Raw genomic sequence first — 72089 nt, forward strand, 5'->3', positions numbered from 1 at the left:
GATTAGAGACAGGCCACAGTCAAGAGATGTGGACCAGAATTTGTCACCCATTGCGTTATTTCACGGCTTCCTCTCTTCTTACGTTACAATCTTGGGAATAATGGGATAAGTGACTCATAGGATGCCGTCAGTTTTGTTGTCAGTGATGTCCTGATGTTATTGCCACATTTCATGCGTCAATTCTAAATACATAACAATTACTCTTAAAATATTTATAATGAAGCCTTATATGAAAGAGTTTCGAGATTTGAATATGCTGAGAGTTACCTTAATTATATTTTCGTATCAAGTTCATCGGCCTCCTCAGTCCGTGAATTAAAAACTAAACAACCCAGTAGATGACAACGTGAGTTTATATTCGCGGCCGATGCAATTGTATGTAGCAAATTTGTAATGCCATAAAACTGTAATGAAACATAGGAAGACCTGCAGAGAATGGACATTTGGTTTCGGGACCAGCAGTTGACCCTCGACGGACATAAATGTACAATATATGCGCAATGACCCACTGCTGTTTCGTCAGAATACTGGCGGTAAATCACTGGAACAGTAACAACTGTAAACCATCAAGAGTTTACATCTGGGGCAACCCAGAGTGGAGCGACAACATAAAAACCCACAAGTATGGGAAGATACGTCCATACGGATTCTCACCACGACCTCACACCCCTCCCCCCCCCCCCCCTCCCCCGCCCAAGAAAAAGAACGGTTCTCAGCCTCATAGTGGCAAGAGCATATGGTATGACTGACGAAGCCAATTTAAAACATATATTAAGTTTAAAAAGAGCTCCGAAGCGTCAAAGAGTAGCAGATAAGAATGAAGAAGAGGACGCAGCACCACAACAGCTGCTGTTTTGCAATATATATTGAGCGTTACCGATCGCATAGAAAGTATCCTCCGCGGAAAAGGTTTAAATTCAAGCTGCCATAAAATCAAAGATGCGTTAAGACCCATAAAAGACCACTCAGATCCACTACACATTGCTATAATATACGAAATCAAGTGCACATTAAACAAAAGATACATAGAAGGCACAGGTAATGTAATGGCTAAAACAACATGAACGACATGTGTACATCAAAAAACCAAGATTCGAAGTCGGGACCTCTGCCTTTCGTGGGCTAGTGCTCAACCAACTGAGACGCCTAAGCAGGACTCACGACACATCCTCACTGCTTTACATTCCCCAGTACCTCATTCCCTACTACCTTTCAAATTTCACATATGCCCTCCTGCAAAACTGGGATTATCACTGATTATCATTGATTATCACTGGGATTATCAGATGCACGACTATTATTAATACGAATTATTAGGCAAAAACTGATTTTCGGACCAAAAAATATAAAAGCCAGTTAGATTAACTAACATTTATAATTAAGATAAGATACTAAAATCACCACACTATATTTAATAAACGTAATGATGGAGCTTCGGCAATTTTCAAAATGGTTCTGAAATTTGACCAAGGTACAGAAGGTAGATGCAGTCGATAGGTCACAATCTACCATCGGTTCCAGGCTTGTGAGGCTCTTCTGATTTAATCCCCCTCCCCATCCCCTTCTGCCGTCAGTTGAAGCGTCAAAGCGATGGTTAACAGCTCAACTGTCAAATCCGAAATGGACTCAACCACTCGCTTTGCCGCCGCTACATCAATGATTCAGAGGAATTAGGGTCTCTTGCATGAAACGATGTGACAGCGGTACAACGTTTAAGCGGTGCTAAATTTTAAAAAATATTGTAAAACATTAGGCTACTTGTGTTTCTACTGTTGTCGAGGAAACAAAGTTTTGTATTCTAGGACGAATCCCTCGCTCTGAAGCGAAGTACGGCTCTTTCCGAAACTGACTGAAAAATTATCCTTGCCTATCGTGAACAATGCTCTTCGAAAGAGGAGTGGTACTGACAGAACTGAAGAAGAGAAAAAGGGGGGGGGGGGGGGCACGGGTTGTGTGGCGAGTCGTTCGTGGATAGCTCGGTCGATAAAGGAAGGTTCCGGTTACGTGTTTTGGCACGGCAAACAATTTACATCTGTTAATCTGTTAAGATATGTTATACCTTTAAATTATTTTGTGCAAATACAACAAAATTTTCAGGTTTGGGACAGAATAACAGCGCTTAAACAACAATAATTTTCTCAGTCAGCTGCATTTCTGTTATAGCCACTACAGGTGCCAATGATTTTGTCGTCATCGTCACGTGGATTTCTTCGTATCTTACTTGTAGAATTGCATTAGTGGCATGCACATGCTAAGGTTTTGCGGACCTCAAGTGTCGCTTTGCGGTACTGAAAAAATACTAGCGTTAAGTACAATACTGTATCCGTCATAATACGTGTAGAATATATTCCTGCTGTATTTACTGCACTCTACAATACATGTGAAAGATCAGGTGTACCAACAGGAAGATGTTAAAATTTACATTTAGAATGTAAGGGATTAACTAAATGGCAGACCAGAAAAGATGTATAAAACCTTAAAGGCTGTCAAAACTTCTTCATTCACATCGATGAAGTCACTAACGTTCGTGTTCCTACCGCTAAGGTGATTTAATGAAAATAGTTTTTATAATTAGATTAAAAGTGTATGGCGAGAACATACACATTATTACTTCTCTCATCCATATGACTCACTCATCCTACTTCTCTTCATTTTGTATAAAATATTCTAGTACACCGATATTATTGTCAGCTAGCAGTTTTCTCACTAATAATTCACGTATTTCAGTTTTCGGTCTTTTTTTACCAATTGAAGCTTGTTTTCTTGAGTTATTAATTTTTACATTTCTTATTACTTCTTCAAAATTTCCTCTGTGTGTTATAGGAAAGTGAACATGAATAAACAAACAAAGGAAGAATTGCGCTTTATTATGATATGTGCGGAGCGCCTCCGTAGCCGAAACGCTAGCGTCACTGCCTGTCGTTTGAAAGGACCTAGGTTCGATTCCTGGTGCATCCTAGAATTTTCGTGAGGTAGGGAGGTCTGGAACGGGTTCCACTCCATGTCATGAAGTTAAAAGAGGAGATGCATGAAAGAAGGAGCGGCGACACAGTCGGGATTCATCAACTAGCAATAATGGCTGGAGGAAATAGGGACATGCTGAATACATGCCCCACGACCACAGATCGCACCGAGTCAGAAGTGGGGCCCTCCAGTGTTGCCAGATGTATCCAAGATGGCGGTGATGACGTCATCCAAGATGTGTAGACTTAGCAGCAGCGCATGACGTCATCTAAGATTTTGGCCATTACGTCACTGATGATGCAAGTGCCACACCCCACCCTGCCATGCCCCCTGTTGGGAAGTTTGAATTTTGGTGGGAAGATAGGTATTGGTCTACGTCCACTAACCTAACCCTCCCCCCCCCCCCCCCACAGCCCTCCCCTCCCCTCCTCCCAGAAAAATGACGGGAAGTTCAAATTCCAATAGGACAATGTATCACAGCTCTACTAAGCTAAGAAAATCGTGGGAAGATCGGCCACTTGGCCTGCCTCCACTAACCTATGTCACCCGACTGCCACATCCTCCTAGGAAATTGCGCCAAGTTTTAATTTTAGTGGTAAAGAAAGGTCACTTGCGGTTTCTCTACCAACCTAAGAAAATTGAAGGAAACAAAGCTCATCTCCACTAACCTAAGTCACCTGGCCGCCACCTCTTCCTAGGGAATGGTGGCAAAAGTACTCAGCCTGCACTGGGCTGGTGGAGAGAGGAAGGAGTGTACTTTATTTACTTTGGAACAATTTCTTTACGGATGGAGTATAGTCATCACAGTGGTAGATAACACATACCCTGACATGCCACACAGCATACAGACCTGAAAACTACTCCTACATAACTCACGTATAAAGCTCTACACACGTGCTTGCTAATTGTAAACTATCAAAATAACACATTCCACAGCCTACAGACATACAAACCACTTGTAAATAATGCAATACATTTACGTCCAGAGAGCCAAACAACTCCTAAATTGTCAAAATAATAATCCATCTAGAAGACTCTGTGAACATGTTTACGAATTGTCTCCTTTTCAAATCATGCACCAGTCTTTATTTAAACAATTAGAGGCAGCACCACCATACAGTGTGTTTGTCACGAGGTCCACACTCCAACTTACCTAGTACACAGTACCACCACCAGAGGGCCCTGTTGTGTGTTCCGTGACATAATCCAAGATGGCAGCCATGATGTCAGCTGATGACACAAGTACCGTTATCCAAGATGGAAGCAAACAGTGTGTTCACCACAAGGTCTGGACCTAGTACACAGCACCACCACCAGAGAGCGCTGTCATCTATTTGTCATGTAATCCAAGATGGTGGGGGGGGGGGGGGGGGGAAATGGTGGGAAAACGACTCTGTCTGTGCTGGACATAAGTTTTTATTTTGCAGGCAGTGTCTCCACCACAAGATCTAGATTCCAACTCACCTAGTACACAATTCTGCCACCAGAGGGTGCTGTCATCCATCATGTGACATAATGCAAGATGATGGTCTGGGGTGGGGCAAAATGGTGGGAAAAGGATTCTGCCTGTGCTGGACATGAGTCTTTATTTTGCAGGCAGTCTCTCCACCATGAGATTTTGAGACCAAATGACCTAGTACACAGTACAGCCACCAGAGGGTGCTGTCGTCCCTCCTGTGATGTAGTCAAAGATGGTGGTCTGGAGTGAGAAAATGGTGCGAAAATGACTCAGCCTCTGCTGGGCTGCTGCAGAGAGTAAGGAAGGAGTGTACTTTACTTACTTTGGAACAATTTATTTAGGGATGGAGTATGTTTACCACACTGATACAAAACACATACTTGGGGTCATGTCACACAGCCCACAGACCTGCAAACTACTCCTAAATAATGCTCTGCTAACACGCAAACCCTCTCCTAAATTACTAAAATAATTTCAGCACAGAAATGCAAACTGCTCCTAAATAATGCAGTACACAGATGTGCAGACCAACTCATAAACAGTCCAAATAACGCATAGCACAGCCTACAGACCTGTTCACAAAGTAATGCAACAAACATGCCGTCAACATGCACAAACACCACTTCCCACACCCTGTCCACTGGAACGCACAGGACGTTAGCGGCAGCCCCCGCAAAGTGACGCAGCCATCAGATGTCAAACCACACACAGGCGCCCATTAGTATCCCGCACGCATGAGGCGGTGGCATCCCTTTCATACTTGACACCTGAGAAATTCCTCTCGAAATACGTCTTCACCTACACACCGGTGCTGACGTGACCAGGCAGGAGCACAGACGCTCCAGGGACGCATACCGCCACTGGACACAGGTGAAAGTTGCCCCTATATTTGAGTATACAGTCTGTGTTATACTGACGTCACAGAACTCCAAGGCGTGCTCACGCCAGTCTCATACGAGAGACGCCTCTGGGCAGCATGTGTCTTTACCATAGATGACAGAGTAGCACACGGTATATTGTTCCTAGTGTGACATGAGACACTCATTTAACCCCACTTAACTGTCCAGTGTGACTGATGCAACACCACGAAGTGCACGTGCATAGGTACAAACCTTCGCAATTGCATCTAACAAGGTTCTCAATCTTATACTGATGACATGTGACTATGTAAGAAATAAGAACTGAGTCTACCTCACTGAAATTATATAGTGTCCCAGAAATAGTTAATGCCCACTTTCTTGGTGTCCCAGCTTGTATACACGAAAATTCTTGCCCTAACTGAAAATGTTTACGAAAATAACACAATAACGTCGAATGCAGTCTTCCTCATGGACCTAATATGGTATTCAGTCCATCACGTATTATCCTTCCTACTTTCAACACACTCAAACGTTCCCTCGGCTATGTAGAGGCTCTTGTATCAAAGCACAAAGGACGTGAATGAATCGAGCATTACAACTGACTCTTATCGAATTTACCTGGTGAATTAGTGTTGCCGCTGGTAACGAAGAACCGACCACCTTTTTTCCTCCTGCCGATGTGAGTTTTAGCAGTTATTTTACACAGATCGCCATATTGCACTGGCAATTACATATTACAAAATACCATACATATCGCCAAATACCGAAAGACTCTTACTCATTTACACTGCTCTCCCACCGAGGACAGGAGCTTGAATATTATAACATGAAACTGATCTGCAACCATCAATACATAACCGGGTACCCTACATAACGTCAAATATGGAAAGACTCCTACTCAATTACACTGATATCCCACTGAGGACAGGGGCTTGAATATTAGTGTGTGATGTGTCGATGTAGTAAACATACAATTCTTATCTTGCACCAAACAAAATCAATTATCTTACATCATTCGTATATACATGGCGAAGACAGGCAGTACCATATATATACTCCTGTGAGCACTGGATATTTCCCCGCAGCCAACAATCAGAAGTCATCCAATCCCAACGCGCGACTAGAGCACCCTCAGCGGACCGAAGTCACTCTCAGAGCTGTTCTACAAATTCGGGATCGTATACCCTCCGCACAAACACGTTAATGTTTCTGCTCCGAATCTGCTTCCTTGCTTGCTCGATTTTCTGCACACATCTCCAGACTCAGGGATTACAAGAACACACGTATTTTTCTCATGGTTCACCATAATATTATACCTTTTTGGCGGTTCTTCTCGATATCAAGCTCTAGGCAGCATCCTACTGATCACTAGCGCAACATAATTCCCAAGATATAGACTGGAAATTATTTCTCTACAAACCCCAAAATCTAACAAGGTGCAGCATGCTGTGAACCACTGAGTAACTAGAAACAATAGAGGAAACTGATATTTCCACTCTCGAATACCGATGTCGGTGATGTAACAGATTTCAAATCATCTCCTAATTTACAAGCCAACTAAGGGCGTTTCCATGTCTAGAGGACAGGCAAACGTGTATTCCACATGCTAGATGCACACACCACAATCGATCTTCTCTCAACTAAATAAAGGCGCTAAATCTGCAGAAGCAGTCAACCGAACAATTTACATGGGAGTGAATAACAGTCCAGCGCAAACACACTTCCATACACAATCTTCTCAAGTTTCTACTTAATCATGAAAGCCACCCAACACGGTCGTCTAGAGGGCAGCAAAGTTAACTCAGATACATTCCTACACTCCAACAGGCCTCTGCATTTGGACGGCAGCTGCCATTAACAGGAAATGTGATTCATTCTCACCACAGGCCATGCATACATAGAATCATTCTAGAAAACCGGTAACATATATGTTTTATCATTATACTTACAATTAAATGTTACAATCGCAGTCTCAATTGAACGACATTCGACAATGAGTGAAGTATCGGAAAAACACCGTGCTGAAGGCTGTGGCTCTGGAAATGGAAATATCTGTACCTTCCTTACGATGGCACAAAGTCATTTCCTTTACACATATCGGAACACAAACACATACTTTATAAGCCTGAAGCTCAAATGTGAACATCTCACGCACCCTCCCCCCCCCCCCCATCCCCCACTACTACTAAGTATAATACTTTACCAATAAATAATATACACGATACAGAATAATACTGATCGACAATCAACGATGGCTGGGCATGTCTCTTAGCTTTTTCTTGCGAGTCCTACCGCTGTGCCTTAGAAAGAGAGACGTAATCGGCCAGATGTTAAAAAACTCGATCGTAACAATTACTGCATGTTACTGTCACAAGCAACCTTGGTTCTACAAGTGCACACAAGTATCCATGTTAAAAGCTATACCGAACATTACCTCTGAATGAGGTAGTTTTTTTTTCGGACAAATACCGCGACGGTGATCGTAGGAATGTGTATTGTTAGACCAACATATAGCCCACGATGCAACCTTGTGATAAAATTACCGCATTTTGTAAGTGATTCGGCTAAGGAACCTGGTATGTAAGTGGTATTTGCGACTCCCTCACACCGCCCCAGCTAGATAATTCTATAGTATTTGTAGCGCATTCTGTCTCGATACCATATCAGAGGTTCTGCAATTGATCCACTGAGTTATAGGCGATGACTGATTGAGAAGGAACACAAACAGTAGTAGTAGATGATGTGGTGATGGAGGTCGTAAGAAAACAAAATGTACACTAGCTTCTCATATCTCTAGTGTTACGCTATCCACTAGAAATGATGTCCATGATTTGGAATCAGGTCTTTCCATTCATGCACATACTTGCGTTGGATCCTATTGACAATTCCTTTAATGATGACAAGCACTACTCAGTCATATTTCTGGCACTCTCATATCTCGAAACAAGTCACCTTTCCTGAACCTAGCTGCTACAGTAAAGTTCGAACGTGGTTTTTGTGCAGCCCTCCAAGCATTCCTAACGGTATACCCTATCCCTCACCGAATTTACGCCTCAAACTGTTCCTGCTACTACCACCTGTGTGGCATGATCATATTAAAAATACAGGCACTGCAGAGGCCACTTTAAAGTTTGATCACCTATATTCTAGGCGAATGAAGGTAGAAGGTATCCCACAGACTATACTAAATCGCATGAGACCCTCCCTTTGGTCCTGTTTAGTTGTTTGAAACACTGTTTTCTAACACGCTTTTGTACAAAGCCAAACATTTCGTTTTTCTGCCACGACTTCGAGGGCTGTGCCAGGTTCTAAGCTGACATTAATAAGTTCTGATCAATTACTTTTCCATGGCCTTTTGTGGGGAACTAGACGTTGCACGGTGTAAATCATGTTCTTAGGGCGGATAGCATAACACACCACACATTGACTGATTAAAAAAAAAATAATAAAAAAATCAGCTACAACATAAGCAGACTGGAAGAGTTTTACGACGTTGGCGTAGGTTTCCAAACTACAGTCCGAAGGTGATTCACAAGCTCTACATTTAGACATGTCTCTCACACTGATGGAGTAGCTGATGGCTCTGCATTCCCTTTCGACTGATTCCTCATATTGCACTCATGTACGCGATCAGTGTTTCAGCACTATCCCCCCGAGAAGGTGCTGTCCATCCACCAAAACTCTTTCCTCAACTCAAACAAGCGATATCAGTCAATCATTATGTGGTAACCAACACCGTGCCAGTGCATGGATGGGATGGAAAAGACACCATCGATGTACTCTTATAATAAGCGCCACAATTGATACTGCGAACAATTTTAGCAATATTACAGTAACTTCAACACAGGCCCATGATGTGACAGCATAATTCTCCAATTTAAGTATCATAGCGAAACCACCCCTTCTCCACTTTGTGAGTATCATTGCGAACATGGATAGATGACTTTTACGTCCATTCAGTGTTAATTCGCGAACACATAAATCATCAAAGTATACCAGACAGTGCTCCATATATTTCTATCACCTCGAGCATAGTGTTTATTTTACGATCTATCTCTCTGTGTATGGGACTCACAGAGCATTCTCGCTGTCTTATGGTAAAATTAGAGAGTGAAAGACCCACCTCACACTGTCATTGACCATCCCGCCCAGAAGCATCGTTAGCGAATTAATCTGCAACCAACCAGAAGAAGTCGGCTACACTCCATGTCTTCTGAATGAATGGAGCTTTCCGAGTCCTCACCCATCTCAAGATACACCCATGTCAAACTAGCTTAGCACTCCTTATTGATGTATAGTAACAGATTTCAAAGTGCCGTGATGTAGTAGCAGACAGTTAAGAAGAACAAGGAATAAATGATTTTTATGCGCGATGGAGCTCCAGATGGATGGAGATCGAAACATTTTTACGTAAATTAACCAAGCTATCAACTCTAAAGTATTGGTCTAGAGACTAGGATCTGTACCTGGAAGGTACTGATAAGAGAGAACATAAACACACGCGCTCCTAAGGCTACAATGGTCTGCACTTAAAATGGTCTATAATGTTAGATCGCCCGCGTTTCCGACCTATCAGTCGTATGGAATGTAGCATTGTTATATTTCATTGTGAAAAATATATTTCAAGCGCATGACATACATCCTTCTTCCTGGTTTCTCTGTGATAAACTATGTTATCGAACTCATAAACAAAAAATCTACTTCCGTAAAACACTTGCTCTTCGTGATACGAGCACAATACAGCTTTCCCGAGACATATAGTGTCCACTCTTCACATCTGATCACGGTCCAGAAATTATACGATGCATGGATAAGGACTATATAAAATGATCATTAGTAGTGGGGGATACCTCCTACAAGGAAACACATAAACGCATAACAGCAGCGTCTGACATGTGAAAATTTCAAGTCCTTCCATCACTAACTTTGTAAACAGCACATCTGTCGGGCACATGTGTACACAGGGAATGCAGCGCGTCACAAGCACCTATCCCTAAGTTAGTTATGACGATTTAGCCTCGATTCTACACCCAAGATGCGACAGGGGGGATGGAGTACATCGCATAAACTGAAGTTCGTTTAGAGGCATGTATCAAGTTTCATCACACATGAGATGGAAGTCTTCTGATGACTGACAGGTTTACCATTAACAATCGCAAGTAGACAGTGCTTTAAAACACATACGGAACACATGGCTGTATACGAGTAGAACGCAGGCTATGTAACGTGACTGATGCAACCGGACAGAACACTGGAAAAATTGACCTGCAGCAACTTCTTCTTCTCTAGAATGCATCAGTCAACCATTAAATCGTACCTCGTTACAGCTCCATCTCAATCGATCACCGTATATTCTCTTTGTTATTATATAACGACGATAGTATTTGGGCTGATTGATTTGAATGGACGCGGATCTGCTTCGGACTGTAGTATCTGTATCCAGTTTGGAGACGTACAACGCTGCGCGCATTACCACCGAATGATCAACACACGGTCCTGCTGCACTAACTAGGTCATTCTATTTCTACATGGGTTGCAGAAGGTGGTGGACATGTCTCTCTCCGACTTCTCCTCAGTTCCGACTTAAATTGGAACGGTCACAAGCGGAAAGCTGTTGAAATGGGAGCAGCTTCAAGATGCGTAGGGGGTGACTAAATCCACATTGGAATTTTACTGCAGCAGCTAGGTTCAGGAAAGAAGGCTCATTTCGAGATATGAGAGTGCCAGAAATATGACTGAGTAGTGGTTGTAATCATTGAAGGAACTGTGAACAGGATCCAACTCAGGTATGTGCTTGAATGGAAAGGCCTGATTCCAAATCATGGACATCATTTCTAGTGGATAGCGTAACACTAGAGATATGAGAAGCTAGTGTACGTTTTGTTTGCTTACGACCTCCATCACCACATCATCTACTACTACTGTTTGTGTGCCTTCTCAATCAGTCATCGCCTATAGCTCAGTGAATCAATTGCCCAACCTCTGATATGGTATCGAGACAGAATGCGCTACGAATACTATAGAATTATCTAGCTGGGGCGGTGTGAGGGAGTCGCAAATACCACCTGCATACCAGGTTCCTTAGCCCAATCACTTTCAAAATGCGGTAATTTTATCACAATGTTGCATTGTGGGCTACATGTTGGTCTGACAATACACATTCCTACGATCACCGTCGCGGTATTTGTCCGAAAAAAAAACTACCTCATTCAGAGGTAATGTTCGGTATAGCTTTTAACATGGATACTTGTGTGCACTTGTAGAACCAAGGTTGCTTGGGACAGTAACATGCAGTAATTGTTACGATCGAGTTTTTTAACATCTGGCCGATTACGTCTCTCTTTCTAAGGCACAGCGGTAGGACTCGCAAGAAAAAGCTAAGAGACATGCCCAGCCATCGTTGATTGTCGATCAGTATTATTCTGTATCGTGTATATTATTTATTGGTAAAGTATTATACTTAGTAGTAGTGGGGGATGGGGGGGGGGGGGAGGGTGCGTGAGATGTTCACATTTGAGCTTCAGGCTTATAAAGTATGTGTTTGTGTTCCGATATGTGTAAAGGAAATGACTTTGTGCCATCGTAAGGAAGGTACAGATATTTCCATTTCCAGAGCCACAGCCTTCAGCACGGTGTTTTTCCGATACTTCACTCATTGTCGAATGTCGTTCAATTGAGACTGCGATTGTAACATTTAATTGTAAGTATAATGATAAAACATATATGTTACCGGTTTTCTAGAATGATTCTGTGTGTGCATGGCCTGTGGCGGGAATGATTCACATTTCCTGTTAATGGCAGCTGCCGTCCAAATGCAGAGGCCTGTTGGAGTGTAGGAACGTATTTGAGTTAACTTTGTTGTCCTCTAGACGACCGTGTTGTGTGGCTTTCGTGATAAAGTAGAAACTTGAGAAGATTGTGTATGGAGCTGTGTTTGCACTGGACTGTTATTCACTCCCATGTAAATTGTTGGGTTGACTGCTTCTGCACATTTCGTGCTTTTATTTAGTTGAGAGAAGATCGATTGTGGTGTGTGCATCTAGCATGTGGAATACACGTTTGCCTATTCTCTAGACATGGGAAAGACCTTAGTGGCTTGTAAATTAGGCACGATTTGAAATCTGTTACATCACTGACATCGGTATTCGAGAGTGGAAATATCAGTTTCCTCTATTTGTTTCTAGTTACTCAGTGGTTCACAGCACGCTGCACTTCGTTAAAATTTGGTGTTTGTAGAGAAGTAATTTCCAGTCTATAACTTGGGAATTATGTTGCGCTAGTGGTCAGTGGGATGCTGCCTAGTGTTTGATATCGAGAAGTACCGCGAAAATGGTATAATATTATGGTGAACCATGAGAAAAATACGTGTGTTCTTGTAACCCCTGAGTCTGGAGATGTGTGCAGAAAATCGAACAAGCAAGGAAGCAGATTCGGAGTAGAAACATTAAATTTGTTTGTGTGGAGGGAAGACGATCCAGAATACGCAGAACAGCTCTGAGAGTGAGTTCGGTCCGCTGAGGGTGCTCTGGTCGCAAGTTGGGGGTGGACAACTTCTGATTGTTGGCAGTGGGAAAATATCCAGTGCTGAGAGGAGTATATATATGTTACTGTCCGTCTTCATCATGAATGTACGAATGATGTAAAAGACATGATTTTGATGGTGCAAGATTCGAATTGTATGTTTACTACATCTTCACAGTACGCAGTGGTATGTTGCTGGGTTGGAGATCGGTATCACACACTAATATTCAAGTTCCTGTCCTCAGTGGGAGAGCAGTGTAATTGAGTAGGAGTCTTTCCGTATTTGACGTTATGTAGGGTACGTAGTGATGTATTGATGGGTTGCAGGTTGGTTTCATGTTCTAATATTCAAGCTCCTGTCCACGGTGGGAGAGCAGTATAAGTGAGTAAGAGTCTTTCCATATTTGGCGTTATGTATGCTAGTTTGGAATATGTAATTGCCAGTGCAATATGGAGATCTGTGTAAAATAACTGCTAAAACTCTCGTCGGCAGAAGGAAAAAAGGTGGACGGTTCTTCAATAGCGGTGGCAACGCTAATTCAACATGTAAATTCGATAAGAGTCAATCATAATGTTCGATTCGTTAAAATCCTTTGTGCTGGGTTATAGGAGCCTCTACATAGCGGACAGACGTTTGAGTGTGTTGAAAGCAGGAAGGATAACACGTGATGTACTGGGTACCACGTTAGGTGAGCGAGAAAGACTGCATTCGACGTTATTCTGCGTTATTTCCTTAAAAATTTTCAGTTAGGGCAAGAATTTTCATGCATACAAGCTGGGACATTAAGAAAGCGAGCGTTAACTATTTCTGGGACACTATATAATTTCAGTGAGGAGGACTCGGTTCTTATTTCTTACATAGTCACATGATATCAGTATAAGATTGAGAACCTTGTTAGATGTGCTTGCGTTGCGTCAGTCACACTGGGCAGTTAAGCAGGGTAAGATGAGTGTCTCATGTCACACTAGGAACAATGCGCCCTGTGGTACTCAGTCACCAATGGTAAAGACACATGCTGCCCAGAGGCGTCTCATATATGAGACTGGTGTGAACACGCCTTGGAGTTCTGTGATGTCAGTATAACAAAGACTGTATATTCGTAAACAGAGGAAACTTTTACCTGCATCCGGTGGCAGTTCGGGCCCCTGGAGTGTCTGCGCTCCCGCCCGGTCATGTCAGTACCGGTGTCTGGGTGAACACATATTCCAAGAGGAATTTCTCAGGGATCAAGAATGAAAGGGATGCCGCCACCTCATGCATACAGGACCCTAACACACTTCTGTGTATGGTTTGACAGCTGATGGCTGCATCACTTCACGGGGGCTGCCGCTAACCTCCTGTGCGGTCCTGTGAACAGGGTGTGGGGAGTGGTGCTTACGCACATCGATTGCGTGTCTGTTGCATTATTTAGTAAGCAGGTCTGTAGGCTGCGCTGTGTGTTATTTGGACAGTTTATGAGTTGATTTCGTGTCTGCACATCTGTGTACTGCATTATTTAGGAGCAGTTTGGATTTCTGTACTAACGTTATTTCGGTAATTTAGGAGGAGTTTGCGTGTGTGCCGAGCATTATTTAGGAGTAGTTTACAGAACTGTGCGCTGTGTGACATGACCCCAAGTATGTGTTTTTATCAGTGTGATAAATATATTGCATCCCTAAATAAATTGTTCCAAAATAAATAAAATACACTTCTTCCTTACTCTCTCCAGCAGCCCAGCGCAGGCTGAGGCTTTTTCGCGCCATTTTCCCCCTCCAGACCAGCATATTGGACCACATCACAGGAGGGATGACAGCAACCTCTGGTGGGTGTACTGTGTACTAGGTCAGTTGGATTCTAGATCTCATGGTGGAGAGGTTGCCTGGAAAATAAAGACTCATGTCCAGCACAGGTAGAGTACTTTTCCCACCATTTTCCCTTGCCTGGATTACATCACAGGATGGATGACAGTACCCTGTGCCAGCAGTATTGTGTACTAGGTCAGTTGGAATCTAGATCTCATGGTGAAGATACTGCCTGCAAAATAAAAACTTATGTCCAGCACAGACAGAGTCGTTTTCCCACCATTTCCCCCCACCATCTTGGATTACATGAGAAAACAGACAACAGCACTCTCTAGTGGTAGTACTGTGTACTAGGTCGGTTGGAGTGTGGACCTCATGGCAAACACACTGTATGGTGATGCTGCCTCTAATTGTTTAAATACTGACTGGTGCATGATTTTGACAGTTGACGATTACCAGGCATGTTTGCAGAGTCTTTTAGATGGATTATTATTTTTACAATTTACGAGCTGTTTGGCTCTCTGGACGCAAATGTATTGCATTATTTACAAGTGGTTTGCATATCTGTGCAATGCATTATTTTGGCAGTTTACAATTAGCAAGTGCATGTGTAGAGCATTATACAGAGTTATGTGGGAGTAGTTTTCAGGTCTATATGCTGTGTGGTATGTCAGAGCATGTGTTCTCTATCTCTGTTATAAATATACTCCATCCCTAAATAAATTATTCCAAAGTAAATAAAGTACACTCCTTCCTCTCTCCAACAGCCCAGTGCGGGTTGAGTCCTTCTCCCACCAATCCCTAGGAAGAGGTGGCAGCCAGATGACTTAGGGTAGTGGAAGTGAGCTTTGTTACCCGAAATTTTCTTAGGTTGGTAGAGAAAACCCCACGTGACCTTTCTTTACCGCCAAAATTCTAACTTGGCGCCAGTTCCTAGGAGGATGTGGCGGTTGGGTGACTTAGGTTAGTGGAATCAGCCCAAGTGACCTATCTTCCCATGAGTTTCTTAGCTTAGTAGAGCTGTGATGCATTGTCCTGTTGTAATTTGAACTTCCCGTCGTTATTCTGGGGGACAGGGAGGGGAGGCCTGGGGGGGTTAGGTTAGTGGATGTAGCCCAATACCTATCTTCCCACCAAAATTCAAACTTCCCACCAGGGGGCATGGCGGGGGGGGGGGGGGGGGGGCACTTACGTCGTCAGTGACGTCACAGTCGCCAGTTTGTATGACATCATGTGCTGTTGCCAAGTCTACACACTGCCATCTTGGATGACGTCATCACCGCCATCTTGGGTGAATCTGGCAACAATGAAGAGTGGGGCTACTCTCTCCTAGCCCTACTACTCACATCCTGCATTGTAGACAGCAATCGGTGAGGTGCAATAAGCCTAAGGCCAAATTTGTGTGTGGTGTTTACGTTTACAATATGGACGTATATTGGGGCAGAACCGATGTCTGGGTAAATAACCTCCATCAAACTGCCATCTCAGTCAGCGTACACTGAACAGACTTAAAAAAAACAGAAGTTGTAAAATTATTAATCTCAACAAACCAAATATTTATTCATTTCTGGAGTAATAGTTTTTACTTTGTGGAATTGTCCTATTACAAATTTACTTTCATGTATTCTCCGTTGGATAACATTTTATAGTATTCTGGTAATGTTTCTGTAATGGGATAAGATGCGTTGTTGCATCTGGAAATTATATTGCAACTTGTTAAAGAAGTTGGAATTGTTTGACGCCTTATTATATTTCCCATGCAACAAAACAGAGAACATTGTAAGAATTTTCCAAACACGAATCTATATAGGGCTGCAGCAGTGAATTTTTGTGTCAAGTGGAGATACATTGAAACTTAGGGTACTTCGTCAGCCTAAGGAGGGACGAAGTATTTGAAACTGGTAGAAATATCATCTGTGTAGTTCAAAAGCATGGGCTAGATCGCAATCACAGTAGGCTAAAGCACGAGAAATAGGACGCATGTACATAAATGACAACTTGTGAAAAATTACTGTCTCTAGGATTTGAACCTGAGATTTGGGACGCAGTGCCAGTAGAAAGAAGAAATGAGATACTTCCGATATTTATAGACATGGTGGTAATATCACGACCACATGAAAGTAGGTAAATTTATAAAGTTGCATCACTGGTACGCCAACCAACGAGTTGGGACTCAGTCGCGATAGATAAAAGTAATAAGAAACCTGAGGAAGTGCCAAAATATTCATAAATACATAAAATAGAAAAATATCATGCACAATGCTCTCATTAGGACTTGGGCCCAGGACCACGCGGGTGCAAATCTTCTTGTGACTCGTTTGTCTGCTGTTTTTACTCATGACGGCGGTTATCTAGGACTTTCCTGCCATTAATACTTTTCAAGTGCAAAAACTATTGAAAACTGAAAAAGTGATAATGTCAGTACTCGGAACCAGGGTCCCAGAGAAGGGAAGGAGAGGGAGATGGTAGTGGGCAGTGAGCATTTCTTCGGTAAATAGTGACATCACTCCCAACCTTGAATCGGTACTGTCACTTTTTCCAGTTGCTGTGTATCATTGTGGAAGATGTATCTTCCTGATTAAAGATGAATGATGAATTCAGTTCTCTTGTCACAATTTTTTTCGTGCAGTTGGTTCAGGATAACTGTTTAGTTACTGTTTTACCGTTTTCAAAGTAATTAGTCGAATAACCATATAAACGGTCAAGTCACATTAATGTCACCACCATCTATGTGTAATAACCACGCACAGATAGAATGTGGCAGCACTAGCAGTGGAGTGAGTGGAAGGTACGTCAGGCATTTCGGAGGAATTCAGACAACACTGCAGTCGCTATCGTAATGCGAGAACGGATCGATTTATCTGACGTCCAAAAGAGCATGATCATTGGCTTTCGGTTCAAGGGTAGAAGCAATTCCTAAATGACTAAGTTTGTATACTGAACGTGTGTTGTCGTGGTTAAAAGATACCGTACATGGCAAGATGGCGCTATCCAAAATCAAGTCCGAGGCAACAGTGACGCACCTCTGGCCACAGGGGTGAACGACGGCTGCGGAGATGTGTAAGGGCGAATGGACGTGCAACTGTTCAACAACTGAGTGCCCAGATGAACCAAGAAGCTACCAACAGTGTCTCTTCAACGACCATTTAGCGAACGTTGCTGTATATGGGCCTCTGCAACAGGCGCCTGGTCCATACTGCCATGCTGACTGCTGCGTTCATCGGCGACGAAGGCTCGGATTTTCACGCCAGTGCCGTAACTGAACGTCCGATACAGGTGACCTTTCAGACGCATCACGTTTTATACTCCATCGGTCAGATGACTACTGGCATGTGAGACTTAAAATGGCTACAAGCTAATACCCTGCAACAATCGTCGGAAGGGCCCACGCTGGAGTAGAAAGCGAAGCGTTATGGGTCTGGAGAATGTTTTCATGTCATTATCTGGGTGACCCTGTCATTCTGTGAGGTGCAATGGATCTACATAAGTATGCATCTATCCTTGGGGACCACAGTATATATAAATGACATAGTAGATAGCGTCGGAAGTTCCATGCGGCTTTTCGCGTATGATGCAGCATTATAAAATTGTAACGAAATGCAGGAAGATCTGCAGCGGATAGGCACTTGGTGCAGGGAGTGGCAACTGACCCTTAACATAGACAAATGTAACGCATTGCGAATACGTAGAAAGAAGGATCCTTTATTGTATGATTATATGATAGCGGAACAAACACTGGTAGCAGTTACTTCTGTACAATATCTGGGAGTATGCGTGCGGAACGATTTGAAGTGGAATGATCATATAAAATTAATTTTTGGTAAGGCGGGTACCAGGTTGAGATTCATTGGGGGAGTCCTTAGAAAATGTAGTCCATCAACAAAGGAGGTGGCTTACAAAACACTCGTTCGACCTATACTTGAGTATTTCTCATCAGTGTGGGATCCGTACCAGGTCGGGTTGACGGAGGAGATAGAGAAGATCCAAAGAAGAGCGGCGGGTTTCGTCACAGGGTTATTTGGTAAGAGTGATAGCGTTACGGAGATGTTTAGCAAACTCAAGTGGCAGACTCTGCAAGAGAGGTGCTCTGCATCGCGGTGTAGCTTGCTGTCCAGGTTTTGAGAGGGTGCGTTTCTGGATGAGGTATCGAATATATTGCTTCCCCTTACTTATACCACCTGAGGAGATCACGAATGTAAAATCAGAGAGATTCGAGCGCGCACGGAGGCTTTCCGGCAGTCGTTCTTCCCGCGAACCACACGCGACTGGAACCGGAAAGGGAGGTAATGACAGTGGCACGTAAAGTGCCCTCCGCCACACACCGTTGGGTGGCTTGCGGAGTATAAATGTAGATGTAGGTGTAAAACACCCCTACATTTAGTTTGTTTTTCCTCGGCACGATGGCATCTACTAGCAGGACAGTGCAACATGTTACACAGCTCACAGTGTACTTGTGTGTTTCCAAGAGCACCGGGATGAGTATACCGTACTCCTTATCCACCAGACCACCCAGATTTAAACCAAATCGTGAATCTATGGGACTATCTATATCAGGCTGTTCGCGTCAGGGATCCTCAACCGAGAAGACTAGCGCAGCTGGCCAAGGCACTGGAGTTGTCATAGCTCCAAACTCCTCCTCGTGCCTTCCAGAACGTCACTGACTCTCTTTCTGCACGTCTCGGAGCGGTCCGCGCTGAAAATCGTGGTTACTGAGGGTTTTGACAAATGGTGACATTGATGTGACTGGATAGTGTATGTATGGTGTTAAAAATACATATAACTTTAATTATTGATCGCATGTTACCATTTTGTGCACTTTCAGAATGGTTTCTGTATTAAAATGTCCTGTGTCTTTAACAGAATAGAGACCACGTTTTATTTTAGCAGCCGGCCGCAGTGGCCGTGCGGTTCTAGACACTTCAGTCCGGAACCGCGTGACTCCTACGGTACCAGGTTCGAATCCTGCCTCGGGCATGGATATGTGTGATGTCCTTAGGTTAGTCAGGTTTAAGTAGTTCTAAGTTCTAGGGGACTGATGACCTCTGATGTTGAGTCCCATAGTGCTCAGAACCATTTGAACCATTTTTTTTATTTTAGCCTCCTATTTTTAACTAAGAAGGACCAGAGTCCCTATTTGGCTTTACCAACTTTGAATGAATTTTCTTATGCGATACATGGGCCTGAAGAAAATATACACTCCTGGAAATGGAAAAAAGAACACATTGACACCGGTGTGTCAGACCCACCATACTTGCTCCGGACACTGCGAGAGGGCTGTACAAGCAATGATCACATGCACGGCACAGCGGACACACCAGGAACCGCGGTGTTGGCCGTCGAATGGCGCTAGCTGCGCAGCATTTGTGCACCGCCGCCGTCAGTGTCAGCCAGTTTGCCGTGGCATACGGAGCTCCATGGCAGTCTTTAACACTGGTAGCATGCCGCGACAGCGTGGACGTGAACCGTATGTGCAGTTGACGGACTTTGAGCGAGGGCGTATAGTGGGCATGCGGGAGGCCGGGTGGACGTACCGCCGAATTGCTCAACACGTGGGGCGTGAGGTCTCCACGGTACATCGATGTTGTTGCCAGTGGTCGGCGGAAGGTGCACGTGCCCGTCGACCTGGGACCGGACCGCAGCGACGCACGGATGCACGCCAAGACCGTAGGATCCCACGCAGTGCCGTAGGGGACCGCACCGCCACTTCCCAGCAAATTAGGGACACTGTTGCTCCTGGGGTATCGGCGAGGACCATTCGCAACCGTATCCATGAAGCTGGGCTACGGTCCCGCACACCGTTAGGCCGTCTTCCGCTCACGCCCCAACATCGTGCAGCCCGCCTCCAGTGGTGTCGCGACAGGCGTGAATGGAGGGACGAATGGAGACGTGTCGTCTTCAGCGATGAGAGTTGCTTCTGCCTTGGTGCCAATGATGGTCGTATGCGTGTTTGGCGCCGTGCAGGTGAGCGCCACAATCAGGACTGCATACGACCGAGGCACACAGGGCCAACACCCGGCATCATGGTGTGGGGAGCGATCTCCTACACTGGCCGTACACCACTGGTGATCGTCGAGGGGACACTGAATAGTGCACGGTACATCCAAACCGTCATCGAACCCATCGTTCTACCATTCCTAGACCGGCAAGGGAACTTGCTGTTCCAACAGGACAATGCACGTCCGCATGTATCCCGTGCCACCCAACGTGCTCTAGAAGTTGTAAGTCAACTACCCTGGCCAGCAAGATCTCCGGATCTGTCCCCCATTGAGCATGTTTGGGACTGGATGAAGCGTCGTCTCACGCGGTCTGCACGTCCAGCACGAACGCTGGTCCAACTGAGGCGCCAGGTGGAAATGGCATGGCAAGCCGTTCCACAGGACTACATCCAGCATCTCTACGATCGTCTCCATGGAAGAATAGCAGCCTGCATTGCTGCGAAAGGTGGATATACACTGTACTAGTGCCGACATTGTGCATGCTCTGTTGGCTGTGTCTATGTGCCTGTGGTTCTGTCAGTGTGATCATGTGATGTATCTGACCCCAGGAATGTGTCAATAAAGTTTCCCCTTCCTGGGACAATGAATTCACGGTGTTCTTATTTCAATTTCCAGGAGTGTATATTACGTCACAGTGTTGGAGTTTATCTATATCAATAAAAAATAATTTGCATGATTATTTGAAAACACATCATAAAATAAAAAATTCTTAGTTTATGTTGACATTTCACTTGTTCCATCGTAATAAATATAAAATTTCTTCGATATCATTCTCATCTCTACACCAAGCAGAGAACATATCACTTTGTAGTTGTAGCTAGCACTTTGTGGAAAACCAAAAAAGTCGTTATGTAGGTGTTACATCCCATCAGTCGCGATATCGAGAAGAGTTGTGAAGACCACATAGGAACAATACCAATAATGTCTGACGATTTGCTGGAAATTGTGTTTAACAAGCTAGTAGAGACTGACGAGATAATGGAAGCGATGAAAACGACGGAAACTATGGAAGTGCATTGCTTCTGACTGCCCCGAGTGCTACCAGCTAAGTCACGTGTTAAACCCTGACATCATTATGATGGTATGTTAGCGGCAAACCCAGTTCACTCCTGACGCAGTCAATTTATTACTCGCGAGACAGAGTAACATTTTCCCACCTCCACTCGCAGTCCTGCTGTGTTACAAAACTCCAGCAAAGCAGCCTGGATCGGACTCCCAGAACCTCACACAGATTCCATTTTCCTCCCATGACAACGTCAAAATATTTTATACTTCACCGTACGCGCACAAGAAATAAAGTTTCAACATTACTATTACTCAGTGACTCACCACTACATTTTCCATTTAATCTCTAGAGATCTGAAGCAAAATCTGTACAGTACATCGAAACAAACAACCATTAATATACTGACTGGCCTGACTAATAATACATTCACGAATAATATCAGGTTGCTAACGATACAAAATGACATAGACTCAAAAATAAAAGTTACTTTACTTTAGTTTACTAATGCAATATTAACTTCTTTTCACATTGTAAACTGCAGATGGTTAATGAATGTTTTCTCATTATTGTTATTTATTGACATAAAAATGGAAACCAACATTCACAAATGATGTTACGTTTTCTTAAATTAGAAAGTTACATTTTATCAAGTATGAAACTTCTTGAAACAGTTTCTTTCCGGGCTTAGGCAAGAGAACGCCTTATATTCAGATTTTTCAGGCTTGGACAACCCGTTCTCCAGCACCTTGATCTCTTTTTTTTTTAGTAACCATCCCCACATTTACATCTCTTCGCCTATGGTACTAGTGGCTGAACTGATATTCTCTTTCTTTTTTTGTCCTCTTGCCTTCCATCGCGTTCCTTTTCTTCATTTTCCCCATTTCGTGTGGTTTTTTGGAAGTAAACAAAATTATGTTAACTAATAATAAACGGGGTAAGATGGTATCGACTGTCGGTTGATTATAGGTGTGTAAATATATGAATAAAGTATATGTGAATGAAGTGTGATAAATCGAACTTCACAGAATTACTTTTCACTTCATTTTCTATGGTAAAAACGGAATCAGGAAACTGTTAACACATTCTGGCACGGATTTAGGAGGAAATAAAACTAAATCAATAATACTAACTTTTCCTCTGGGAAGCCATACTGTGTCTTTCAGGAACCGACTGTTATTAGAGAGGATGCGTAAATAGAGAATAACCAAGAATGATTGTGTCCCATATGTGGTAATACCTTGCGAATAAGATTTTCAAAGCAGTTTTTAATTTTTCTAGGGTTAATTTTAAGTGAATTTGACTGATTATAGCTAGTATGGACTCAGTAATTATAATCGATAACTTAGAGCTATGCTAGATTTTTCCATTGTTGGCGCCGGCCGCGGTGGTCTAGCGGTTCTAGGCTCGCAGTCCGGAACCGCGCGACTGCTACGGTCGCAGGTTCGAATCCTGCCTCGGGCATGGATGTGTGTGATGTCATTAGGTTAGTTAGGTTTAAGTAGTTCTAAGTTCTAGGGGAATGATGACCACAGATGTTAAGTCCCATAGTGCTCAGAGCCATTTGAACCATTTTTTTCCATTGTTGGCTGTAAAGTAGAAGTGAAGATCATTTTATGATGTTAGTGTTTCCCCTAAGTAAACAAGGAAATAGTGGATAATGGTAGTTAACCGGGAAGAAGCGGATACGTACAGATAATTCCTTTTGGTATGAAGTAAACATGTCATATGATGGGGTATTAATAATTGTTGTTGTTGCTGTTGTTGTTGTTGTTGTGGTCTTCAGTCCTGAGACTGGTTTGATGCAGCTCTCCATGCTACTCTGTCCTGTGCAAGCTTCTTCATCTCCCAGTACCTACTGCAACCTACATCCTTCTGAATCTGCTTAGTGTATTCATCTCTTGGTCTCCCTCTACGATTTTTACCCTCCACGCTGCCCTCCAATGCTAAATTTGTGATCCCTTGATGCCTCAAAACATGTCCTACCAACCGATCCCTTCTTCTAGTCAAGTTGTGCCACAAACTTCTCTTCTCCCCAATCCTATTCAATACCTCCTCATTAGTTACGTGATCTACCCACCTTATCTTCAGCATTCTTCTGTAGCACCACATTTCGAAAGTTTCTATTCTCTTCTTGTCCATACTAGTTATCGTCCATGTTTCACTTCCATACATGGCTACACTCCATACAAAAACTTTCAGAAACGACTTCCTGACACTTAAATCTATACTCGATGTTAACAAATTTCTCTTCTTCAGAAACGATTTCCTTGCCATTGCCAGTCTACGTTTTATATCCTCTCTACTTCGACCATCATCAGTTATTTTGCTCCTAAAATAGCAAAACTCCTTTGCTACTTTAAGTGTCTCATTTCCTAATCTAATTCCCTCAGCATCACCCGACTTAATTCGACTACATTCCATTATCCTCGTTTTGCTTTTGTTGATGTTCATCTTATATCCTCCATTCAAGACACTATCCATTCCGTTCAACTGCTCTTCCAAGTCCTTTGCTGTCTCTGACAGAATTACAATGTCATCGGTGAACCTCAAAGTTTTTACTTCTTCTCCATGAATTTTAATACCTACTCCGAATTTTTCTTTTGTTTCCTTTACTGCTTGCTCAATATACAGATTGAATAACATCGGGGAGAGGCTACAACCCTGTCTCACTCCTTTCCCAACCACTGCTTCCCTTTCATGCCCCTCGACTCTTATAACTGCCATCTGGTTTCTGTACAAATTGTAAATAGCCTTTCGCTCCCTGTATTTTACCCCTGCCACCTTCAGAATGTGAAAGAGAGTATTCCAGTCAACATTGTCAAAAGCTTTCTCTAAGTCTACAAATGCTAGAAACGTAGGTTTGCCTTTTCTTAAGCTTTCTTCTAAGATAAGTCGTAAGGTTAGTATTGCCTCACGTGTTCCAACATTTCTACGGAATCCAAACTGATCTTCGCCGAGGTCCGCTTCTATCAGTTTTTCCATTCCTCTGTAAAGAATTCGCGTTAGTATTTTGCAGCTGTGACTTATTAATTATTAATTATTAATTATTAATACACTCCTGGAAATGGAAAAAAGAACACACTGACACCGGTGTGTCAGACCCACCATACTTGCTCCGGACACTGCGAGAGGGCTGTACAAGCAATGATCACACGCACGGCACAGCGGACACACCAGGAACCGCGGTGTTGGCCGTCGAATGGCGCTAGCTGCGCAGCATTTGTGCACCGCCGCCGTCAGTGTCAGCCAGTTTGCCGTGGCATACGGAGCTCCATGGCAGTCTTTAACACTGGTAGCATGCCGCGACAGCGTGGACGTGAACCGTATGTGCAGTTGACGGACTTTGAGCGAGGGCGTATAGTGGGCATGCGGGAGGCCGGGTGGACGTACCGCCGAATTGCTCAACACGTGGGGCGTGAGGTCTCCACAGTACATCGATGTTGTCGCCAGTGGTCGGCGGAAGGTGCAGGTGCCCGTCGACCTGGGACCGGACCGCAGCGACGCACGGATGCACGCCAATACCGTAGGATCCTACGCAGTGCCGTAGGGGACCGCACCGCCACTTCCCAGCAAATTAGGGACACTGTTGCTCCTGGGGTATCGGCGAGGACCATTCGCAACCGTCTCCATGAATCTGGGCTACGGTCCCGCACACCGTTAGGCCGTCTTCCGCTCACGCCCCAACATCGTGCAGCCCGCCTCCAGTGGTGTCGCGACAGGCGTGAATGGAGGGACGAATGGAGACGTGTCGTCTTCAGCGATGAGAGTCGCTTCTGCCTTGGTGCCAATGATGGTCGTATGCGTGTTTGGTGCCGTGCAGGTGAGCGCCACAATCAGGACTGCATACGACCGAGGCACACAGGGCCAACACCCGGCATCATGGTGTGGGGAGCGATCTCCTACACTGGCCGTACACCACTGGTGATCGTCGAGGGGACACTGAATAGTGCACGGTACATGCAAACCGTCATCGAACCCATCGTTCTACCATTCCTAGACCGGCAAGGGAACTTGCTGTTCCAACAGGACAATGCACGTCCGCATGTATCCCGTGCCACCCAACGTGCTCTAGAAGGTGTAAGTCAACTACCCTGGCCAGCAAGATCTCCGGATCTGTCCCCCATTGAGCATGTTTGGGACTGGATGAAGCGTCGTCTCACGCGGTCTGCACGTCCAGCACGAACGCTGGTCCAACTGAGGCGCCAGGTGGAAATGGCATGGCAAGCCGTTCCACAGGACTACATCCAGCATCTCTACGATCGTCTCCATGGGAGATTAGCAGCCTGCATTGCTGCGAAAGGTGGATATACACTGTACTAGTGCCGACATTGTGCATGCTCTGTTGGCTGTGTCTATGTGCCTGTGGTTCTGTCAGTGTGATCATGTGATGTATCTGACCCCAGGAATGTTTCAATAAAGTTTCCCCTTCCTGGGACAATGAATTCACGGTGTTCTTATTTCAATTTCCAGGAGTGTAATTTCCAACTAATAATGTTACTTATTATCTAGTAATCAAGAGCTTCTTAGGATTGCAGTGGATACTTTTAGTGTTGTAACAGAGTAACTGCAGAGGTAAACTGTTCGTTACAATAGAATTTCATTTACAGCATAATATGTTAAAACTCATGATCCGCAGCTCGTGGTCGTGCGGTAGCGTTCTCGCTTCCCGCGCCCGGGTTCCCGGGTTCGATTCCCGGCGGGTCAGGAATTTTCTCTGCCTCGTGATGGCTGGGTGTTGTGTGATGTCCTTAGGTTAGTTAGGTTTACGTAGTTCTAAGTTCTAGGGGACTCATGACCATAGAAGTTAAGTCCCATAGTGCTCAGAGCCATTTGAACCATTTTTTTAAAGCTCATGAATAACTAATGATGTTTCATTACAAAAAATGTATTATCAAACCATGCTACGACCTTTTTCTTTTTTTCCTTGGAAATAATGAAAAGATTAGTTAAATTTTTTCCTATCATATTTTTTTTAACCAGATTCATATGTTCTTGATTCTAAATGTGAGAACAGGATTACATTTTCTGTATTCCACCAATACAACAAAAAATTATTGGAGACAATACAATTACTCGAAAATAAACTGTACGGGAATAAAAGAAGAAGTTTCAAAGCTTATTGGCTTCAAAGATGAATATCCCAGCAGCAAAACCTGAAGTCGCTACAGTCCAAAATCAACGAAACGTTTCTTCTGTACAGCTCTTGATATTTTCGTACGTTCGAATAATGCGCCTAATGTTTTACAAATCTCTGCCGTTCGCCGGTCGTATACAATGCTTCGCAGTAAACTTTCATTTACTTTCACATTTATACGGGATGGGACGCGAACACCACCGCCAAAATTTTAGAAGTCGATGGATGGTTACTGAGTATTTCGATATAAGTGATCCGTGGTCTCCGGTGACTCGTTACAGAGTAAATTCATTTCATTTCATTCCTTACCGCCCTTGTCTTTATATCTGAATTGCCCTGAAAATTTCGACAAAACTGTGCAGTTGTCGACATTATGCTATGTGTGTCTCGTTTCGACACAAACTTGTTCCATTCACACGCGGTAGCTGCTGTTGACAACAATAGTGCTCACTTTACTCTTCGTCCTCAAGCTTGTCTTCAGTAGTACTCGATTCCGTCTATGATTTGTTTTCCTGTAGTTTTAGTTGTGCGTTAACTGTGAGACACATCAGTACGGATAATTTTACTGATGAAAAGTAGGCCAATATGGAATTTGTGTATGGATTCACAAAATGTAAGAGCGGCATGACAATCTACTACACTGCCTACAATAAGCCTGTCCGTTGTCTTGTGGGGTAATGCTGCGCGGTATGGGATCCTTACCGGATAGTATAGTATCTGCGTCCTGGAGACACTAATCGTGGCCTACACAGTGGAGCCACTGGTGAGGGAAGTGTGGACAACCGCACGGTACAGTCGGAGCTTGGTATCTAAGTCTATGTCTCTGCTGGTGAAGTGCGGGTACAGTGCTTTTATCAGCTTCAGCCCCTTTTGGGTGACGTATTCTGTATATCGGTGGAAGAGGATTTAATGGAGGCCATGCTCAGGTCTAAGTACTGATGATGCGGAGATACAAAATGTGGACAATTATCAAAAATGGTTCAAATGGCTCTGAGCACTATGGGACTTAACATCTATGATCATCAGTCCCCTAGAACTTAGAACTACTTAAACCTAACTAACCTAAGGACATCACACAACACCCAGCCATCACGAGGCACAGAAAATGGACAATTATCAGGCTCCTGTCTTGTGGCGGGAAATAGTCCCGCTTTGGCCGCGCCTCCTGTCGGCCATTGGAACGCCGTCATACGATAAGAGTAGCGCTCGCATTGGCTGCGTCCAGTGTCCCTGCCGGTGACAAACTGCATTATGTTTGTTGCTGTTCCGCTGGCTTTCTACCCGGAACTGCACCGAGTTGGCTTGCAGAAGTCTGTACAGGAAGCGGACGACGCCTGAGGCAAGGCCACCCGACAGAGGCTGGTGCACTGCGGTTGTCGTGCGGTCGAAAAGCTGGTCGGGAGATGCAGATGTTCAGAGAAGGGCAGCTTATTTTGTATTATCGCGACATAGAAGAGAGAGTATCATGAATATTATACAAGATTTGTAGCGACAATCATTAAAAGAAAGGTGTTTTTCGTTGCGGCGAGATCTTTTCACGAAATTTCAATCACAAATTTCTCCTCCTAATGTGAAATTCTTATGTTGACACTTATCTACGCCGGAAGAAATGACCATAGTAACAAAATAAGAGGAAATATTTAGGTCATCGTTTTTCCTACGTGCTATTCTGGAGAGGAACGGTGTAGAAATTGTCTCATGGTAGTTCGATTAACCCTCTGCCAAGCACTCAGGTGTCAGTAGCAGAGGAGGCACGTACATGCAGATGTTATGTTGAAGCGTTCCAACAGTGATGACAACCACAGCACAGTGCACATCACAAAACATATGTCTGAAAAAATGGTTCAAATGGCTCTGAGCACTAAGGGACTTAACATCTGAGGTCATCAGTCCCCTAGAACTTAGAACTACTTAAACCTAACTAACCTAAGGACTTCACACACATCCATGCCCGAGGCAGGATTCGGACCTGCGACCGTAGCGCATATGTCTGAGAGTTGTGGCACTGTTATGTGTTTTGTGTTGCAGAGTTTCGTGAGCACATATTACAGGCGTTTTCACTGTTTTACTGTTGTGATGGTATTTTCACAGAAACATAGGTAACTGGGCAAACAAATCGTACAATTCATAATTAACATGTTTACTCTGTAACGAGACACCGAAAACCACGGCCCCTTATGCCAAAATACTCAGAAAATATCCGTGAGCAACTTACTCCGAAATTATGTCGGTGAAGTTCGGGTTCATCTGATATACACAGTCATATAGGAATTGCGTTTGCTGTAAACTGTTATCAAACAATAGATTAGAAGTGCTGTTTGGTATCGCTTATGAAATATAAGTCTTGTTATGGTCCGTGATTGACTGCATTTCTCCTTACGAGGCTACCTAACTGTCCATATCCCGTGCATGCTGGTAAAAACATACCGGTCCCCGGAGAATTGATCACTCTGTCTGTACAGCTTCTCTAATTGTTACAGGTCTTTGCTGACATGTAGCAGTTGTTCTGAGAATGACTAACTGCTGATGTGCTCTTTCTACAATTGTATCAAATAAGATACAATCGACGTTCATACAAAGTACAGCGCACTTTGTGCATGAACACAATTTGAACGGCCGTACCAGGTATGACACCTGGGGTTGGTGGAGGCTAAAGTGTTGATTTATTACCTCGATAATTCCTACTTATATCCCAAGTCTACTAACGTCTGTGCTGCTGGCACACGCCTAAGCAGCCAGCACTGCAGTTCTACCCAGTCTACTTTTCTTTTTTTTCAGGACTAAAATGTGATTTTTCCTTTCCGCTGCCGACAAATGGAGCTCGCTAACTTGGGACTCTTAACTTGTGCCGACTGCGCCACTTCCGCACGAAAACTCTCTCCCCCGTGGGAGCTGTCTCCAACGTGATAGCGTAGAGTGGACCGCTCCCACAGGAACCCTGCCGTCTCTCAGCTCCCCTTTCCTCCACGCGCTCTTCCCAGTACAATTCAGTATTGATTTCAGATACTCAGAATCAGCATCCGCCCAAGATAGCCCACTACCGAAACAGGGAAAACAATTGTACTTTGATTTAGAAAACTATTTACAATTTGCCAACACAATTAACCTGTTTCCCTACCATACTGTATCCACGATCCTCTCCGTAACGCTGAGACACACCCTACGGCACCTAATTCAGAAAGCCTTTAGGATGGGATCTTAACTGCCAAACTATTCGTTGCTGCAACAAAAAACTTAGACTTTGTGAGACAACTAGGTATGAAGGAACCGAAGCAGACATCTGACAAAATTTCAGCTCACTCAACTCCATCTACGTTATTTACTACATTCGTTAGACTGACTTAAGATTTTTTATGTACTGTGTTATTATGATTAGTCTATAAGTTGAAGACAAAGTCGATATACGAGCCCGCACCGTATCGCATTTAGTTCACAATTTTTTCAGTTTTTATATAAACGAGCAACAAATTCCATCTGGTGTGTTCTTCTGATTCGATAATCAGCTTCAACGTGACGAACACATAGGTACCACGAACAAGGGCTTCTGGTTTCTACTTCAATGTAGTATTATAATGAAGACTCTAATCAAGGAGATCCATTTCATTATCTGCCATTTTAATATTTGTGAGATTTCTTCCCAGCCACAAAATTGTTGCTCTGCTTCCTGTGTTATGTCTACAGTTTTGTTACTCTTCCTCTGTAAAATATAGATATCTTAAATCTCATAACAGTCTTGCCCTGTTCATTGTCAATCAGATTTTAGAACATGTTTTTTGCTCGCGTATCATGTCATTTCTGGAAACCCAGAATCTACTCTGTAGGAATTAATATGGATTCCGGAAACAGTGATCGTGTGAGACCCAACTCGCTTTATTTGTTCATGAGACCCAGAAAATATTAGATACAAGCTCCCAGGTAGATGCCATTTTCCTTGACTTCTGGAAGGCGTTCGATACAGTTCCGCACTATCGCCTGATAAACAAAGTAAGAGCCTACAAAATATCAGACCAGCTGTATGGCTGGATTGAAGAGTTTTTAGCAAACAGAACACAGAATGTTGTTCTCAATGGAGAGATGTCTACAGACTTTAAAGTAACCTCTGGCGTACCACAGGGGAGTGTTATGGGACCATTGCTTTTCAACATATATATATATATATATATATATATATATATATATATATATATATATATATATATATATATAAAAATGACCTAGTAGATAGTGTCGAAAGTTCCATGCGGCTTTTCGCGGATGATGCTGTAGTATACAGAGAAGTTGCAGCATTATAAAATTGCACCAAAATGCAGGAAGATCTGCAGCGGATAGGCACTTGGTGCAGGGAGTGGCAACTGACCCTTAACATAGACAAATGTAATGTATTGCGAATACATAGAAAGAAGGGTCCCTTATTGTATGATTATATGATAGCGGAACAAACACTGGTAGTAGTTATTCTGTAAAATATCTGGAAGTATGCGTACGGAACGATTTGAAGTGGAATGACCATATAAAATTAATTATTGGTAAGGCAGGTGCCAGGTTGAGATTCATTGGGAGAGTCCTTAGAAAATGTAGTCCATCAACAAAGGAGGTGGCTTACAAAACACTCGTTCGACCTGTACTTTAGTATTGCTCATCAGTGTGGGATCCGTACCAGGTCGGGTTGACAGAGGAGATAGAGAAGATCCCAAGAAGAGCGGAGCGTTTCGTCACAGGGTTATTTGGTAAGAGTGATAGCGTTACAGAGATGATTAGCAAACTCAAGTGGCAGACTCTGCAAGAGAGGCGCTCTGCATCGCGGTGTAGCTTGCTGTCCAGGTTTCGAGAGGGTGCGTTTCTGGATGAGGTATCGAATATATTGCTTCCCCCTACTTATACCTCCCGAGGAGATCACGAATGTAAAATCAGAGAGATTCGAGCGTGCACGAAGGCTTTCCGGCAGTCGTTCTTCCCGCGAACCATACGCGCGACTGGAACAGGAATTGAAGTGGCACGGAAATTGCCCTCCGCCACACACCGTTGGGTGGCTTGCGGAGTATAAATGTAGATGTAGATTTCATCCTACCTATGTATAAGGTGTGTGAGAAAAGTAAAGAGACTGATTTTTTTATCTACCAAATTGTTAATTTTTTTCAGATGACTATAATGTTCCCTTTAAAGTCATTCCCTTTGGTAGCTATACAACGAAGGAGTCGTTATTCACAATCTTTCTAGGAGTACTGAAAGGTTTCAACCTGTAGGGGCTTTAAAATGTCCGTCAGGTTGTTATCAGGTGAATAAGGCGTACGGCGTGGGTGGGGGGAGGGGGGGGGGGGAAGGGCTGTGGAACAACAGGAATGCTTTTTGAGGTCAAAAACTCTATGATGGAAGTGGCCGTGTGACATGGGGCCTTGTCATGATGCAGCATCTGCTTGTCTGCAATATCCAGTCCCACACGATTTACCCTTTCCTGAGCCTTTCAAGAGCATCTTTGTGAAACACTTGATTGAAAGTTTGTTCTGGAGGAAAAATCACACAAGAGCACGCACACTTTCGACATTTTCGTCGGGTTTTGAAGTTGAAGGTCTCCCTGAGTGAGGTTCATGTTCAACGTGTTCTCGGCTTTCCAAAAATGATTTGTACGTGCGGAAAACTTTTGCTCCTAATAAGGAATGTTCCCCAAAGGCCTGTTTAAACTTTTCAGAGGTCACACTCGCGTATTTACCAAGCTTAACGCAAAATTTAATGGCGTAATGCGTTCTAAATTCCACTGTTCCATTTTCATAACGCCCAACAAAAGCACAACTTCACTTATAGCTATCTCAAAAATCACGCGAAGGCTGTACGAAGCTGAAACTCGGACTCAGCATCTCGAACTCATGGACACACGGTTCTACACAAGTAGAAAAACCCAGTGTTACCAAATCGTTGCCGGCCAGTGTGGCCGTGCGGTTCTAAGTGCTTCAGTTTGGAACCGCGTGACCGCTACGGTCGCAGGTTCGAATCCTGCCTCGGGCATGGATGTGTGTGATGTCCGTAGGTTAGTTAGGTTTAAGTAGTTCTACGTTCTAGGGGACTGATGACCTCAGATGTTAAGTCCCATAGTGCTCAGAGCCATTTGAACCATTTTTGAACCAAATCGTTCACTTTCCTCCCTCGTATACCGTCGAACTGAATTTGGTGCCTATTTCAGGACATTGCCCCAGACTGAATCTGATGGGGGGTTCTGCCAAAAACGTTAATGTTGAAAGCTACAGGGTGGCGCACGATAAGTCACCTGATTTGTTTCGCGACTAACAGATTTGTTGTTGACAATATTTGTAATTTATTGATGTAGAAGTAAAGAATACAGCTTGGAAAAACAACCTAATGAATTACATGTTCAATATGACTGCCGTTTTGGTTTAGAACCTTTTCAAGTTGCACACGTCCATTTGTGACGACTCTCCGACACGAATCTTCTGGAATGGTGCGGCATAACTCCACAATGATTGCCCTATGTTGCATTGCATTTTTGGGTTTTCTGTGGTATACCTTCTCTTTAAGGAACCCCCAGAGGAAGAAGCCACATGTGTTAATGTCCGGGCTGTGGGGCGGTCACATTCCTCCTCCTGCATAACGTTCTGGAAATCTGTTTGACAGTACCCTAAGGCCAAGTCTTTCGTGTAGGAAATCAAGTACAACGTTGGCAGTATGGGGGCGTGCTCAATCCTGCATGAACCATTCTGTCTGCAATGGAAGACATAAGGCCACGAGTTGAGGACAGAACTGGTTTCGCAACATGTGTAAATAGCGTTCACCGGCTACTGTAGCATCGAAGAAGAACGGACCGATGATTGCATGGCTTGACACCGCGATCAACACACACACTTTCTCCCCATAGGTGTCTTCCGTGTGGATTATTCGCGGAGGTTCACGTGCCCAGAATCGAACGTTCTGTTTGTTCACAACATCATTCACGTAAAAATAAGCTTCGTCGGAAGACCATGTGTTATGTAGCACTGCCTCTTGGTCTTGCTCGATTGCCCATCTTGTAAATTGCAGTCTCCGCCCCTTATCTCTCGCAGTAAGCTTTATGCACGAGAGTCAGTCATCGTGTATGGATACAAGCGAAGGTCGGATTGAATAATTCTTTGTACAGATCGGCGTGAACTTCCCAACTCGGCACTGGCTTTTCTTGTTGATTTGCTCTGACAACGAGTCAAAGCCAATCGAACTGCTTCAGGTTTTTGCGGCGAACGTACGGCACGTGCATGCGGCCGCTGACACTCCAAAACAGATCCAGTACCTTCAAATTTTTGATGTTATAAGCGTATTGTCTGTGGGCTGGGAGCCCACCGTGTGCCGAAATGAGCACGAAACCTTCTCTGTGTCAATGTAATGCTGTTCGTCGCAGCGAACAGTAACACAATCTTCGTCTTTTGCGCGATGGTCAACCGTCCTTTGTCCGCCATCGCGGTAAACTGAAATGGCGAACTCACAACGGAAGCGATGAACTCACAGCGACATCTGGCGTAATTTCCAAGAACTTCACGAAATTGAGCGCATAATTTGAAAGCTATTGCCCCAACAGTATACTTGTAGGATCAAAATTCAATCGTGTGCCACCCTGTTCATGTGAAACGATGCGATCTGGACTGAAACTTACAAATAAAGGGCGTTGTGGTTAAGACAGAACAGGTTTACCAACAGCCAGCTATTGTACCATTGTGCCAACTCCTTGTCATGGCATTTGATGCCAATGTTAAGGAACTGGAAACTGTAAAAACATAATTTTGTATCCGAGTCAAACCGCCTCATTGCTGCTCTCAAAATTTGGCACGCTGGTCAAATCGTGCAGTATCGAGATTTGTGGGATGTGGGACATGCGGCTGTGGCAGTGGTCCAATGATGTACTGCAGGGGAACGTGATGGTATGCACACACACATACACACACACACACACACACACACACACACACACACACACACACACATTACATCCGTAATACACGAGTTTACTAGCGAGACAAAATAATATATATATATATATATATATATATATATATATATATATATATATATATATATATATATATATGTTGAGGACACAGCGTCACCTGCTTATGTGTTTATTCCAGTTCTATTAATCAGTTTTTTCCACCTACCTCTGTCTGTCTCTCCCCACGGCCCTCTGTCTGTTCATCTCCTTCTCTCATCTTTTTCTCTGTCCTCCCGACCCCCCCCCCCCCCCCCCCCCTCTACACACTCTCTCACTCTCTGTCCATTTCGTTCTGACCCTCTATCCATCTGCTTCGCTCTCTCTCCTCCTCCCTTCTCCCTCTGTCCATCTCCTCCTCTTCCCTTTCTCTGCCCATTTCCCCTTCCCCTCTTTCTGTGTGTCTCCTCCTCTCCCCCCTCCCCATGTTTGTGTCCATCTCCTCCTTCTCCCTCTATGTCTGCCCATCTCTTCCTCACTATGTTCTTTCTTTTATGTTATCACCCTGTCCCCAATAGGAGGTTTTTGGTGCTTACCTTCCCTCCCCTTGCAATATTTCTTTCCAGATAGTGAGTAATACATATACCAAGTCTGGCTGAAACTGATCCATGGGTTCAGGAGGAGTTTTTCATCCGCATCTTTTGCAGCATATGCACATGTCACACATATGTGTGGGGTTTGTCAGCGAGAAAAAGTTTTGTAAAGTTTGTCACAAGTCACTAAGTGCTCTCATTCTCAAATACTGGCTGAATAAAGTCTGGGTACCCGTGCGTCGTGGGCTATAATTCTTTTCCAAGCCCACTCCCACCACTTTGATGGGTAGGCAGTGCTTACTCTCCATAGCATACTGCACAGAGAATGGCAGAGACTTGTTCTTTTTTATGGTCAATATCTCTTATTCATTACATCAAGCATTTCCTTTCGGTATTCAGCAGTGACACTTTTCTGTGAAAACAGCACTTCCATCCGATAGTTTCCGTGATTCCTTTCTGTTAGGAGTTGAACTGACTACTGCTACTGACGTGTGTGCCTCCTAGAGAATAAATTATTTGGGGCATACACTCACACGCGCGCGCGCACACACACACACACACACACACACACACACACACACACAGCTGAAATTTATTGCGTGGGAACCACCGCCAACATCATCACTTAAACATAAGACAAAGGTACAAAACTTCAGTAACGTATAACGCACAGCACGCGCCGTTAATATTTGATTGACTGGAAGACCGAGGTTGTTCTGTTCAGAGCGAGTACAGAGCGAACAAGGTGGTGCATTGGCTGTGATACTAGACTCGTACTCGGGAGAAATGACTCTCATATCTCACCAAACTGCGCTTCTTTATGTTCGCCGTGCTTTCAATAAATCATCCGGATAAAAGGCTGATTTCGCAAACACGGCTGTAGTGGATGTCCTTTTCCCAGGCTTGTCAAATCCGAGTTTGTGCCCCATCACAAATGACTCGACGTCGAAGGAACATTACTCGCTAACTTCCATTTCCTTTGTCATTTCACCGTGACAAACTTCGTCGACTTACTAGCAGAATACATTCGTGAGGACATAATACCCTTTAAGGACCTCAAGGCAGATTTGTGAAGTAAATGGAAGCAAGAAGCCTCTAATGAGTTGTTTGGCACCATTCATGATAATAATTCGTGAATAATGTTCAATGCATATACATTACTGCAGGCTGTGCATCATCCGTAATACACTAGTTTACTAGCGAGACAAAATAACATAAGGTAAAAATTAAATCTTACTAAGTTTTAGTTTACTTCTGTAATACAGATCTCTTTTCATGTTGCATATTGCACAAGCTCGTTGAAGCTTATCTTATTACTGTTATTTATTGAGATGAAAATCGTAAATAAACATTCTAAAATTTGCAAAATACAACCCAGTCCCGTGCATGTTGACCTGATTCTTTTTTCAGTAGCCATTTGTGGCATGTGCAAAACACGTTTGTATCTTTTGGCCAAAGGAGGTAGTAGTTGATCTGATTTTCTGTTAGTTTTGTCCTCCTTCATCACCCTCCACTCCATCAGTTTCTGGTTTTCCTGTTGTCGTGTTTCCCCTTCCAGTGCTGTTGTACGTAAGATTTTTGGCAGTGTCCTAACTGGAGAAACAACATCACATTATATCCTATGCAACATCTCTTCAGCATTTTAGTACTCAGCGTATGATTCCGCAATGGAACCTAAACTTAAGATAACTAAGAATTGATACGACAGTTATCAAAGAAGACATACGCAACCTAATATCAACAAAATATTGTTAAAATTACGAATTAACAACGTATTAAATATGATAAATCAAAGACAGCATCAATTTGAGCAACTTAAACCAATTCTCACGTCATTTCATTTAGTATAATTGGAATAACGAATCTGTTAAAAGCTTTATAGCATTGTTTTGGAAATAAATAAACCTAAACCAACAATACTAACCTTTTCTTCTAGAAGTCACGTTCCAATTCTGGAAACTACTTAACAAGTGTAGCCTAAATCTAATAATGACAAATAGCTTCCACAGAGCGTTTCGAAACAGGTACAGAAATAAGCGCACTTTGGTAACAAATACAGTATAATGTGAAACAATGTTGTATCATGACTATCAGTATAGCCTACGTAGATGTACTCGATATAAAATGAAGCTTACAATCAATTTCGGTTAGGAATAACTTCCATGTAGACCAAAGATGTGAGAGGGATCAATGAAACACTCTCTAGACACTGGAGCTGTAGTCAAAGCAGACAACCTGACAAAAAAAGTGAATCGTCCAAAAGGGGGAAGAGTAAACGAAACGAAACATCGCGGTTTGAACTTATATGTCACGTTATTTCAATGATTACAAACTCCAGTGAAATTTTCAAATAATTTGTCAGTTTGAGCCCACTTTTCAGTATGACGTTGCACGTCCTCCGACTTGGTTGCATGCACTGATTCGGTGGACAAGAGTGTCGTAAGGTCGTTGTGTTCTCTCCTGAGGCAAGATGACGCACAGCTGTTACAACAGGTCCTTCATATCTGATACACTGGGAGTGGGACGGAATTGATGTCCTAGCTGCTCCCAAAAATGTTCTATTGGTGATTGATCTGGGGATCTTGCTGGCCACAGGAGTAACTCAACACCACGAAGCTTGTTTATAGAGACATGTGCCACGTGTGGACGAACGTTGTCCTGTTGTTGAAAAATGGCAGCACGACACTGCCTTGCGACATATGAGGACGCAAGCTGTCTGTGACGTACCTTTGTGCCATAAGAGTTACACCAATCACTGCCAACCGTGACCTGAAGTCAGACCAGATAGTTCCCCACACTATGATGTCAAGAGTAACTCCACAGTGCCTCATAAAACATTGGAAGAATGAGACTCCTCCCTAAATCGCAGCCATACTCGGCACCTATGGTCATATGGTTCATCGCTGAACACAATACGACGCCATTCATCAGTAGGCCAGGCTTCCCGGTCACAGAACTACACCAAACACGGCGGATTGTGTTGTCGAGTTAACAGCGGCCTCTGCATGGGTCGGCAATTGGTTCAAATGGCTCTGAGCACTATGCGACTTAACTTCTGAGGTCATCAGTCGCCTAGAACTTAGAACTAATTAAACCTTACTAACCTAAGGACATCACACACATCCATGCCCAAGGCAGGATTCGAACCTGCGACCGTAGCTGTCGCTCGGCTCCAGACTGTAGCGCCTAGAACCGCACGGCCACTCCGAGGACGGCAATTCACCAGTCCGGCAGTTATTAGTCTGATCAGTGGTGCAGGATGACAGACAGTGTTAGGGAGTCCATTACTTAACCTCGGATGGCACGCTCTGACGTCGAGGGGTTACGGTATTGTAATTGGGAATGATTTCAACTTGCCAGGCATAGACTGGGAGAATCACGCTATCAAAACTGGTGCCAGAGACCATTTTTAACAAGCACGGACAGACGCTCTTTGCCTTTGGTAACGCAAGTTAAACAATATAAGTTAGCACTGTGGTTCCAAATCCACATTAAACATGACGTCCCTTCGGCATATACTTAAGCTAGACCATGACAGGGGCGGAAGTCACGCCAGGCAGAAACTCTGTCACCAGTTTGCTTTCTGAAACGAGATTTTTTTAAAATTAATGAGCCAGTCGAGATGCAAGGTCACAGAGCACTTACTTCGTATTGTATTTGAACGTGAGATGTTGAAAATATTGGTGCTGGACTGCGACTCAAACTTTATTTTCCTTTTGCTAGATTTGACCCTTTGTGATGATGCAGTTCCATCGTTTCATTGTCTCCCCATGATTCCGACCTCATCAACATCTCCACGAAGAACGCGTGCCTCGGTTCGATTCCTGGCCCAGCACAAAAGTTTACATCGTGTCATTTCAACTTGTAACATGCACACACGAAACTACAGACGACAAATGATTGTGATTTTTTTCATCACCTCTCTGTGCTTTTTGAACAACACTGGTAGGTACCTGTTTCGACTCCCAGTCAGACACAGAACTTTGCGTCATGTTATATCCAGTTCAGACATGTGTATATCTTTCTTTATGTAAAGTAAACCGATTTTTAATGTATATTCGTGACTAGAAGTCAACGACAATAGGTGCTAAGTTCGAATCCCAGTAAGACAAAATTTTTTCGTCTCGTCATTTCAGTTTCAATCATCTCGCTATTGGTGAAAAATTATGATTTCTAGTATTTGATTGTGCTTAATTAACAATCCGATTAGGTGCCGGGATCGACTCCCCTTCCAACGCAAAACTTTGTGCCGTGTCATTTCAAGTTTAAGCCTGCGCACACTTTGTTACTTGTGATTGAAACTATATATAATATCTTTCGTGGTTAGTTAACAGGAACAATAGTCGATGGATTGGAGCCCGGGTCCCAGTCCAATACAAAAATGTTTCTAATGTAATTTCAAGTTGGTATTTGCTTATTTAAATGTCATTTGTTGCAATAAGTTTGAGTTTATAAGCGTAATGCCTGTGTCATCTCTAATAAAGAGTTTTCTGATATTTGGATTATCATGACATTAATTTGCATCTGGACTGATAGCTATGTAGAGAAGTTATCTCTTGTGGCCTCTTGTAGTAACCAGTTTGTGTAGTTAAACGACCGTACCGAAAAGAGAGCAGAGCACTTGTAAGACAATTACATTACGTGGGTTGCATACAAATCAGGCGAAATGCAATTCTGTTCTTTCGGATGCGTTTGACTGTGATAGTGCGTTCGACCAGTCAGTAGTGAGCAGGCACTGTTAAGCTATGGACGTGCGAACGCAATATGTCAACGTTGTTGTCACACATAACACAATGGAGCAATATCTCTAAATCAAGTGTTCAAGACATTCTCCACAATGCTTTGAAGAAGAGAAAAGTGTGTACAAAGTCTGTGGTGCACACCTTGACTCTCGAATAAAAGCAATGACGCGTAAACGTCTGCCGCGATTTGTCTGAAATACATAAACGTGGCCTGTTCTTTTCCGAAAAAACCACAACGGGTGACGAGACTTCGTGTTATCAATACAAATCTACTGAGGATTTCTTCTCGGGTTATCAGCCGAATGGTGGCGTCCTCTTGTCGGAACGTTTCAATGAGTTTCGTACCCATCATCTTCTGGCGAAGTGTCGACGCTGACGCTGACGCTGAAAAGACGAGCCTGTCCTTAGCTCGAGATGGTGCAGTTTAGACAAAAATTTGCCATTCCTGCGGTTGTTAGGGGGGTGAGATTAGATCTTACCATTCTTGTTGATTTGTCCTTGCTAGTGGAGCCTTTAAGAAAGGTAAACACTCACTAATGGGGGATTAGTAAAACTTCATCCCTCAGCAGGTCAGGCCAACGCATGGTTGGCCTATGGTGAGGTTGTTGGACCGGTCCTCGGATGAGCCGGTTGCGAAAGTGGCCCGCTTTCCCGTAGAATGGCGCGAATCCTATCTCGGAGAGGCAGGATCCCAGTGTCCTCGTGGAGTTGGCACGTCGAGTAGCGCCTCGGAAGATGCATAGCAGTCTTTAGGGCGCGATTCTGTGTATCTGCTGCAGAGTCACAATGTGAGCATCTGCGGCTTTCCTCCGGACCACGGCCGCATACTCTTCAGTGGGCGGACCAATGTTAGATATAGCGAGATGCCGTGTTGCGGGGGCAATGACTGCGGATTTAGCAGCGGATACAGGGCGCGAAGGCGTCCTATTGCTCTCCCTTTGACATCACGGCCGTAATGCTTCCAGGTGAGCCTCCTGTCTAGGGTGACCCTTAGGTATTTCGCCGTCCCACTCCATGGGATAGGTTCTCCCTGGATTTCGCCTGGCGTAAACCCTGGCGGCAGAGGTCTTCGGCTGAAGACAACTGCCTGGCTCTTCGTGGCGTTGAATTTCAGCCGCCATTTTGTTACCCATGAGCCCAAGGCGTCGCACCCGCGTTGGAGGCGGTTTCCCAGAACTTAGGCGTTCATGCTGTGAGTGAACAGGGCCGTATCATCTGCGTACAGCACCAGTTCAACTCCTACCACTTTCGGGGCGTCGGCAGTGTACAGGGAGTACAGCGAGGGGCCGAATACCGACCGCTGAAGCACTCCTTCAAGTATCTGCCGGTCTGAAGACGTACCGTCGTCGGCCCTCATGTGGAAGGTTCGTTAAGACAGGTACGACCGCAGTAGCGTCATGTGGGACGTCGGTATCTCTTGTTCAAAAAGTTTGAACTCGAGACCGTCGTGCCACACCGAGTCAAACGCTCGGGACACGTCGAGGAACACTGCCCCAAGGTATTCCCTTGTTTCCAGTGCCCTCATCGTCGGTTCTACCACCCGCAGGAGCTGGTGGGAAGTGGCATGTTCTTCTCGAAACCCGAACTGCTCGATGATGCCCTCCTGGGTGACGTACTGTCTCAGTCTTCTCGTGTACAGCCTCTCGAAAACCTTCGAGAGGGACGGGAGCAAGCTGATGGGTCGGTAGCTGGTTGCCTGGCGTAGGTACTTGCCGGATTTCAGAATGGCTACAACCTCTGCGTGTTTCCACCCGGAGGGGTAGACACCTGATAGGAGGATCTCGTCGAAAACAACGGCAAGTTGCCGGTGTAATCCCGGCTTAAGGTTCGTCAGCAGGAGGTGATGCCATCGCTGCCTCCAGCCTTCTTGAGGTTCAGCGAATGAAGCTTTGCAGCAATATCTTCCTCCGTTATCGGCTCGATAACGTCGCCTTCCTCCCTTGCCGCGCGGAAGGTTGGTAGTTACTCGTGCACCCGCCGTATGTGCTCCACGTCGATGACGTCTGCCACCGGTGTGAAGTTCGCTGCAAATGCGTCAGCCAGAACGCTGGCTTTCGCGTCCGGATCGCTGGCGAAGTCGTTCCCGACCTGTAAGGGCGGTATTCGCTGTCGCCAGCGTAGGAAATATTTTACCACCCTCCATGCACTACCATCCTCAGGACTGAGGGTAGACACAAGGTCTGCCCATTCCTGGTTCCGGTGTTGCTCGACTGCTGCCTTAATTTCCCGTCTCATGCGGTTTAAGCGACGCTTCGTGTCTGGTTGGCGAGTGCCATTCACGAAACAGTCGGTAGCTGTCTCGAGAAGTCTCGTAGTCCTTGGCGTTGTCTCGGCGTGGCTTCATCTCCTGCTCGGAGTATTCTTCGAGGGAAGAATGCTAGGGCGGCGTCTGCCCCTACCTCTGCGGAATTTGGCGCGTCCTCGAGCCGTTCGAGGGCTTTCGTCCGAAAGCGCTCGGCGTCCAGCCTGCGATAGCTTGGACGGCTGTCTGGAAGAGAAGCTCCGACCACTTCGAGGCCAAAAATGACCGATACGTGGTCGGAGGACAAGACATTACGCATCTCGCCGGTCGCGAATTGCCCGATGCCCTTGAGAAGAGCAATGTCGAGCACGACCGGTTGTCCCCGTACAGGGAATATCGTGGGGTCAAACGGCCCCACGGTGATCGCGCCGTTACAGTGAACACCGCGGGAGAGGCTGCGCCCGCTGCGGTTGACAGTTCACGAGTTCCATTCGGTGTGTTCGCACTGAAATTCACGACAATGAAAGCTCGCCCCTCCAGCGACAGCAGGGCGTCGAAGTCGTCTTCGTCTAGTGGTCTGCCAGGCTGCCGGTACACCGCCACGAAAAAAATCTTTCCGGCGGTGGTGTTGACGACCACTCCTGTGGCCTCCAGCGCATTGAACGCCGTCAGTTGAACCCGGTGGTTGCGCAGTGACTTCTTCACGTAGATGGCAGTACTACCCCCGTGGGGTGGCTCTGTCATCTCGGTAGCAGCAAAAATTTGCTGCTCGCACGTCGACCCCGGGTTTGAGGAAGGTCTCCTGTGCAACGCAGATGTCGACCGCCTCGTCCCGTAGGAAATGGCGGAATTCTCCCTGCTGGGGGTGGAAACCCCTAGCGTTGAACGTGCAAATGGTTAACCCATAAATATGGTCGTTATACATTTGGAGGCTGGCTTCCCCCGGCGGTGGCCTGGAGGGCCGCCGTCACTGCTCCCACGAGCACCGGTAGCTGAGTCATCAGCTGGTTGAGCGACCGCCGAAGCTCGGCCAGCTCGGTGGTGTCTTCCTTCGCGGTTTCGGGAAGGTTTGACTCCATCGCGACGTTTCCCGTAGTCGACAGCGGAGCGGCGTGCTGGGAACGCCCTGCGCTGCCGGCAACCCTCCTCACAGCCGCGGGCGCCGGCAAGCCGGCTCCCCGGACTGCAGGCGGCGCCGCCGCGAAGGCAGCTGCGACGGCTGCACTCAATACTGTAAATGACCGGCGTCTGCAACCCCAGCTGGTCTTTGATTCAGCCAAGTATATCTATATAAATATATCTATGTAAGTATATCTATATCTATACCTATATAAGTATATCTATATAAGTCATCAGTCCAGCAGTCGTTCCCCTCTGCGACTTCTTCAGTAGTTTCAAAACCCCATCATGGATATAAGACCAAATATCCAAGGCCTGACATTGTGCGTCTTTAACGCAGACGGCATTGTTAATCAGGAAGTCGAGTTCAGAGAACTCATGAAGGAGTTCTCCATCGACATATGCATGATGGGGGAAACCCATCTAAAATCGGGAACAAAAGAGACAGTCCCCAACTACGTTAGCTACCGTAAGGGCAGGCCAACCCAAGGCGGAGGAGTGGCCATTTCCATAAAAAGAGGGATCCCCCACCACCAGGTATTCTTACCAGCTACCAATAAAATCGAAGCTGTGGCGGTGGAAGTAACCACTGCCACCGGACTCCTAACAACTGTTGCAATCTACAGATCTCCCCCCCCCCCCCCCCCCCGCCGGAAAGGGACGGGCCGCCCCCGCAAATACAGCTCCCGGAACATTTGCTAGCTCAAATTCGACATAAGAACAGACGGCCAAAAGAGTGGAAGATCACCTGAGATCAGGCCACCAGGAGGCTACTCAATCGTTTACAGAGAGAACTGAAGGTCGCGCTCTATGAGCGCAGAAATGGCATAACCGCCTCACAGCTCTCAAAGTAGACGATCACACACTGTGGCAAGCAACCAAGCAATTCACGGAAAGACGCGCTAGGATGCCGCCACTGCACGGCGAGAGGGGTCTGGCCTACAGCCACTCTGAAAAGGCCAACGCCCTCGCCAACTCCTTCGAGAAGCATTTTCAAGCGGCAGAACCCCAGGATGAAGAACATGAAGAGGTAGTCCGTCGTCAACTGGCCGTCTTCCTCAGTGCTGAGGAGGACCCAGAGGACGAACCCCTACTTTTCGCCCTCGTGGACGTGGCCGAAGTAATTAGGTCCCTCCCTACAAAAAAGGCGCCAGGGCACGACAGTGCCACCAATCAGTTAGTTAAAAACCTCACACCCTCGACGATGACAAACCTCGCGAAAGTCTTCAACGAGATTACTCGTTCCCGCGAGTTCCCAGCTTGCTGGAAACACGCGGAAGTGGTCGCGATACACAAACCAGGGAAGGACCCTCTATTCCCACCTGTTAGCCTCTTGCCAACTCTCAGCAAGATCTATGAGCGCCTTGTGCTAAAACCCATACAGGAACATATTGTCAGAGAGCAACCTCTGCCGGATTTCCAATTCGGATTCCGGCAGAACCACTTTGCCCCACAACAGATCATGAGAGTGGTTGAAGCAGCCACAGAGGGCTTCAACCACAGAGGCTACTGCGGGATAGTGCTACTAGACGTAGCCAAAGTCTTCGACTCAGTATGGCATAGAGGGCTACTCTACACGTTATACACACAAGGGTTCCCCGGGAGCATAGTTAAGCAGATCATAAGCTATCTCACGAATAGGACTTTCTCTGCCAAAGTAGAAACCGCCACTTCCACCAAAAGGCGTATTCGTGCCGAGGTGACACAGGGATCGGTCCTGGGGCCCGTTTTGTACAGTCTGTACACTGCGGACACACCAACGGCCCCCCTGGTCCACACAGCGCAGTACGCAGATGACACATCCTTCTACACACGAAATGCGAACAAGGACCTGGTCATCCGTAGGCTACAAAGGGTTTTAGATGACACAGAAACTTGGGGCCGTCGCTGGCGCATTACCATCAATTCTGAAAAGACGCAGGCTATGCTGATCACCCGGAGGCTCGGAAGGCGTGGACCTCCTCAGCGCTCCCCCCCCCCCCCCCTCCTCCTACTTCTAAACGGTACCCAACCTCCCTGGCGCAGAACCGCCAAGTACCTTGGCGTAACCTTGGACTCTCGTCTTACTTGGAAACCCCACATAGGCGAGGTCCACAGGGAGGTCTGTGCCAGAATGTCCATCCTATACCCAATCCTCAACTCAACCAGTTCAATTCCCTGCTCTGTGGGTGTGAACGGCCATTAATGGATTACGCATGCCCTGTCTGGGGATACGCGGCGAAGTACCTGGACAAACTCCAGAGGCTGCAGAACCGCACCCTCAAGAGGGCACTGCGTCTACCCCTCGGGTTCCCTATTGACGACCTGCACGCCGCAGCTGAAATCCCACTCCTAAAAGAGCGCTTCCAAGATCTGGAAAGGGCCTTCTGTGAAGGCTCTTCCAGGTCAGGAAACGTCTTCATCCACTCCCTAGGTCGGTATGACATGTCCCATGACAAGCACAAACGACCAATGACCATCTTCGACGACTAAGTCTAAGAGAAAATCCCTATATCCAATTCCTAATCCTCTTCCCGCCCCCATAATAGCAATCATCTCCCCAACCCCAGGCATATACCAGACACACACAGAACAATCATCACATCACACAGACACCCAAAAAAAATCACAGAAATAAACACACACATGTACAAAGTGTAGTAAAAGCCGCAAGGCTACCAACTCACCCACACACTTCCCCAAAGAGGGGAAAGTATTAGATGAGAGTGAGGAGGCGACACTTCTCAGGAGGACATTGCACCTCCCCGTGGGATTCCCCACCGACGATCTGCACGCCGCTGCCGAAATCCCCCTCCTCAAAGAAAGATTCCAAGATCTGGCAAGGGCTTTCTACGAGAGCTGTTCCAGATCTAGAAATAACCTCATCCACTCCGTAGGTCGGTATGACGTGTCCCGCGATAAGCACAAACGCTCATGACGATCTTCGACGACTAAGTCGAAGAGAAAAATCCCAAAAATCTCCAAATTCTAATACCAATCCTTAATCCTTAAAATACCCAATATCTCGCCAACCTCAGGCAAGTACAAGACACCACCAGAACACCACCAAAATACACGGACAGCCAAAACAATCAAAGACAATCACACACACACACACACACACACACACACACACACACACACACACACACAGCACACATTGTGGAGTAAAAGCCAACAGGCTATAAACTCCTCCATACATTTCCCCAAGGAGAAGAATTCATCAGTGGAATACGCCAAGAAAGACTGCAATGGCATGAATACAGATCAATCTCAAAACGACAAAGTGCAGAAATTCACATGAAGGGTTATGTCTTTAACGACATAGTCGACATTTAAGTCATTGTGACGTGTAAGTTAAACACCATCTCTTAGAAGAACTTTTATGACAGTTTCACATGGTTGTATGGACATTCTGTGCGTTGTATTAAATTAAGGGGAGACTATATGAAACACCTGACTCATTAAAACCGCCATATTAATAATTTTTTATTAATCCAGCCTCGAAGTTTTTTGGACTGATGGGGTGCACATATACACCCTCAAGCTATCTTATGGTGAGTGGTGCAGGTTACATGTTGTACCACTCTCATTTCCTCTATTCACTACTCCATTCGCGAGTAATGCGTGGAAAGAATGGCTGTGAATAAGCCCCTGTATGGGCCGTATTTTCTGGTAATCCAGTCGTGGTCATTTCCATAAATGTGTATGAGGGGAAATAATGCTTCGTGACTGTTCTTTGAACACACCCTCTCGAAAAATGAACAGTACAACCTCTGCGTTTCTCACAATACCTCTCATACAGCACTCATTACTGTTTGACGTGCATCTCCGTAACGCTCTCGTGCTCACCAAATAAACCTGTGACGAAACGTGCCGCTCTCCTTTGGATCTCCTCGAGATCTTCTATTACTCTTACCTGATAAGGATCCAAGACTGTAGATCAGCACTCAGAAATCGTTTGAATGAGTGGTTTGCAAGCCACTTCTATCACGGATGAATTAAATTTCTTTATGACTCTTCCTCTGAACCTCTGCGCATCTGTTTCTCCTACAACTTTTCCATTGATTAATTACTAATATTGTAATGGAACTGTCTAATTACGTTCAAATTGTTATATTTACGTTAAAGATCAACTAGTTGGTCTATATACAGTCTTAATGCTGTGTTATGATATTATATGGCCGATTTTGTCTGTCATCCTCGAGTTATATGTCTGAAAGTTCAGATCCCAAGTGTTGTAGAACGTCCAAGATACAAAGGCTCACATACTATTATTGTAGGTGTCGTAAGGATATTAATCGTGTTCCTCTTTTGCTTAAATTATGGTTTGATAGCTTACTGATATACCAATCTGCATATGTAGGTTTGTGATACACAGTATGGATCACGTTTATTCCATTCCTGTCCGCAGCTCGTGTTCTATTGGCTAGCGTTGCTGTCTCTGGATCACGGGGTCTTGGGTTCGATTTCAGCCCGGGTTGGGGATTTTCTCAGGTCGGGGACTGGGTGTTTGTGTTGTCCTCATCATTTTATAATCATTCTTGAAAAATGGTTCAACTGGCTCTGAGCACTATGGGACTTAACTTCTGAGGTCATCAGTCCCCTAGAACTTAGAACTACTTAAAACTAAATAACCTAAGGACATCACACACACCCATGCCCGAGGCAGGATTCGAACCTGCGACCGTAGCAGTCGTGCGGTTCCAGACTGTAGCGCCTAGAACCGCTCGGTCACTCCGGCCGGTCGTTCTTGAAAGTGGCGAGACTGGACTGAGTAATGATTGGGAATTTATACGGGCGCATTTAACCGCGCAGTTGAGCGCCCCACAAGCCAATCATCAACATCATATTCCATTCCTTTCACCTTGTATATCCCGTTTACCGGTTCAAAGCCAGTTTAGGTTAGTGTCTTTCTTGCATAGACTCAAAAGTCCACTAAATGCCATTTAGTATATTATTACAGCCATCCAAAAAACGTTGGAGTAGATGTAGTGTATTTCCCGCAATATTTAATACTCATATTAAGTATCCAAATTTCCATTACCGGTTTAGAAAAATATGGCTCTGAGCACTATGGGACTTAATATCTGAGGTCATCAGTCCCCTAGAACTTAGAGCTACTTAAACCTAACTAACCTAAGGACATTACACACATCCATGCCCGAGGCAGGATCGAACCTGCGACCGTAGCAGCAGCGCGGTTCCGGACTGAAGCGCCTAGAACCGCTCGGCCACAGAGGCCGGAAAAATTTCCCGTTGTTCTTTCTTATTATAATTAGACTAGCTGAGTACCAGGCATTGCACAATTATGTTCTCATTTTTAGTATTTTGCCCACCTTCAGAAACTGTAGTCGTATATAATGAAATAATAAGCAACCAATTGCATATAAGAAATTTAATTACTTATATGCACCTGGTTGATTATTATTTCATTATATGTACTTATTCCAATCTCCTATCAGTCCGTCTCCTTCTTCCCCCTCTCTCTGTCCGTCTCTTCCTCTGCCCCTCTCTCTCCGAATGGTTCAAATGGCTCTGAGCACTATGGGACTTAACATCTATGGTCATCAGTCCCCTAGAACTTAGAACTACTTAAACATAACTAACCTAAGGACATCACACAGCACCCAGTCATCACGAGGCAGAGAAAATCCCTGACCCCGCCGGGAATCCTCTGTCCATATCCTCCTATTCTTTTCCTCTATCCATCCATTTCCTCCTACCATTCCCCTGATCCATCTCTTCCTCCCTTCTCTGTGTCCATTTCCTTCTCTTCCGTTTTCCTGTCCATCTCCTCCTCTCCCCTCTCTCTGTCCATCCCCTCCTCTTCCGTCTCTGTCCATTTCCCTCCTCCCTCTCTCTCTCCACCTACTCCTCTCCCCTGTCTGTGTCCATCTCCTCCTTCCCCCTCTTTGTATGTCAACCTCCTCCTCTCCCCTTCTGTCTCTGCGTTATCATCCCCACACGCATATGATGTTGCTGGTTCTCACCACAACAGTATATCTTTTGAGATAGTAAACAGTATGTGTACCAAGTTTGGTTGAAATCGATCCAGAGTTATAGGAGGAGCTTTTTATCTGCCGCTTACCCACATGTGCAATTATCTCATGTATTTCACTTCACACATTTTTGTGTTCATATTTCACCTGTATCTCTAGCGAATTTCGCCCTTAAGTTTTGTTTTCACATAGCTCAGTGTTTATGACGTCTATCTCCTGAAAAACATGTCGACAATGATATAGTTTCGGAGATATCTCCAGTGGTATATGCGGATACTGTCTGCGAATGTGTGGCCAATAGAGTTAGTAGTTAAGACGTAATAAATTAAAATGTCATGCCTGACGCAGCAGTTTTACTGCATGAGCAGTGAAATTGTAGTCAACGATAAACTTCTTTCCTTTCATCATTTTCTGGGGGGGTGTTATTGAAAAATCTCGTAAAGGTTTCAAATTATGTTAAAGTTGTTAGCAATCACTAAGCGCTCTCATTTTGAAATACTGGATGAATATAATCTGGCTATTTGCGAGTCATAAGCTACACTTCTTTGTCTCCTTCGCCCCCCCCCCTCCCCTGCCACCGCCCCTTTGAAAGGTAGGTGGTTCTTACCCTCACAGTTATTCTTTCTAGATAGTAAGTAATCTGTGTATTAAGTTTGTTTGAAAAGGATAGAGTGGTTTAGGAGGAGATGTGGAACATATGTACATACGTATTGGGTGTTCGGAAATTTCATTACAAACTTCTAGGAATTGTAGAGGGGAGCTAGTACATAATATTTCGAACAAGAACCCTTGTCCGGAAGCGTCATCCAACGACGCTACACAGCGTCAAAGTTACAGGCGCCGGCGCCAGCAAATGTGTGTGTATACAGGGTGATTCCATGATGATGTTACAGACTTTCTAGGATGGTTGAGAAGGATAAACGTATCAATTTTAGGCAAGGGTCCATGTACCGGAAACGAACGAGTCGAAAGCTATAATCAAAAACGGTTCTGACACCTCTGACAGTGGAATACATGTACTGGTACTGTTGTTGCTAAGACTATGGGGTAGGCAGCTTTCAGGGGTGGTAATATGGGCCAAAACAAGAAAAAATGTCTTGTAAACATGGGCTATAAAACGTATATCTTGAGAGTTATGAGCACTTGTTCAATAGAGGAAATGTTTCACAGTAGCTCCTCAGGTATGCATTTTAGAGCCCACGTTTACCTGACATTTTTCCTTGTTTTGATCCATGTTACCATCTCTGAAAGTTGTCTACTTAGCAACAACAGTACCAGTACATGTATTCCACTGTCAGAGGTATCAGAACTGGTTTTACTTATAGCTTTCGACTTGTTCGTTTCCGTTACAGGGATCTTTACCTAAAATTGATACATTTATCCTTCTCAGTCAGCCTAGAAAGTTTTTAAAATCATCACGGAATCACCCTATATGTATATATACATCTACAGGCGCTAGCGACTATAACTTTAACACTGTGTAGCGTCGTTGGATGACGTTACCGGACATGGGTTCCTATTCGAAATATTATGTACTCACTCCCAATTCCTAGAAGTCTGTAACGGGAATTTCCGAATACCCCATTTGTATGTGCGTATATTCCATATCTCCTTCTAAACCATTGGACCCATTTCAACCAAACTTGGTACACAAATCACTTACTGTCTGGAAATAATCACTGTCAAGGCAAGAACCACCTACTTTTCAAGGGGAGCGGGAGAAGGAGAAACAGAAGTGCAGCACACTACTCGCAAATAGCCAGGATATGGATTCCTGTTCAAAATATTGTGTTCTCTCTCTGCTCTGCAAGTCCTAGAAGTTTGTTATGGGAATTTCGGAACATCCTGTACATACACTTTTATAGTATGTGTCCAATTCGCAAACTGTTGTTAAAACACGATATGGCACATCTTATTTCTTATATTATCCAGCTATGCAATATAATATTGTTAGTTAGGATTGTTTTTTATGCAGGGAAGATAAAACAAAGATGTGAAAGGAAGGTGGTGGGCGGAGAGGTTGTTAAAATAGCCTTTACATTGTACCATTTTTGTGCAACGCCTTTCTCGCTGGTGTGCACGAAAGCAGGCAGGTGGTGGGGCAAAGCACAGTTACATCGAGCAGTGTACCGTGTGACGCTCCAGCCAAAGTGGCATTCTGACGTGTCCGTCTGTAGAGTGCACATCAGGCTGCTTCTGGAACATTTAACCTTGACTGTCATGTTAGTTTAGGAATAGTGACAGCTGGTCCCTGCGGAGGTTCGAGTCCTCCCTAGGGCATGAGTGTGTGTGTTTGTCCTTAGGATAATTTAGGTTAAGTAGTGTGTAGGCTTAGGGACTGATGACCTTGGCAGATAAGTCACATAAGATTTCACACACACCTGAACATTTTTAGGAATAGTGAAAGTAGTTAGTCATTGTAGTATTCATTGTAGATGGCATAAGGCAAGCACAATAAGTGTTATATTAAGAAGTGATCTCTACAGTTTTCTGAGGATGTAAATTGTTGTAGAGAGAGTCATTAACACAATGGGCCAAAATGGCCGTTACCCCATTGTTCCCAGTGCCCAAAGTAGGCAACAGGTAGTATGTATGGTGCGGGATAGAAACAAAGAGTACACTGGGGACACTACAAAATATATTGGATCTTTCTCTGGGCAGAAAGCATCACGCACCCTGTTCGTTACTTGCACACTCCTATGAAACATTGTAGGACATACCGGGTGATCAAAAAGTCAGTATAAATTTGAAAAACTAATAAACCACGGAATATTGTAGATAGAGAGGTAAAAATTGACACACGTGCTTGGAATGACATGGGGTTTTATTAGGAAAAAAAAACACCCCATATAGCTAGACGCGTGAAAGATCTCTTGCGCACGTCGTTTGGTGATGATCTTCTGCTCAGCCGCCACTTTCGTCATGCTTGGCCTCCCAGGTCCCCAGATCTCAGTCCGTGCGATTACTGGCTTTGGGGTTACCTGAAGTCGCAAGTGTATCGTGATCGACCAATATCTCTAGGGATGCTGAAAGACGCCAATGCCCTCACCATAACTCCGGACATGCTTTACAGTGCTGTTCACAACATTATTCCTCGACTGCACCTATTGTTGAGGAATGATGGTGGACATATTGAGCATTTCCTGTAAAGAACATCATCTTTGCTTTGTCTTAGTTTGTTATGCTAATTATTGCTATTCTGATCACATGAAGCGCCATCTGTCAGACATTTTTTTAACGTTTGTATTTTTTTTTTGTTCTAATAAAACCCCATGTCATTCCAAGCATGTGTGTCAATTTGTACCTCTCTATCTATTTTATTCCGTGATTTATTCAGTTTTCAAATTTATACTGACTTTTTGATCACCCGGTGATTGAAAAATGTCGTGCCCATTATATAGCAAATCATCAACGTCAGTCCGACTGTTTTGTGTTGCAGAAAAACGATGCCATTTAATTAGTGCTGTATTTCCTCGGCGTCTTTTGATCACCCGGCATATCAATAAGCCTACTGTTGTGTACATAGTTCTGCGTAGTCAGCGCGTACACAACTTTCCCACTAGAGCGCGCCCCGCTAAGCACAACAGCGCAGGCGCAGTGCTCGTCCGTCTCCGCACTACGAGATGGCGCTGTCTTAGAGACGGACCAAATTCTGATTCCGCCGATCCGCGTATTAATATGTAACGCAACCAATGAGATTGCTGCTAACGTAGAACTTTTTCTCCCCGCGGATACACTCGCGCAGTGATACCTGAACGCGCGAGGTATTATAACGAGTGTACAGACCTCCGATTAGTCAGTCTGCATTATTTCAAATAACTTCCGGGAATTCAGCCAGGTAACACTTTCAGCGACCGCCGATATTTCGGCGGGAGAACACCCCGCCATTTTCAAGGCAAACTGCAACGGACAGGCGGCGTACATGCAAATTTAATACCTCGGTTCTCGGACAGAAGCAGGAAAGATAACACACACACACACACACACACACACACACACACACACACACTGAACACTAGTGCCACCAAAGATGACCAAAGTCAGAGCTATCGATAGTGAGGCTATGAATTCGCAGGTGAGGCAGCATTGACTCTGTTCCTCTGTTTTTGACAAGGGAGAGAGCCGGATTCCAAACAGAGTTTAAACAGAAACCTCCATCCCTGTTAACGAGGTTGCTCGCTAATTTAATCTCAACTGCCTCCCTAATGACACTGTCCCAATAGCTGGACGTGCATGCCAATATCTCGGTGTTATTATATAACATGGGGTGACCAGTACCCAAGCAATGTTCGGCAATATCAGATCTAATTGGCTGCTGTAATCGTGTGTGCCGTTTATGCTCAGTACATCTGTCCTCCACGGTCCTGATAGTTTGACCAATATATGCCATGCCGCAGCTACAAGGAATACGATATACACCCGCCTTACGCAGTCCAAGATCATCCTTAACGGAACTCAAAAGTGCTCTAATTTTTGATGGAGGTCGGAAAACACATTTCACATCGTATTTCCGTAAAATACGACCGATCTTATTGGACGTGTTTCCTACGTAAGGCAAAAAGGCAGTAGACTTAGGTGTTGACTCAGAATTATCATCAATCACCCGATGTACAGTTGGTCGATAGCGCAACGCACGTTCAATCTGTCTATCACTATAACCATTTTGACGAAATGTAACTTCAAGATGGGACAGCTCAGCTGGCAAAGTCTCAGCGTCAGAAACGACATGTGCCCTGTGTAACAAGGTACGAAGTACCCCTTCACGCTGAGCCGAACAGAGTCAATGCTGCCTCACCTGCGAATTCATAGTCTCACTATCGATAGCTCTGACTTTGGTCATCTTTGGTGGCACTAGTGTTCAGTGTGTGTGTGTGTGTGTGTGTGTGTGTGTGTGTGTGTGTGTGTTATCTTTCCTGCTTCTGTCCGAGAACCGAGGTATTAAATTTGCATGTACGCCGCCTGTCCGTTGCAGTTTGCCTTCAAAATGGCGGGGTGTTCTCCCGCCGAAATATCGGCGGTCGCTGAAAGTGTTACCTGGCTGAATTCCCGGAAGTTATTTGAAAGTTGTATACGCCAGGAGAAACTCAGGTCTCACAGTCTGCATTAGCCTATAGTCAAGTTTCAGTCTGTGCCTAATAAGATTATCATATTCCTGTACATAGCCATGCAGATAAATGTATAGACACTTTGTCAAGTATCAGAGATATGAGAGAATAATATTAACGTACCAAGACCAAAGGAACTTCAGATTGTCAATTGTAAATAGCATCCAGAACTAAGTTAAGTAATGTTTATGCTGGTTATTATTTTAATAAATGTGTGTGAAAATTAATCAAGTTCTGTTTAAAGCTGGTCACCATCAATCTGCTACTCTAAGCGTGCAGGTGGCATTTCTATCGTCTGACCTAACGGCAGAAGATAAACACGACACGATAGGACCACGAGACATATTGCTGACACTCGCTTACTTCGTTAGAGCGACAAGTCAAATAATCTGATGGTGTGTGTACCGAAGGTCTTACAGTATGCACCCCACACCTACATATCGTCCTGATAATTGTTTCAAATACTTACACACACCCTGCACTGGGCGCACATTGTAACAACTCATTTGCAACCATTATATACACTGAGGCAGGAGTCTAACCCACAACCTCTGCGTCTCTGATACCCGAGACTGTCGAAAATGGCCAGCTTTCGATTTTTATACTGGATCAGTGATGGCGAGTGAACACCATTTTCTTATTGTATCACGAATAAACTGTTGTAAGACCGATGTGAGACAGGCAGTGGTTTTGTGTTGCAGGTGTGCAGTACCTGCGCGACTGCCCGCGCGAGCCGCACCTGCCGATGTACATGGTGGTGGGCGGTGTGCTGGGGCTGGTGTACACGGGCTGGCTGCTGTGGTGGCAGGTGCGCTCACGCCGCTACGAGCGCCTCGAGGCCCGCCACGGCGTCGCCAGCGTCGCGTCGTCGGCAGGGTCGCGCCTGGCGCACGCCGCGCTCGCGCTCTTCCTGGCGCTGTGGTTCGCCTTCGGCAACTACTGGACGCTGCACGTCATGTGGCCCGAGTTCGAGCCGACGCTCTTCGAGCCGAACCGGTGGTGCGCGCGCTCGCTGTACGCGTTTGCTGTGGCGCACCTGGCGCTCGTGTGGTCGCTGGCGTCGTTGGTGGCGGGGACAGCGCTGCTGCTCGCCATGTGCCGTTGGCTCGCCTGCCCCCACGTGCTGCGCTTTAAATAACCTCGCCACCATTCACCGCTCCTAGCTACTCTTCTCTGACCTTCCTTTCGCTTAGATTCCTCTTGTGTTGCACAGATCACTGCACTGTGTCAGTGGTACTTTCACTTCGACGTAGAGATGTCAACTCCGCTCGTGTAGTTGCAAAAAGACTTCTGAAGCTAATAACCTGGGCAGAGGCTGGGTCCTGGTGATCAACTATCCTCTTTCAAATGGTTACAGATTTCGCAGTGTCCTTATTCTCGCTAAACTCGTCCGTATGCCGTCTACAGTTCCGTTTTCGGTTTTGTACGACTCCGTACGCGCGTTCCGTCGCATTTATTTGCCGTAGTTTAGCAGTTTACACTACAATCACATCACCGAAACACGTTAATCGCGATTCGGGTCGCGGATAGTAGTTTCTGCTCTTTTGAACACAACGACTAGTTCTGTTACCGTAAATTTAAGTGTTACAGTACAGATCGATTCTGTAAACTCTCAGCAGCTACGGACCAATAAATAACCATTAAGCAAGCAGCAAGGTCAGACTGATAAAATAATCTCTCGATGAGAATTATTTTTCAATACTGATCGTTGCAAAAACTGTTTGTGGTGCCTTTGTGTACTGATGCTCTAGACAACATCTGCTGAACCGTACCACTATATCAGTATCAGTACTCAAACGCAATAGCATATCGGGTCACAGGCCTTTTCACCAAGAGTTATCACTGAATTCTTCTTTTGCGAATATTATTGTTATCGACAGGACATTTTTGGGCGCATGCATTCTCTTTTATTCACTGAAACGAATGCCATACAAGATAGTTCGCTTCCTTCACTCATTTTGTGTTACCATTGCAGTCATACAAAAGAAACAGTGAAATTGATAGTAAAATAATCTGTTCAGAAAATCTGCCATTCCGTTTGCCATGTTTCCTTTAAAGTCATAGACTAGCTTGCTTAAAGTGCTTTTTCACCTCTGTATAGACAACGTAGCTATTTTGACTTACTACAATGGCTCTATTTGCTCATTATCTTTTCCTGACACAAACACAGTGAAATGTTAGTACATGTATCATTGGAAATATTGCCAGAAGAGTTCAGATGATTCGTTGTTTTCTGCCTATTTCCTAAATTTTGCAAAGGATAGATTTTATTATTCAGGATAAAACTATTCCATTTACGATTTTCCACAGTAAAAACTAAACATTTCTTTGTAGCTTTCGTGGTATTATTTGGAAATAAATATATATGTCACTCTTTTGTACACGAAACGTGTGGCGCAATTTTGATTGCTGCTCGTAGATACTCATCTCTGATATTGTAGAAATGCCACTCAGTCACTGGCGATAGGTGTCGTCAATGTACATCACTTTAGTTACCTGTAATGCTCAGCAATGTGTACAAAAACAATGTTCACATTCAAAGAAATGCTATACACATTTAAAATGAAAATTCTAAGGACGCTCGTGCAAATATGAATATATTCAGCTCTTGTTGAAGTAAGATATAAGTTACCACTGTATATGTAAAAGTTGATAATGTTTTACAAGTGATAACAAACTGAACTTTCAACGTTTGTATGCCAGTTAGTGAAACTGATGACAAGAAATACTTTTAAAGCTACCTTCCTATTTAAGGGAAAATGTGTGTTGACAGACTTCAGTAAATTTCATCACTGATCCACAACTTCGTTAGTTACTCTGTAACAAACAATTTTAAGAGTTACAACACCTGACTGATGTTTATATAAGATACAGGTGATTATTTGTAAGTCATTTTACAGTTGGTTTGGAGTACAATATTTTTCTCTGGTCAGATCAAATAGCCCAAAAAAATTTTTTAAACTGAAGGTTGCAAAGAAACTATAGTAAATAAAGATAAGTCACTACTGTCTGACTTAATCCTTCCAATTTTGTACGAGTATGAAGAAGTTTTTGGTCTAAACTAAGTCAATAATTAAAACCTTCAGTAACAGTCGCAGGAAATCTGTTCCGTCCTTTCTTTATTTCTTTAAGCAAGCCGAAAAATTATTTTTCTTTGTGTCGCCTTTATGGACAATTTAAAAATTTCCGGTTGAGCCATAATTTTTGTGTGGTATCATGAAGAAAATTACTACCAGTTCCTCAGACTTTTTCGTATCTACGTCAGTTTGCAGGCCGTAATACTCAGTATGATATAGAGACGGACTTACAAAGCAGTGCATTATCCATTTCTAATTGTTGTGAGACGTAGTGTAACACCTGAAAAACAAGTAAATGGTGGGCCTTCAGCGTGTCACCAGAGCTAACACTTAACAAGGATATGTGGGTACCTTAGCTTTGTCTGCAACTCTGAAGAGTCTGCTAATTAAATGAAGCTAGAGCTGAAGAACTCACTTCATACACCGTGATCGCAGTTTAAAAATTTTTATTGTTCTGAGATGGCGGTTTGGACAGTCTTATGGTGCCATAATCTGTTCTAAATGAAGAACATGAAAACCACGAGAAGGGGTGGAGAGACTACAATTAAATACACCTATAATGTAAAATACAAAATTTCACGTAAATATAAAACTTCGCGTACCTTATAGACCTTGTCATAAAAGTGCCATGCTACGTTACACGAAGACAAAGCTCAAAATGCACTCTACCACACATATACATATCTCTATAAAAAAAAACACACACAGCTGATAACATTCTGGTACCATCCATGCATATCGGCGTTGGACATGACTTCCCCAAGCTTGCTGCACAACACTTGCGTTACAAGCGGAGTGATAACTTAGAGAAGCACATCCATTACAAAGTTACCGATCTCGCCTTTGGATGGCGTAGGTGGTAGACGCTGCATTTTCACATTTTGAGGTTGTAAGCAATAAATAGCTGTGCACTGAAAATAAAGGTATATTTTTAGAAATGCCCGATATAATAGTATGGCGTTACAGCTGACTACACATTTAAAATTGCCATGGGCTTACTCTCATACAATATCTATGGTCATACATGCCATTTGCTTATTGTGCAGTGAGTAAATTATGGTAATAATCAAAACATTTTAATAATATTCTATACCTTCAATTAACCAAGCAACATGACTTAAAAAGAGAACCGCGATTTCTAAGCCAGCCAGACGTGGAAGGGTCCCGCAAAAGTATCACCCAAGAAAAGCGTTAGCGTACGCAAAATCCGCGCGGAACTAAACGTACTTCGAGAGCCATCTAACACAGATGTAAGCTTATTGGGTGCGAGGTGTCTATTACAGAGTCAAATCGAAATGATATACACTATAAAAAGTAATGTTAACACCTACAATAAAATTAAAGGTATCAGTGGGTCGAAACAGTATGTGTGTGAATAGGTAATGACAGCGTGTGAAGGATGTCCAGAATCCATGCTGTGTGTCACAAACTGCTATAAGCGGAGGAATTTAAGAAAATATCAATGACGAAAATCAAGTAACTGAACAGAGACCGAAGTCCGTCTTTAGTATTGTGACTAAGAGGTGAGACGGGATTTGTTACATCCGTAGCCCCTCATGATAATACAATGATAAAGCTCCAAATCAATGCACTAGACGATCAAATGATAAATGACTGTCATATGAGCTACCCGTTGCGTGCTGGATACAAGGTATAGATTCGTTATACAAAAAGACGCTTACAGGTTGGACAGATTACCTACAACGTTTGCGGTAGTGACATGGTGCTCCCCGCCTGGCTAATAGAAAAGCCTCCGCACTCGCCACTGTGTAAATTGTACACTCCAGCATATCTATACCTATCTTGCTGATTTTCTATTGTAAGCCTCAGTTTAGAGTGTAAATTATATTTTGTATTAAAGGCAAGAGCTATATTAGAATTACGAAATTGTTGCTCAGTTTTTATGCTTATAGTAGAACAGCCTGTAGGTACCATATCATTACCCCAAATCCAAAAGGTAACCTATCCCACATGTAAACCTCTCACTTTATAACGAATATATACTTTGATCCAGCACACAACGGGTATCTGATATGATAGCCATTTATTACTTTATCGTCTAGTGCATTAATTTGAAGCTCTATCATTGTACGATCATGAGATGTTGCGCTTATAACAGATACCGTCTCGTCCCAAAGCCATAACTGTAAATATGGACCTAGGACTCAGCTCAGTTACTTGATTTTCGTCATTGCTGTTTGGTTAAAAATCCCCGTGTGTAGTAGTTTGTGACACTCAGCAGGGATTACAGACATCCCTCACGTACTGTCGTGACCTATTCATACGCACTGTTAGGCTCCATTCATCTGTTTAATCTTACTGTATTTGTCTACATTACTTTTTATAGTACACATCATTTCGATTTGACAGTGCAATAGACACCTCGCACCCAAAAAACTTGTATCTCTATTAGGTGACTCCTGAAGCAGGTTTAGCTCTGCGTGGTTTTTGCATGCGCTAACCCAGGTGTGGCCGGCTTAGCATTGGCGATCGCACCATTGCGGCTTTCTTTCCTTACCATGTTGCTTGGTTAATAAATGATGTATTTTATATTTAAAATGTTTTGATTATTTCTGTAATTTCCTCACTGTACAACAGCCTACAGTATGCATGACCTAGATTTTATTTGGAGCGTAAGCCTATGGTAATATTAAACCTATAGTCAATTCGGATTCCTTATTGTTATATAGAGTATTTAGAAAAATCTACCTTTATTTATGGTGCACCTCTATTCATTGCTTGTAACCTCAGCATGTGATCATTTAGCGTTTACTACTTATGCTACCCAACTTTGTAGCGGATTTGCCGCCTCTATGTGAAATCGGTCATATTGGAATATTAAAATTTCTATTCTGCGATCGCAGAGTACGAAGTATGGTCATTTAGAGCCATACAGATCGCCCGACAGCACAAAATGTGTGCTTTACTAAATAAATTTCTGGACCAAAGAAATATCAATGTTTGAAATTTGCATTTCACGTCGACCAAGTGTGAAATGCAGACAAGATTGTGGGAACAAATAAAAAAGAAATCACAACCAATTGGCGGTGACCACATGTCATCACATGACGCTAGTCTCAAGCGGCAAGAGTGAAAGAGCTGAATGGACAGGTTTATACACAATAATAAAGAAACAACAGTTAATGTAGCAGATCGTTTGTAGTGACATTTAATATTGTAGGACCGGCGGAAAGCGTACTTACTACACGTGATAAACCAACCTAAGTATCTCTCGACAAAGTGAAGTATAGTCCCAGCCGTTGTAGCAGCTACGCTCGGCAATATAACAACAAGATAACACGTCCATGTTCAAAGTGATGCGCGCTGTTAGTTTATAACAAACGATAGCAGGAGTTGCGGCGAATTGCTGTTAACGTTATTACATTAAGTGACAACCAGAAGAAGGAAGAGTGAAAAAGAAAGAGAGGAGATAAAATCTACTGCTAAGGTGTTAAAGGAATATAAGACGGCTGTATGTAAAGTACGAAATCGCGGTGGTGAATGAAATTTCAGTACCTTCTCCAAAGAGGCAAAATATGATGAAAAGTGCTTAATTTGGATGTTCCGTTGGCGATCTATATAAATACGCTAAGAAGTTCTCTGAACGGTTCAGGTGAACATGAACTTCTTAGAAACTTTACAGCTTTTTTCACACAGAGCTGCGTATTGAATAACAGGGAAATATTAAGAGAGTTTATTTTGCCAGTCTGATTCCGTACTAAGAAGAGTGTCCAAATGCGACCAGCTTTTACTACAAAATTTTGGATTCAAAACATTTACGCATTACATGATGATTCAGACCTGACCGAGGGAGTGTAAGCAATCCTGTTGTCAAAAAAATGTGGCAGTCAACGTTTAATTTGCATTCCTTTGTGTGTGTGTTCAGTACACAACATGCGGAAGGACTCTCTCCGATACAACTCTGTCCGGTAGCCACTTTACAGGCCAGACTCAGATACAGAGACCTATCTTTGAATAATACAGGTAACACTTGTCTTTTAGGTTTAAAAAGAGTAGCAGTTTAACTTCTTGAGGCGAACAGCTATAGATTACATGTGATGATTGATGAACGACATCTACTTTGATGAACCGTGAAATTTTATGTTACTATCAAAGCAACACCGATTTTCAGTAGTCACCGCACGGGCACTATGAGTCCCAACGTGTTTTAGCTGACAGTGTTGCTCCTTGTAATCAATTGGTTACGCAGAGTAGGTAGCGCTGACTACAGCAGAGTGGTATTTTGTATCCAGATGGTACATTTATGTCGGGTTGCATGAGGACTGTCAACCTGAGAATGGTACGTACATTCTTCACCCAGGCTATGTCAATTTACTGTTACAGACAGCAAGTACCCAGACGAAGTGTAATCATTTACAACCGAACCAACAGAAGGCATGACTATGGTCAATGTTAACATATGTCACGAAATCGCCATGGAAATTAATTGCACGCATACAAGTGTACAAACGTGCTGAGGAGGAAAGAAGAAAAGTAATTCCTATTCGTTTTGTTGTAAGGCCCTGGCAGTCACTTGATGTATTTTCTAACAGCGCCCCACCTGTAACATACGGGAGTTTTTCTGGTTTTATATTTCCGTCCCTCGCTTTCTCTGACGCAAAAGCAACGCTGCCACTAAGTCTGATACTAAAGTTTGCAATGTCGGGTGGTGTGACTTTAGGAGAGCCATGTGATGGATGTAATCCTTAAATACCCATACTCAACACTGGCAAATCTGAGACGCCTGTCTCAATTTATCCAGACACTGCAGAACTGCAGAAACAGCGTTATGTTCGGAAGGAAAGGCGTTTTCTATCTTACCCTTTAGTTGCACATAATGTAGTTTAACATTTAGTTATCCACAGTGTGGGACCAAAGTCTACTACATTCGTCAAATGACACTCTTCAAACGATTTTTAACTCGCGGCAGTCTGTTATTTCACTGCAGTGTGTGTCACGTGTTGTGAGCAGGGAATAAAACGTTTTCAGAGACAAAGATTTTTCTCCACCGTACGATTACCAGATATTATGTGATACAGATGTCATCACACGCACTATATGAAACACTGTGCTGAAAAATAAATTACTAAAGTATTAGACGTGAAATGTTGCTGAGGCCTTCTCTCAAATGGAACTGCTGCATTAACAATTATGGAGACACGGATAACTTGAGTTCCATCTATAAGGGAAAAGAAGTGAGCTTAGAGAGTGAACGCCAGGAATCCCTGCGCTGTTGCCGATATGCTAACTCAATAAAAATTCTTTACCGGGTTCTTATAACAACAAGCTTAATTCTTGAGTTTAAGGAAACCAATAAGCTTTCCTCACACCTCATCCCCCCCCCCTCCCCCGTATTGTCAAATCCAATATATTTTTTGCATAAGCTCCTCTTACGCTGGGAGCCATTGTCTCAGTTTGACTTAATGCAGCTGCTTATTCTTCTGGAAGTGTAAGCACAATGTTCGAAAACAACATCGATAGTTTTTTTTAACAGATCTCCACATAACTTGTTCGATAATCTATTAGCTACAAACTGAAAAGAATCAGTTGCGAAACCCAACCAATGTGGCTCTCAATACATATCTTTGGATTGTGGGTATTAATCTCCTTTGCATTTGTACAAGACAATACAATAATTGTTTGTTATATTGTGACGACTAATGTGTACCAGATATGATCAACTATACGCTTAAAAATAAGACATCCTAATTACCTGGAACAAAATAGACAAACATATACCGTATTCTGTATTATGCGGCTTGTATGGGCAAATTTATATTTGTTCTATCGAAAAACACCAAAATTTTAAGACTCGTCCAAATATAGAAAACGGAGAAAAATATTTTCTTGATGTTCTTTTTCGAGATCTCATATTCCTGAATCATTCCAATAAACGATATTTTGTAAAAGGGCTTCTCATATACCAGGCACTGCATTTATAAAATTGTGGTTTCACGTGAACACGCTCCGATATATAGTCACGTACAATTGTACAAAAGTATTATGTGTGATGCATGGATCATGGTTCACAATTACAGCTTTCGACGACGATACACGATAATTAGCAGAAAATATTTACTACCTCAGTATTTCTGATTCGCTACATTTAACAGAAATTAGTTTGGCATTTTGATAAAATGGATGCGTGTACTTCCCACAGCATTACGCTACGTGCTACTACTTCATTGAGAGGAATCGGGAGTACTCACATCCAACTGTATGCCTGGCTGTGTCTCCATAATTTTAACACTTTTGTTATACACGGCAAATGAACAAGTGTATTCGGAAGTACTGTAACAGTACGTCTAGTCCATGGAGCGATGTGCTCATCTTAAAAATATTTATTTATTTGTTATGTTTTGAACATTTTGGCAGGTAACATCACGTTGCAAAGCAAGTAGGAAGAAACGCCAATGCTACTAAACTTGTGCTAGCGGATAGAAGTTTGTGCGTCTCGTGGCGTAGTAGTACGAGACTGATAGTACAATCAGCTGTTATTCTAACATTTTTAGGTGGAGTAATTGCTTTGAGAAAAGAAATGAACGAATTAAAACGCTATTTTTGAAAATTGAGATTTTTAAAGTGAATTAATTACTATAAAATTTTACTTATAATTTTTCATACTGGGGACATATTAAAACGAAATAAATTTCTAACGAAGAACTAATTTTGTCTACCTGCAATGATTTTTTTATTATAAGGACGTGGTAAGTCTGCAGTAAGGAAAGTAGGTTGGCTGGTGATGACTACGCATAATATGATACTGTGTAATGGTAGAAAGTCATCATCAGACATGCTGCGATGGTGAGAGGATGGCGATTACGAGCTAGGTAGTTCTGGGACGTTTCATTTCATTGGGTTGTCTCCGAGGAAAAATCTTTCTGTTTCCTGGAAAGACTTGTAACGTTATCCGTGCTATAGAGTTTTGCCAGTGGCTTGTTGTTTGCACCATCTTCACATATGGTGCACTGTATTAGCCTATAAATCATTAAGCGACGTTCCTCAGCTGTTGTTCCTCCCCTTTTGGCTCAGCAAACTTCATATTTCTATCTTTCTTTTTGTTTTACATCTTGCATAAATTGCGTGTTAATTACAGAGAACGCAGTGTCTCGTTGAATCATTGGTTTTTTTTTAAACTGATAATGTCTGTGTACTTGAATGTAGGACGTCTTGCACTAGTAGCTGTCTGTATTTCTCGCTAGCGACATCTCAGAATGACATTGACAGCTCGGTGAATTTAACACCATTAGCTTTTCACACATGTCACGAAAAATTCGTCTAGGAGAGGAGAAATCTCAGCTGCAGTGTGTTTCCCTTACTCTGTATCATCTCGATCGAAAACACTTTTTCATGTACCAGTGCAAAAATTATTAGGTAGTTGTTGTCTGCCTCAAACAACATCAGTTTCATAATTTTGGAGATGAATATCAGATCTCTAACACTCTTCGGAACCGGCGCGAAATCTAAGCAACTGCAAGTTTCGTGATGTTTTAATTTTTATCTTTTTTTGAATTATTCAAAGATGTTTACTCAGCGAGACGAAATCTGCAGAATAGGAATTTCCTTTTCCGCTCAGAAGTCAATCTAGCTCTGTCAACATGTCTTTATTCAAATGTCTCTGGTGGCGAATAACTTTGCTAAATTGTTTACAATATAATTTCCGTAATCTGAAAACTTCCTTAAAGATTCCAGTGATTTTGTTTCCTCCCATAATGATCTCCGGTATAATGCTCTGGTGTGTAAAACTTATGAACGAAGGTAACTTTTGAATTATGTGGCACTGCCTAGTATTATAGCTCGATGAAACTTAACTATACACAGAAAGAACTGCTACAGTATAGTACTGTACAGTTCATAAAGTAACTGCGAGAAGAAACGCAACGAGACGAACAGGAATGAAACTTTTATTCAAAGAAAATAATTAGAGTGAATTAACTCCGATTTATGACAGTCCCATGGACATTAGAAAAAGAATGACATATTTTTTAATATGTTGTGTGATCACCAAGGACACCAGTACATGCTCTGCAACGTGGTCCCATGCTGGCCACAAAGTTGCTGGGGAGTTCTTGTGGTAGGGCTTTCCATTCCTGCACCAGCGCGACTATCAACTGCTTGATAGTCACTGGTGCACGTGGACGTACTGCAATGCGTCACCCCACAAGTGCTCGATGCGATTTAAGTAGGAGGAGCGGGCAAACCAGTCCACTGGCCGAATATCATCTCGTTCAGGACTTCCTCCACCTGCGCAGTTCGATACAGTTGCACATTCTCATCCACAAAAATGAAGTCACGGTCAAATGCACCCCTGACGCTCATGGGAAGCGTTGACAGGCGATTGTCCCACGTTCAAAAATTTGGAAATTAGCACATCCACGCGACATTATCTCTCGCCGCACCGTAACACCCGGACCGCCAAACCTACAATTTTCGACAATGCTGGACGGTCCTCATATGACGGGAAGCGGGAACACGCAATGCACCCAGGAACATCGCCCAACATAATGTTGCATGTGTGTACTAACCTCTATATCTCTGAACACCGGTCAGCATTACTGTACTCCTTTCCCATGCGCATTTTTTCTGTGGTGTATTTGGCCCTGACTTCACTTTTGTGGATGAGAATGCATGACTGCATCGAATAGCGCAGGTGGAGGACCTCTTGCAACAAGATGACATTCAGCAAATGAACTGGCCTGCCCATTCCGCATTTCCTATCGAGCACGTGTGAGATGCGGTGGCGCGTCGTATTGCAGTACGACCGCATGCACAAACGGCCACCAAACACTGGTGGAGCAATGCAACGCTCTACATTGTGAGGGCACGTTGCTCACCATGTGTTGCTATCCCTGGTGATCACACACCCTACTAAGAACTATGTCCCTCCTTTTATTATTGTAAGGGGACCATTATAAGTCGCGGTGACTTCAGTGTAAATATTGTTTTTCAGTAAAACTGTCAGTTCTGTTCGTCACATAGTGTGTTTTTTTCAGCCACCTTCTGCACTAATCTGCAGCAGTTCTTTCTACGTATGGTGCATCGAGCTATGTTACTTGACAGTGCCTCGTCATTCGAAAATTATCTTCGCCCTTAAGTTTTGCACTTCAGTGTATATTAGGCCATTAACTATGTTCCAACAGCTACTTGCAAATGGGATATAATATTTTACCTAAATTTGTTATTCTAAAACACCCGGGAATTTGCCATCACCCGCCAACAGTTGCTGTTATCGCTTTACCAGTGACTCCCTAGAGTGTATTACCAACGCTGAATAACGTCATTTAGGCACCAAAGATGAGAGAAAACTCATCAGTGTACTTTACCCTAGAGCGTTGATAATTAAGTGATATCAGCTTGCTTTATAGAATTAAAAAAAACAGCGTCTAATTACTGTTTCGGAATATTTTTACGCTTGATATGTAAGGGCGTCATTAGCGTGTGTGTTGTGCTGATGGTTGCTGCCGCAAGCTTAGTTCTTGAAAACGAAAAGCACCCAGCGGTAAAGATGATAGCTAAATGACTTCTCTTTCTTCTTGTGTCATGATATCTTCTGATATGTTCCTAGTTTCGTTGCATGAGGTTCTGTTTTCCCTACTCATACACTACCTCTGACGTCTGAGAAACACCTGGTCCCCCACATCTCAGAATGATGGCAAACTACACAACAAACTTTTCCTCGCACGTTTCTTTCCCATTTTCGATCAAAAATCTGCTTCGTCGATGTGTCTTACAGGCCGTAATTTGTACAACATACAATCGCCTTGATGCGGGAGTCCTACCTTCGCCGATACACTTAATATGCAAAGATTTAGTAAATTTTTAATAACATTTTATTTCCTGTCAGCGGATTCTGTTACAAGAGACAAGGTACAAAGAAGCCATTTGTACTAAATAGGTTACTTCCGGACATCTTACCCATTCTTCAATTGTAGATATTCGTATACAGCATTTTGTGTTAGTAAAGGTAGTGTCGGTCGTTGGGCGCTACAAAGCCGTTTCGCGATTCGCACGTACAAAATCGAAAAAAAATTTCACAAGATGCAGATGATATGGGCTAAAGTGATATACCGGGAAATGAAATTACTCTCTTCGGTTTTCCCGTTAAACGCTAGACATGTGTAGGACGTTATAAATTCATGTTCAACGATAGGGAGTTGTGTTGAGCTTATGAGTGAAACGAAAACAGCTACTGGCAAATACTTAGATTACAAAAGAGAAATTTTATGGAAGATCGAGGAGTAGGTAATACAATAAATCCGTCTTAAGTTTTAGAAGTGACATTTTTTTTAAGTTTGACTTTTTCAACGCGTTTTGTGATCCCATATGGATGTTTCCAGCTATCGCAAGTACTTAACGCCCTCATTTGTGGTCAGTTTGTCTGCACATAAGGACATTTTTCTTTCTCCATAGTTATGGTTTAAATATTGAAAAGGTGTATTGTTCCTTACCTGTAAAGCGATACGTAAGTTCGAACTAACGTTTTTAAAAGCGATCAGAAAGGTCTCTACAACAATACAGATTTTTTTAAAAAAATATAGGTCATAATTAACTCATGCGTTTGCAACGAATAACTGCATGTCCTAGGGTGAAAACTGGTCGGAGATCCAGACACACAGTACGTTATCACAATTATTCACTATTCGTACTCGTTCCGATCCACTATGATTTATTATTCTTGCTCTGTTATATGGAGCACGTGGTATGTTCTAGAATTATATATTAAAATGGCTTTAATTTACTAACTTAAATATTAGGAAGTCTAAAATAAAATTTCTTCCACTAAACTTGTATAGTGCCAAGTTAAGAGAGGCGACGCAAAAGAAAATGAAGTAATATTTCTACAATGAAGTTTCTGCTATTGGTCACATCGTCCTTCATTATTGTGTTACGTAAAGAGCTGTTATTAATTCTTGGGAAATATCTAATGTCGTCGGTTCTTATTCTTGGAAATGATACCGTCTTCAATGCCTAGAGAAAAGTTTCATCGCAATGTCTTCATCGGATGACTCACAGTGTTAACATAGACGATTTGTTATTTTGACATACTTCCAATATTACGAGAGAACTGTAGGATTTTCAGCTTACGTCGTGAAGGATTGCGTCATCAAGTGGTAATTTGGAATGAGTTTTTGATTCGTGTTGAGATGAAGTCACGATGTAATTATAATATTTCGGATGGACGTTTGTGCTCGCTGTATTATTTTAATAAAGCAGTCTCCCTCTTGATAATGTATCTTAAGTATCTTAAATGTTGCTGTAAACATTGCTATATTGAAGGTTGAATTTCTCACACCCTTTAAAGAGAAACAGAGATAGTACCTATCTGATGTGCTAAATGTATGTGTGTGCTAATTAGAACATATCCTACACTAAGGCATATCCATGTAAGATAATCTGCTAAAGGTTTTAGTTTTGTGTAAATTTTGTTAATACAAGAAAATGGTAGAAAAGTTTTAGCCTGAACTTATGTAACAGATACGAAAGTGTAATGTTCTTAAGCAGTTATATAATAGATATATATATATGTACCTTGTTATACAAAATATCAAAAGTAGAAGTAGAAAATATACTTTATGTTGTCTGTGTAAGGAAGTGCAACTATATTTTAGACATTGCTTCGCTGAAAAGAATAAGATATATACAAGAAATGAATACTATGTTGAATAAAGTAATATAGAAGAGTGTGCTTTGTAAGTGTGTAAAATGCTTTCTAAAACTTCTGATCCTGAGCAGAATTCTTACGTCTGAGCAAACATCATTGTAGAAAATAGCTCCGAAATATATTTTCATATAAAGAGGTTTTACGCTATACTGGATTTGTTTACGAGACATTAATTGCGTTTGAAATATTAACTGTCATTTCAACGTGCTACTTTTTCAATGCGTTTTGTGGTGTTTTGCGACCCAATTTTGTTTATTTTTGCATATGTTTTACTTGCTGTTGCTCTGTTAACTAAAACTGTGAAGGAACAAATAAAAATCTGTCTCTGCAAAAGCACCAAATTAGAAAGGTGGACGCTTAATATAACTATGTACAATGTTTATCTGATTCTCGGTGTGAAAAATAAAGGTTATTTTCGAAAATATTGTTTTCTCTTTTGAATAAAATAAAGTTACCTGAACAGGAATAAGCATATGACTCGTATGTTGTATGCGTTTCAACGCTGCCCTAATCTCCAAACTTGTTCAGACATGTCATTTTTACAGACTGTAGGCTATAATTCATAAGGTTCAGTGAATTAATGAAATACCAGTGCAGTACTTATTTCTGGCTCACAACACTCAACTAACTCGCCTTGATGAACAAATAATACTGCAAAGTAAGCATTCCCTGGTATTAAACCACAGAAATTGTAGTGGTGATTTCTGTGACATTTGCGATCTTGATACAAAGAAAATCTACATGCGTGCATCTATTATATAAAATGTCATGCTACTGGACAACAAACTCTGATATCATGCATTTCATAGTACTCCAAGGATGAATTAATAAGTAGCTTGAGCAGCTTCGCATCATTTTTTGATCTAGAGACGTCCTTCAAAAATGTGAGTCGTACACTGATGAGCAGAATTTTTAGGAGATTATGTATGGAGTACAGATACAGACAAACGATTTTTCGTATCTAAGAAAGGAAAATGAGAATCATAGAAGCAGGCACTGAAGGAAAACGAGCTGGTACTAAAAATGTAGATTTGAACTTTATGCTATTAAATTTCTACACCGAATAAGCGTTAAACAAAATTAAAGGAAAACTCGCAACGGGATTATACAGGGCGTTTCAAAAAGAAAGAGCAGATTTCAAACATTTATTTCTCAAAAACTACAAATGATAGAAACACAATTCAAACGTTTCTTGTCAGAGAAAGGTTCAAAGTTTTTCAATGGTCCGCGCAGAAGTTCCATGCAAATCCGCAGTGGCGCTGGCGTTTGTTTGTAGGAAAATGGCGACGACACCACAGGAACGATCATTTTGTGTGCTGCAATTTGCAAAGTTAGAGTCCATTGTTGGTGTGCAACGTGCATTCCGCCGTCAATTCAACAAACAGCCGCCTCGTCATAAGCAAATTTATGAGTGGCATCACAGATTCGTAGAAGATGGTTGCATCTGCAAGCGAAAAAGCACGGGTCGTCCACGCACATCGGATGAAAATGTCGAGCGTGTCCGTGCAGCTTACGAAAGGAGCCCTAGAAAATCCACGACACGGGCAAGTCACGAACTAAACATGTCTAAAAAAACGGTATGGCGCGTTCTGAGTAAGCGTCTGCACATGAAGCCGTACAAACTGCAGTTATTGCAAGCATTGCGTCCTGACGACCACAACAAAAGGTTCGAATTTTCAACTGCAGTTCTACAGGACATGGAAGAGGACAATTTTGCCGAACGATTAATTTTTTCAGATGAATCAACGTTTCACATTTCTGGTAAAGTTAATCGGCATAACGTACGAATTTGGGCGAGTGAAACTCCGAGGGACGTTATTCAACATGAAAGAGACTCACCAAAGGTTAACGTCTTTTGTGCAATTTCGGTAAACAAAGTTTATGGACCTTTCTTTTTCATGGAGAAAACTATCACAGGAACCATTTACCTGGACATGTTAGAAAACTGGCTATTTCCTCAACTTCAGGAAGATTCAAATCACTTCATCTTCATGCAAGATGGCGCCCCACCACACTTCTCTGAACCTGTACGACGGTACCTAAATAACACCATTCCAGGACGGTGGATTGGAAGAGCAGGAGCACAAGATCAATGTCATCGTCTGTGGCCTCCCAGGTCACCAGACCTTACTCCCTGCGATTTTTATTTGTGGGGGTACATAAAGGACTGTGTTTATGTCCCACCTATGCCCGCTACTCTTCAAGAGGTACGACATCGAATTGTTGCGGCCGTGAATTCGGTAACTAAAGACCAGTTGCGTCGTGTGTGGCAAGAAATGAGATACCGGTTTGATATTTGTCGTGTAACAAATGGTGCTCATATTGAGGTACAGTTTTGATATTTGTTGTGTAACATTTGGTACTCATATTGAGTGAAGGACCGTTGGAATTGTGTTTCTATCATTTGTAGTTTTTGAGAAATAAATGTTTGAAATCTGCTCTTTCTTTTTGAAACGCCCTGTATATGTAAGGGAAACAGGTACCAGCTTCCCAGACGACTTCTGCATTTCTGAAAGCAAGGAGTATAGAAAACAGAAATTAAGAAGCTTGTTACTTGAGCATCACTCTGCATATTCCTTGGATCATAATTGCGATATCTTGGTATGATTTTGAAAGTTATTTAGTTAACAATTATGACACTTTCATAGTGAAAAATGTGGGAACGTCCTAAAAAATTTTGTTCTTTTTTACATGTGGCGTTTCAAATTTAACTCTATAAGGAACTACTCACACACAAATAACCACATTCTCATCACTTCTCCTCGTCACCAAAACACACACACGTACACACACATATATATGTATTCATTTCGTGAAAATATTCTGTACTTACAGAACTTCCCTGACTATAACAAACTAGCATCAAATACACAGCCGAAAGTTTACTCACAGATGCAACAGGGGCCTCTATTCCAGCAAGATGTAAGTATATATGTAAACTGACCT

General features: G+C 43.4%; 1 protein-coding gene across 1 annotated transcript; it reads left to right on the forward strand.

Moving 5' to 3' along the window:
* The first annotated feature begins 43436 nt into the window (after nt 1–43436).
* Nucleotides 43437–55542, forward strand: LOC124722383 (transmembrane protein 272-like). The gene is made up of 2 exons (XM_047247556.1): nt 43437–43479; nt 55106–55542. The coding sequence occupies exons 1-2, from the start codon at nt 43437–43439 to the stop codon at nt 55540–55542; spliced, it is 480 nt and encodes a 159-aa protein (XP_047103512.1).
* Nucleotides 55543–72089: the final 16547 nt, after the last annotated feature.

This window comes from Schistocerca piceifrons, chromosome X, assembly GCF_021461385.2.
Source record: "Schistocerca piceifrons isolate TAMUIC-IGC-003096 chromosome X, iqSchPice1.1, whole genome shotgun sequence".
Taxonomy (NCBI): domain Eukaryota; kingdom Metazoa; phylum Arthropoda; class Insecta; order Orthoptera; family Acrididae; genus Schistocerca; species Schistocerca piceifrons.

Excerpts from the sequence above, each read along its gene's own strand:
- LOC124722383 (XM_047247556.1), top strand. The coding sequence starts at position 43,437 with ATGACCGGCGTCTGCAACCCCAGCTGGTCTTTGATTCAGCCAA. Across the intron at positions 43,480-55,105 it reads CTGGTCTTTGATTCAGCCAA|GTGTGCAGTACCTGCGCGAC; the intron begins GTATATCTATAT and ends TTTGTGTTGCAG.